The following is a 72,089-nucleotide window of genomic DNA, read 5'->3' on the forward strand; positions in this document are numbered from 1 at the left end:
TGTCCTTACCGTTATACTATTGGGTCAATTGTGCCCTTACCGTTATACTATGGGCCAAATATGCCCTTAAGTTACACGGTCTGCCACGTATCACAATCACAATCGCCCAACCCATTTCCCCCTATAATTACACCCGAATTAAATTATCACCGGATCCGATCCGTCACTTAATTTCACCCAATCCATTTTCGTTATAATCTCTGCTTTGTACAGTTTCCAAAAAGAGGTGTAATTGCAGATTATCTCTAAAAATTTGTGCAGTTTCCGAAACTATATTTCCCTATCCCTGGAGTAATTCTTCAATGGCATACCAACAAGCCACCATTTTTTCATAGATCCAAGAAAATACAAGGCGACTTTTTGGTGCTTCAAATATTCAAAGTTAATAAATCCATTGTGATTGTGACACGTGGCAGACCGTGTAACTTAAGGGCATATTTGGCCCATAGTATAACGGTAAGGGCACAATTGACCCAATAGTATAACGGTAAGGGCACAATTAGCCCAATAGTATAACGAAGGGTATAAATAAACTATTTCCCAAAGTACAGGGGTAATTTTGGCCCTTTTCCATTTTATTTATTACTTATATATGTATATCTAGTAAAAAAAAAAAAAAAATCAATGAATCAGTGTCACGTGACACCCCTGGGGACAAGGTAAATCCGCCCCTTCTTGGAATGTTACTTATGAAACTCGTTTTCCCTAATTTCATTAAGGAAGTTATTTTTCTTATTGTTAAGGAACTTGCTTTCCCAGAGAAAATGCTCAAAAATTTTGACCAACCAAATATGAGAAAATTAAACAATATTTTTCACCATACCAAACACACCCTTAGATCAGCGCAGAATCTATGATTTCTAGAATATGGGTGCATTACTAAAGAAAAGAGAAAAAAAATGCATTAAAATGGAAATTGATCATTGTTCCTCTTGGTATATAACTAAGCTTTTAACCAAGTGCACCATCAAGTCTTTTTGTAACATTAGTGCCATCAAGTAATATTAGATCAATTATAAAAAATATATACATAAAATATCTAGTTTTACGGAAAGACCATGAATTCACGTGCCCCAAAATTCATACATAAAATCACACTTGCCTTAGATTAGTCATTCATGATGTTCGATATTATAATACTAGCTAGGGAGATTACTAAATAGTGTGTATTTGGTCTAGTGAACTCGATTTTGGATTTGTGAATAAGATAATGAATAAATAGGTTATTGATAATTTAGTTATATTCCTGGCCAACCAAACCTGAGAAAATTTAAAAATACTTTTCTCCATATACTAAACACACCCTTAGATTAGCCATTCATGATGTTCCATATTATAATACTAGGAAGATTACTAAATAGTGTGTATTTGGTCTACTGGACTCGATTTTGGATTTGTAAAAAAGGTAATGCATAAATAGGTTATAAATAAATCAGTTATATTCTTCTTTCATTTTGGTATTGTAATTTTTGTCTTAATGGGATTTAATGTATTTTTGTTGGTAGGAATTTAATGGTAAATATAATAGCTCTATATGCATGTGAGTTGGTTTGAGCCTTATAAAACTTTATCATTTGAATTATGTTCCTTCTCCTCTTCTATTTACATTAATTAAAGTGGTAACAAAAGCCTTATAATTTAAATGCAAACATATATTCCTAAGTGATAGCAAAAATGTGATTATCATAATAAAAGGGAAAAAAATGTGGTATTCAATTCTTTTGATTCTTTCTCAGTTGAAGTTTTTGCCAAAGATGACCTCTTTTTGGGCACCTCAGCTGAGACAAAGCAACAACAAAAAAGTGTTGATGGTTCTTCTTCTGCTTCCTAAATCGTCGATCTCCACCACACCAATGGACTATATGAGTTTTAATATTTGAGATAGATCGTTATATTCTCTTTATCCTCTTATTCTTCAAAGATCTGATCATTAGTGTGATTTTATTTAATTTCTCAGTGATCTTTGAAAATCGTCGATCTCCACCACACCAATGGACTATATGAGTGTTTTTGTTTTTCCATCTGGTGTCCGATACCCGCATTGGGGCGCTTCCTAACAAAGACGACTCTGTACTCAGGAGAACTCGAACCCGAAACCTCTGATTAAGGATGAAGAAATACTTGTCACTCCAATTCATTTTTTACTATATTGTATGTACACATATTTATTACTAAAGATCTAACATTTTCAAAGACTTTGCTTTGTAATAGTCTTACCTACTATGCAATATAGACAAGTACTTCTTCCGTTTCAATTTATGTGATATAGTTTGATCGCACATGGAGTTTAAGAAAGAAAGAAGGAATTTTGAAAATTATAGTCTAAAACAAGCCATAGATATTTGTATGGCCGTAAATCATTTCATTAAGGGTAAAAAGAGAAGTTTCAAATTAAATTATTTCTAAATATAAAAATATGTCATTCTTTTTTAGACAGACTACAAAGGAAAGAGTATCACATAAATTGGGACATCGGGAGTAATACGTTAGTTGTTGTTATTATTATTATTATTATTATTGACCAAAGTGACGGTCGACTTGATCTTTTTCTTTTTAAGATTATCATAGATAGAGGAATAGAATGGATATATAGAAATTCTTTAGATGAAATAGCCTAAATAAGTCAATGCAGAAAATCAATTTTTTTTTATCTTAAAGTGAAAATAATATTTATTCTTAGCCGAATGTGGCGTGGAATTAGCAATTTGCCTTTTCTATCGATCCATATAGATTGAGTTGAAAATTAAAACAAGTTTGAGTGAGGCTAAGGATGAATAGAAACATAAGGATTTTACTTTGGTAAGAACATTAATAACTTCAACATCTTATTTATTGATCGAGGCAGATTAAGTAAACTGAATTTTCATTTCAAATAATTAAGAAAATTTAATGAGAACTACCAATCTTATGTTAGTTTAATTTGGATATACAGTCAGACCTCTCTATAACAGCATCCGCATATAACAACACTTTTCTATAACAACCAAGTTTTTTCGGAACTGATTTTCTATGTTATATGTTACTTCTCTATAATAACATTTTACCTATATTAACAACAAACAACTTTATAACAAAGACACTCTTTGTAAAATTACTCCCATATAACAGCTATCTTCCTTTTTTTTGGTAATATAATAATTAACCATCTTATAAAAATAGAATATATATGATTACCAATAATAAGTTTAAAGAATTTGACCAAATATATGATCCTTTAATACAGTATTTATGACAATATATATATATATATATATAGTTCATCGTTAAAAGATTTTTCTTTCGTTATATAAAGTGTGATTAAGCTTAGAATTTGGCAATTGAAAATGAAAAATTAAATTTTATGCATCTTTTCTGTCTATAATATCAAAAATATTATCTAAATATCAATACTGTGATAGGTGCATAACAGTCATTCTCTATAACAGTCAAAAAATTTCCCAACGATACTGTTATAGAGAGGTTTGACTGTATAATTAACTTAATTTCTTCTTAAGTAAAAACTAACATAAATCAAACTCAAAATCTTTTTATCGTGTATATCAAGGGACAAACCGTAAATATAAAAACTAAGGGCACATAAAAAGTTACTACTCCCTCCATCCCAATTTATATGTCATTCTTTCTTTTTTAGTCAATCAAAAAATAATGACACTTTCCTATATTTAATAGTAACAAGTTAACTTTAAAATACTCATTTTACCTTTAGTGAAATCATTTACGGTCACACAAATATCAATGGCTCATTTTAGACCACAGGTTTCAAAAGTATTACTCCATCCGAATCAAAAAGAGTGTTCACTTAGCCATTTGGCACACCCATTAAGAAAATACTAACTCCTAGAAAAAAATAGGTAATTTGATTAAACTGCCCCTAATTAAATAGGTATTGAGATTTGATCACATAACAATTAATGAGGATAAATTTGAAAAAATAAGTTTAATTCTTTCCTGATTTGATAAGTGGACACTCTTTTTGACTAAAAAAGAAAGGCTAAGTGAAGACTCTTTTTAATCCGGAGGTAGTACTTTACTTCATAACCTCTGTGTCTAGTCAAACAACTTCATATAAAATGGGACGAAGGGAGTAATAGAGTATAAGTAACAAAAATAAAGAAAAAACAAAGATTATATTTTCTCCATTTTCTTTTTCAGTTTCCACATATTTTTCTCCTTCCTATACGAACTCATTTTCTTTAAATCTTCTTGTTCCTCTCAACATTTCAACCGACCAGTCCCCTTCTTTGTTGATACATAGACACACACACACACACTACCTATATAAACAACAAAGTCTTAATACATATACGCATACTTCTCTTTTAGTTAGCGTCTTTCAATTTCTTCAACACCATGCACACAGGTATGTCAGTTTTCTCCTTTCGTCTTTAACATTCTTTATTCTAACTTCCCATCACCGATCATCTCACTGGTGTGTGTTTATAGTTGTTGCTTCTTATTTTCTATATCTTTTTTCTTTTTCTTTTTTGTGTTTTTTATTTGCATTGGAGTTGCATTGATTAAATTCTTGGTTCTTGGGTTGTTCTTGATATTAATATAGCACTTGCAGTGTATTTAATTTTACTACTCCCTCATCCCAAATGATTTGTTTTTTTTTATTCGCATTGCAGTTGCATCGATTAAATTCTCGGTTCTTGGGTTCTTCTTGATAATGTAGCAGTGGGGATGTTTTAACAGATAACTTAACTATGCATTAAATGCCATAAGTAGTCTTAGTACCAAAATAGTAGTACTACTTGTTTTTGTATCTAGTGGACCCGCCCTAAGTGAATATTTGGGAAAGAGGGACTTTCTTGGTACAGGCAATTCTTGGTTACTGTATTGTTGATGGTGCGTTACAGTTTTTCTTGATCTATCCATGCCAAATATGCTATCATTGATTTCTGTTTATGTATGTTTGTTAGGTTTAAAGTAGATTGGCTCACAATAGCATGGCTTTTTTATATAAATGTGATAAATGTTTTGGAGAATCAGTTCCTCATGTTTCTTGTATATGCAATTTGTTTTATTGCTTGGTAGTTTTTTTTGCATTTAGCTAAGAATTTGGTAGCAACTAGCTTTGGTTTTAAAAGAAATTATTACTTGATAAAAAAAAAAAAGTGGCAATGCGTTACTAACCTATGAATTGGGAATGATATCTTAGTTACTGCACCAAAAGGAAACATCTCTTCTTGTTGTACAATAAGTGCAGCTAAGTAACTATTCTGCGATGCCAACACTATAGAAAGTTTTTTGGTCTTATGTGCTGCGTTTCCAACCAATAATTTGTTTCCTCATTTTATTGATAATTGAATGAAGTTTTGTACTTTACCATTCTAGTGGAGATCAGTTGGATCTAATCTTGGAGCATGTGTTCAAATTTCTACCAACTTATGAGTTATCATTGAGATCTGATATCATAATTGATACAGAATGCTCATGATTCCAAATATACCATTATTTACCTGTGGTATCTTTGAGGAAATCTAAACTTGAGGAAAAAATATAAAATAAGCTGTTTCTTGGAACTAGAAAATTTGAGCTGGCGCATGCGGTATTTAGTGGGAATGTGACCTACAATCGTGTTTGCTAATGGATTCGCTATCTAACTTTTGATCCGTCTTTTGGGAGCATATAGGAACTTGATCGAAACGAGAAGGATAGGCTCACATTCTTTAATACACCTCTGAGTCGTCGATGGGATTTAGTTGAGATTAGACTCAAATGTTTCAATACCTTATTGACTTGTCAAATGGATTTATTTTGGGATATTTAATGATGTTATTAGGAAAAACTCTCTTCTAAGAAACACTACTTTGTAACAGTTGCTAATTCTGCAGAGCAGCCTCTTTCTTTCCTCTTCGCATTCTAGTCATCTTTGATACATACACAAGTCTAGGCTCTCTATTATCAAGTTGATTGGAGGATTGGTGTGAAGTTTACTATAGAATATGCTTCAGACAAACTATATGTATCCTATGTAGGATTGAATCTCTGTGGAGCTTTTCTTGCTTTGTATATTGACAAAAATCTTTGCTTTTGAGAGGTCTTTTCCTCGTGAATGAAGAAGAAAGACAAGTAATTGATACAATTTGACCAAATTACTTCCAGATTAAAATGCGAAATGAACAAGCCAGCTTTAAATCTTTGAACATCAATTGTGTAGCCTATTAAGGCAATCCAAAGAAGCTCCAAGAACTTATGCATCTTTGGGTCAGAGGTGGCTTGGGGAACTTTAGCTTTGCACTTTCTGGAAATGAAGACAGCATTGCTTAAGTGACCTTTACCTTCAGAGAAACAAATTGGTAAAGGATTTGTTCCCGTAGGGCGTAGGTTACCCCCTGACACCTACTTAAACCATTTTTTTTTTTATATAACAGAAATCTTCAAGTTTCACCTAGAAATCCACATATGAATTGTGGAAATATATCTAAGATGGGAGTCAACAACTATTTTTATTCCCCTTACTCCACTAGTAGCATGTCTTCAAATTTATAAGCGGTTTGATCTCAGGACGATTGGCTATTACAGATGTACCCAGTCATTTGAAACATTCTATTTGTTCTGCAGTAAATTCTGTTGTGTGGTCTAATTATCGACATCTATTGATACATGTGCTATGTCATTTACAATTCTGCCTGACAGTAGGACAAAGTTATGGGTTATATAAATCCTTCCTTTTTTTTTTTTTTTTTTTTTTTTTTTTTGAGAAAGGCAATAGTTTTTCTATGAGAAGGATCTTTCTATTTTTTGTCCTCCCTTTTTATTTTGCTTAGTGTTTTTCATATTTTGTGCACGTCGCTGCCAGGATGCACATTCCTTATACGAGCACAACATAAGCTTGCATGCAGACATGTCTCTAACTCATGCTGCTGAATTTTTTATTTTTATTTTTTATTTCTATATGCCTAGTTTCAAAAGAATTTGTATATTTCAAAATTATTTTCTGAAATCCCCTTCTATGATCTATTCTTTGTATGTACTCCAGATGCAATGAAAGCACCAGATGCAATGAAAGCTCCGGATGTAACGAAAATGGATGAGGTGAACGATTCGCTTGATACTTCCATTAGGCAAACTATGGGAAAGGAACCCCTGCTTTCATTACCAAGAACGGGGGAAAGTCCTGCTCAATGGATTCAGTGGCTTCGTTCTATAGATCAGCCAGGTATCAAATATAGAACTTGGTGTTCATAGCATCAAACATATTTTTTTATTCTTCTTATGGTTTAACCATCCAGTATCCAAAGCCCTTTGGCCCGAGTAATCTGGATTCACTCTGCGTATGTAATTGTTCTCTACCAAGAGTTTCTCCTCAAGTTGGGATAGAATGCGAGTTTAAGCCATCAAAATGCTTAAGCCGGATGCATTTGCTGAAAAGGCCAATAAGTAGCCTGAAAAGGTCTATCTGAAGATTCTCCAGTTTGTAATAGGTCGTATACAGGACTCTGGCTTAACCCATGAATATTGATGGGCTTCTCATACCTTTTTTTTTTTTTAGCAGATATTATTCAGATGCAGAAGTGCGAGAAATGTTCCAGGGAATTTTGTTCACCTATTAATCACAGAAGACATAGACGTCTGCACCGCAAATCCTTAAATTCTGATAAGGTATATCTTGGACGCCTTTTTCTTTTATTTTGCTGTGCTTTAATGCTGGATTAGATTTGGTAATTTACCATTTGTGTATGTGTAGTACTGTAGTTATTATAAAGGCTGCTTAAATGCTAAGCAAGGTGCAGCACATGGTGCTTGCTAAGGGTGCTTTAGTGAAGGCACTATAAGGTATAGCACCTGTGGCCATGGTTCTCTCTTGATGAAAGGACACTAGCCAATAAATGTAGTTAGAAAGAAAGAATGATATATTAAATGCTAAGGTGACATTGTGAACAAATATGATATTAGATATTTAGGAAGTAGTATATGAAGTTTAATCAGTTTTAGCAAGACACTTGCAATTCTTTCAATCTTTAGACTGTATAATTGTATCTGTGCTTATAGTTATTGTTTCTTGCAGTACCTATATATTTTATATTCTCTCTTTGTTTTCACTTTTCTTCATTAACGGCACGCTTAAATTGCACTTTGCGCTTAGAGCCCTAGCAGAAATCAGTGTTTTTTTCCTCTTTTTTCCTTCGAGAACACTGGGTATGTCAATTGCCATTTGCAGTATGATTTCCATTGTGGTGAACCTTCTTGTTTTCTGATTAGGTAACTAAATGCTGATATCAGATTTACTTGTCAATATTGGATGTGGTTGTGCTGAATCTTATGTTTTATTTACGTTCTGTAGGAGTCTCGCGAATACAGGGATTTATTGGGAGCATTTTGGGACAAGGTACTTCTCCCTTTCTCACTCCCTAATTCTTCTTTTTTTTGTGCACCTGTTCCTTCATATTTATTATGTTGTTTTATGGTTGCTACATACAGCTCTCATTGGATGAGGTTAAAAAAGTTGTATCATTGCAAGATATCTCACTAAAGGTAATTTGCTTTCCATGTTCCTGCAGTCTTATGTATGTTTTTCCTTGACTTGGAACTTAAAGTGAGTTCTTTTTGAAATGGAACGTAAAATGAGTTCTTGCGGTTGAAATGTTAACACAGAAATTTGATGATAGTCTGGAATTGACTGAAGGTAGAAGAAACGTCCCTATTCACAGTGCGCAGCAAGACATGTCCCTCCTAATCTGTCCTGATAGATAATGTGAATTTGAAACAAAGAAGATAGAAAACCTGCATGTGTTCCTCCCTTTCTCTACGAGAAATTACAACTTAGTCTCTGTTTCCCATTATTCAGAGATAATTTGCTATAGTCATTGAGCCTTTCCACATTCAAACTCATTATATGCCTTTGGTGAAGATGTCTTAGATTTCTTTTGATTTGAACAACTTATATAGAGTTTATACAAATGGAAATTCTGCTAGAAATCTTTTTGAAACTGTTTTGACTAGCAGAGTTCTTTTGGGCTACTGATAAAAACACTTCTGAAGTGAGTATTGGTCTGTCAAAGACGAGAAAAAGCATAATAGTACATTTCTACCATCCCACACTTTACAGATTGTTATATCGTGATTGACATATTTCTTTTAGGAAATTTCTGGATCTGTACTTGTTCATGCCTTGTCAACAGCTTTGGGCAAACAAGGGTTTTGGTCTCTTCCTCGTGTTTATGTAAAGGCTGGTTCAAAGTTGCTGGTTAGTCTTCTATTTCCATTTTCTACCAAGCATTATCAAACCAACTACAAAAGCAACATGACGTAACAGCTAATGATGCTAAATTGGATCAATTTACAGGAAGTCATCCAAGCTAAACCTGCCAGTCTTCCAGTGACCTCCAAGGAATTATTTAGTATCCTTGATGATGCTAGTGAGAGAACATTCTTATGTGCTGGCACAGCTGAGTCAGTGGAAAAATATGTTTTTGATGGAGAAGCTGCCAAAATTGGTTTAGACTCAAAGAATCTGGTTGCTTGCACTAGCTTCCTTTTTGAACAGAAACTGGTAGTTCTATATCTCCTTTGAATCTTTTAATAGTTACTGAGAACTTTCCGGCTTCATGTGTTGAAACTATATATTTTCACATCTGTATTTGCATGATACTGTTAGATTCAGTTCCGATTTTTAGTCTTGGAAGTCTGGTTAGATGAGGACACTCTTTTGGTTATGCTTTACCTGATTCTGTCCCTTGAACCAAAATCCACAGTAACTGGAACTCATTTATGATGCTCAGGCTAAAGCATGGGTTGCCGACAAAGATGCTGAAGCTTTGAAATTCGAAAAATTGCTTTTTGAGGAGGAAGAAGCTGCTCAAAAAAAGTGAGACTTTTTACCATATCAACTCATTTTCATATTCTCTCCTTTTCATGTATTTTACTGAGGTTATGGTCTATCGTCATTGGCTCGTTGCTCCTATGTTCTGAATGACTAGTTAGGACTTGATAAAGTTGTATTTCTTATTATTTGAATGGAATAAACTGTTGAATGCTTATGGCATGATTATTTTTGGAAAAAAAATATTTATGTGCTCTGAAGATATGCTCCTCTGCAGTTTATACCCTTATTTATGAAGCAGATTTCTCTACAAGTAGAAAACAATTTTTAATTTTCATTTGTTTGTCCATCTTTAAAATTACGAATAAGGTAAACACAGTGCTGCAGAGCTTGGGGATTTTGATATTTGCATCTTAATTGACAGGTCAAATAACTCAATTCATTTCAGCTAGAAGTGACTTATTTTATTATTTCTTGGGTAAGTAGATAAAGACAGGACAGTGATATTTCTTGTAAGCAATCACCTCTAAGGGGATGGGGCAAGTTTCGCATTGGGAGAAAAGTCAACAGGAAATTGTACGTTCATTACAGTTTCCAATCTACTTCAAATGAAAAGATTAGTTAGTCAAAGATGTAAAACTTACTGCCCCAGCCAGTGGCTGAGCCAAAAATTTCATCAAGGTGATTCAACTTTTATAAAAATAGGTTATATCAAGCTTGTGTTTCAAGTCAAGCTGATTCAACCCTTGTATTTATCATGCATTTTATTATTTTTGGCATGTAATATACATGTATGATAAGTAAATGATTTTGAGAAAGGGTTTCTTAAAACTCTTGGAACTTCTTATCTGAGTGAATCTTGGTTTTTCCGCTTCAATGTGGTGGAGCTATTATAGGAATTCCTTCAATTATTTCTCATGTGATATGCTAGGCAAGCTGAGCTATTAGAGAGGAAAAAAGTGAAAAAGCGTCGACAGAAGGAACAGAAAGCAAGGGAGCAATCAAATGAGGAAAAAGGACATCTGGAGGTACCAGCTGATTGTGTTGAAGTTCCATCAGCAGAAGCAGATAGCCTTCCAGGACCATCTGGTTCCTATTCCAATAATCCTGATGTACCTCTGGACGTCTCCACCAATCTTGAACTGGTTCAATTCTATAGTAATGAAGATATGAGCGTTGAATCCCAATATAATCTCCCTCACCAACATCTGGATTCAGTTAAAGTTCAGAATGTTGAACCCCAACGCACTTCTGCCAATAGTCGACGGAAAAAAGTGAAAAAGCGTCGACAGAAGGAACAGAAAGCAAGGGAGCAATCAAATGAGGAAAAAGGAAATCTGGAGGTACCAGCTGATTGTGTTGAAGTTCCATCGGCAGAAGCAGATAGCCTTCCAGGACCATCTGATTCGTATTATAATAATCCTGATGTGTCTCTGGACGTCTCCACTAATCTTGAACTGGTTCAATTCTCCAGTAATGAAGAAATAAGCGTTGAACCCCAATATGATCTCTCTCACCAACATCTGGATTCGGTTAAAGTTCAGAATGTTGAACCCCAACCCACTTCTGCCAATAGTCGATGGGAAAAAGTGAAAAAGTGTCGACAAAAGGAACAGAAAGCAAGGGAGCAATCAAATGAGGAAAAAGGAAATCTGGAGGTACTAGCTGATTGTATTGAAGTTCTATTGGCAGAAGCAGATAGCCTTCCAGGACCATCTGATTCGTATTCTAATAATCCTGATGTATCTCTGGACGTCTCCACAAATCTTGAACTGGTTCAATTCTCCAGTAATGAAGATGTGAGTGTTGAATCCCAATATGATCTCTCTCACCAACACCTGGATTCGGTTAAAGTTCAGAATGTTGAACCCCAACCAGTGTCTGTCAATATTCGACGGCATTCTGCCAATGCTGAGTGGCAAACTCCAAAATCGCAAAGGTCTGGGCAAAATAGTAACAATCAAAATCATCAAGCAAAAGTTGTACCTTTACAGAAGCACAAGGACAGTGGTACCCCTGTTAATAGCATTAAGATAACAAGAAAAGTTAGAGTGAAAAGTGATGATGCTTCAATACTGGAGGTGCAGAAAGAAGGAATAGGTCAGAAGCACAGAAACTCTGAGGTGATGATTGGTTCTATATCTATTCCAGTGAAAGATTGCAGTACTATCCAGCAAGGAAACTGCCCTGCTGAAGCAAGAGATGATTTTGGATGCACAGAGCCTGCCATGCCTAAAAAGTGCAATATTGTCCAGAAGCCAGCTAAGCATAATGCTCTTCGGATTGGGTCAAACAGAGCAGCTGCCAAGCTTTGGAGGCCTGTGAGGCGTGAAGTTGGAACACAATATCCTGAAGAGGGTGTCATGTCTTCCAAGTTTGATGATCGGACATCATTAAATGAAAATCCTTTGCATTGTCAGGTTCCTGATGGAAATGCAAATCAAGTTTTGGGATTTTCAGATATTGTGGCAAAAGCTAAAGTTTTTCTTGCTCAGAGTATGTTTTACTAGCTCTCACGTTTCTATATACACAGCCATTCTGCTTCAATTATTGTCTGCTTCTTTTTTATTCTGATTGACCTGAAATTCAATATAGGATGGAGGGAGGCCATCGCTGGGGATCATGTCGTGTATTCTCGTGACACTTTCTCAGGGCGGCCAGACGTGCCAACGAGCAGTTCAGAAGCAGCCCCAGCATCAGATTCTGAGGAACATTCCGTTGTTTCCACAGCTGATGATTAGCTGGCAAAAAATGAAGTTATTTAATTCATCTTCAAGTAGAAACACTAAGGTCAAGTTTAGGCCAAAGCCTGAAAAGGGTATTAAGACAAAGTACATTCCCAAGCATAAAAAGGATAAAAGATAACTTTCTAACTCATACCCAATTGTGCAGTTCCTAACCAGTGTAGCAGAGATTCCTTTTTACCGGTGGTCTTCTGTAAGAGAGTTAAACAAAGGGGGTTTCTAGAGAAGTAGCTTGGTCCCATCCCCTCTAGTTTGAGTCAATACCAATTTTGTTGTAATGATGTAGGGTTTTCCTTTTTGGCCTCATTCGTTAATTCTTTCTGCTGACCAGATACCATGTATGTTCGGACAATGTATGGATAATCAATTGATAAAAATGATCGCGAAGATCACTGAGCAACCATTTTTGTGTTTCTTTTTCTTATTCCTATTTTGATTGGGCAACCCTCAGCCCTCCCTTCTCTCCGTTGATGTCCATACGGATACGCTTAAGCTATCTTTCCCTAAATGCTGGTTTTGGTTTGTAAGGCTTTGACCTGAACTCGAGTTTGTACACTGGCGCTTGTAGTCGTGGGAGCAACATTACCTATCTGACTCTCTTGGTGTTGGTTTAACAAAACTAAAGGAGACAAACAAGATTGCAGCAAAGAATTTGTTAATCCTTCTTTATATTGCTGCTAGTCTTATCCTTATGAAATCAAGCTTTCCATGTCTGAAAAATCAAAGAAGGATTAACAAGCAATGTCAAATTTGATGTAATACAACTGATAGCTAGGAATTAGAAGCTCAAATGTAGAAATCAAGCAATGGCCAATTCAAGGGAACTGAACTTGCAAAACTAAAAGCAACCTCATGGATGATGGTAAAATGAATGAGACCATGAGGATTATCTACAGTCTGTTTACCGTTATTATACAATTTGAAATGCTATTATCTTACTTCTATATCACGTAAGTTGTATATTATTATGTAATAACCTCTAATAAGCTACTGTAAAGCTAACAGCCAATGGTGACATGACCTTAGATAGGAGGGTTTGGAGGGCTAAATTAAATTAGAAGGCTTAGGTAGATAGTCCGTTACCCGTTCTTATTAGTAATGTCAAGATGTCGCAATATAATTTCTTATGCTCCAATTTATGCTATTATCTACTATTTCGTGCTTTCATTACCCCGTACCCGTGCCGATTGCATTATTTTATTTTATATTATTGCTTTTACATGTCGCTTTGAATTTCTTAGCATTATCTGACTTGTTTATGCTTTTATGCTTTTCTTTGAGCCGAGGTCTTTCTGGAAATGTACCGTCCCCACTTGGTAGAAGTGTCCGCGTACACTCTACCCTCCCCCTGCATCTCTACGATGTGGGATTATACTGGGTTGTTGTTGTTGTTGTTGTAAGCTACTGTAAAGCTAAGGATAACCACACAGCTACTTAAGTAGAAACTAACCAGCTCAATGATACGATACGGCTCCTATATTTTTCTGCATATCAGGGTAATCTAGGAGTAGAAAAGTTGGATTGGAAACCAATGTCCAAATCCTACTAAAGTTCACTAATTCTTTACAGAGACCGCTTTTTAACTTTTTATAGGACAAAAAGCCATATATACAAAACAAGTTAGAGCAAACTCGCAGCCGCTTTTATTTTTTTTTCTCCCACATTTAACTAGCTAAAATCAACACCAAATTGTAGTCTTGCCATTAGTAAACTACTGGAAGAACCCGCGGCAAGGCACTGTAAGCTGCTTTGGACATATATAGTGTGGAACGTGCACAATTTGCTTTCTTCAATGGTTGCGTTGATCAGTTGTAGCAGAATGTGCTCAAGCTCATCACCACCAATCAGTCCATTCGTGGACCGCTGGTTTTACCAGCCTACTGTTTTCCTTTTATCAAATTCCAGACTCAGAAATCTTTTCTTGGCATGATGAAATCTCCTTCTCTGAGCTTCGAACTGGGGGGAAATCGCCAACTGTTTTCCTTTATCAAATTGCCGGTTGGGAAATCTTTTCTTGGCATGAAATCTCCTTCTCTGAGCTTCAAACTGGGGGAAAATCGCCTACTGTTTTCCTTTATCAAATTCCAGGCTGGGAAATCTTTTCTTGGCATGAAATCTCCTTCTCTGAGCTTCAAACTAGGGAAAAATCGCCTACTGTTTTTGATGAGTTATGATATGTTGTCGTTTTGATGATTTGACAAACACGCCAAGGACCAGGTCCTTGATCAGGTCTCCTGCTCACTGTACGAAACATGACAGGAAAAGCCGTGTGCACTTTGATCGACCGGCGAATCGCAGTAGCACAGTGCGAAGATGCTTTGGAGGTCAAACCTGTAGCCAATATGAAAAGATGAAAGGTCCCTATCTATGGTCACATGCTTCTCGCATGTTCCTCACTTGGCCCCTTGTATATACAACATGTTGGCATTGTTTAACGTAACACTTGCAAATCTGAAAATTATATTTCTCTCAAGTGCAGCCCCCACCCCTCTCAAGGTGCTCTCACACTACTAAAAAATTGTCAAAAACCGACGGCCCGTGTCGGTGTTTTCATTGAAACCGACGGGAAACCGACCCATCACGGTCCGTCGGTTTTCATAGCGTCGCTTTTTGAAAACCGACGTGCTGCGTCGGTTTTTTGCGACGGACTGCGTCGCTTACGCGGTCCGTTGGTTTTTTATCCAATAATAAAAAAAAAATAAAAAAAATTGACGGACTGCGTCGGTTTTTTTAATTTTTAATTTTTTTAATTTAAAAAGAAATAATATAAATTTTATAAAAAAAACCAACGCAGTCCGTCGGTTTTCTGAAAAATTTCCTGCATGCAATTGCTTTTTTTCTCGTGACCACACCCGCACAAAACCAATACAAAAACCAAAGACCAAAACTCCGCTCAAAACCAAAGAATAAAATGCTCCAAATTAATTCTAAAAGAGCTACAACACATAAAATCACCCTAAGTAACAATCAAACACTATCTAAACACATCAAATACGATCTAAATAGACCTTCAAAGTTCAAAAATATTTAAATGTCCAACCAAAAGTACCATTAACTAGTTCTACATAGTTTTAACATAAGTCCATAAAGCATAAAACATAAGTTCATTATGAAATCCAAACTAAAACATAAGTCTCACGACTATATAAATGAACCCTAACCGCTTCCGGTTTCAAACACTTCTTACACCAGCAACGAGAAAAAGCACACCTAATTACCCCTTCATTTTGAAAAGGGTGAAGTGACATTGCATGTGTGATAAACTTGTCAACAAATTCATCATGTACACCCACACAATCACTGTTATTTATATATACATCCACATACGATCCATCTACAAAAATATACCCACAAATTATTGAGTTATAGAAATATATTTTAACTTAAGAATTCTAACTTAAAATATAACTCAAGAAAACACAATCCCAACCAATTCTAACTTTAAATTCTCAATAACAATTCTAACTTTAATAACTTATGGATTCTAACTTTAATATAACTTTTAAAAGCACAATCCCAACCAATTCTAATTTTGAATTCTCAATAACAATTCTAACTTTAATAACTTATGGATTCTAACTTTAATTCTAAAAATTGAAAAGTAAATCTAGTCAAATAAAGTCTACATTTTTGTTTAGAGTTTATAGAAATATTATGACTTAACAATTCTAACTTTGAAAAGCACAACCACAACCAATTCTAACTTTGAATTCTCAATAACAATTCTAACTTTAATAACTTATGGATTCTAACTTTACTATAACTTGGAAAAGCACAATCCCAACCATTTCTAACTGAGCTAACACAAATACATTGACAATGAACATAAAAAATAACACATTCTCAAGCAAATATATCTATGAAAAGTAAACTAATCAAATAAAGTTTATATTTTTTCACAAATTCAACATCAATAATTTTTAAAAGCACAATCCCAACCAATTCTAACTTTGAATTTTCAATAACAATTCTAACTTTAATAACTTATGGATTCTAACTTTAATATAACTTTGATAAGCACAATCTCAACCAATTCTAACTTTGAAAAGAACAATCAATTCTAACTTTAATAACTTATGATTCTAACTTTATTTCTAAAAATTAAAAAGTAAATCTAGTCAAATAAAGTCTACGTTTTAGTTTAGAGGTTATAGAAATATTATGACTTAACAATTCTAACTTTGAAAAAAGCACAATCACAGCCAATTCTAACTTTGATTTCTCAATAACAATTCTAACTTTAATAACTTATGGATTCTAACTTTAATATAACTTGGAAAAGCACAATCTCAAGTATGTATATATATATATATATATATATATATATATGAAAAGTAAACTAGTCAAATAAAGTTTACATTTTTTAACAAACTCAACGTCAATAATTTTTAAAAGCACAATCCCAACCAATTCTAACTTTGAATTCTCAATAACAATTCTAACTTTAATAACTTATGGATTCTAACTTTAATATAACTTTTAAAAGCACAATCCCAATCAATTCTAACTTTGAAAAACACAATCAATTCTAACTTTAATAACTTATGGATTCTAACTTTATTTCTTAAAATTAAAAAGTAAATCTAGTCAAATAAAGTCTACATTTTAGTTTAGAGGTTATAGAAATATTATAACTTAACAATTCTAACTTTGAAAAACACAATCACAACCAATTCTAACTTTGAATTCTCAATAACAATTCTAACTTTAATAATTTATGGATTCTAACTTTAATATAACTTGGAAAAGCACAATCCCAACCAATTCTAACTAAGCTAACACAAATATATTGACAATGAACATAAAAAATAGCACAATCTCAAGCAAATATTATATATATATATATATATATATATGAAAAGTAAACTAGTCAAATAAAGTTTACATTTTTTCGCAAATTCAACATCAATAATTTAAGAAAGCACAATACCAACCAATTCTAACTTTCAATTCTCAATAACAATTCTAACTTTAATAACTTATGGATTCTAACTTCAATATAACTTTGAAAAACACAATCCCAACCAATTCTAAAAATTGAAAAGTAAATCTAGCCAAATAAAGTCTATATTTTAGTTTTGAGGTTATAGAAATATTATAACTTAACATTCTAACCTTGAAAAGCACAATCCCAACCAATTCTAACTTTGAATTTTCAATAACAATTCTAACTTTAATAACTTATGGATTCTAACTTTAATATAACTTTGAAAAGCACAATCCCAACCGATTCTAAAAATTGAAAAGTAAATCTAGTCAAATAAAGTCTACCCTTTAGTTTTGAGGTTATAGAAATACTATAACTTAATAATTCTAACTTTGAAAAGCACAATCTCAACCAATTCTAATTTTGAATGCTCAATAAAAATTCTACTAACTTATGGATTCTAACAAATAGCACAATCCCAACAACAACAACAAGAAAAACAAAAAAAAACAAAAAAAAAAAAACTAGTCAAATAAATTATACATTTTTGCATGAATTCAACATCAATAATATTACAAACAATGATAACTAACTAACACAAACACATTGACAATGAACATAAAATATAGCACAATCTCAAGCAAAAAAAAAAAAAAAAAAAAAAAAAATGAAAAGCAAACTAGTCAAATAAAGTTTACATTTTTTCACAAATTCAACATTAATAACACTACAAATGATGTTTAACAAAGCTAAATAGACTAACATTAGGCCTAAAATCTACAAATAAAACTAAGATTGAAAGAATTTTAAAAGCCCTAATTTAAAAGAAACTACCTCAAATTACAAGTTAAAAAACGGGGCTGGGGTAGGTGGGGTGGGCTGCGCAGGTGGCGGAGGGTGGGCGGCGGCTAGCAGCAAGGGGCGGGCGTGGGCGGCGGGTTAGGGTTTTTTATTTTAGAGAGAAGTGGGTATTTTTTTTGGGGAAGATGGCAAATGATATGCCAAACCCGTTTCTATCATATTGTTAAAAAAAAAAAAAAAAAAAAAAAAATGACGGAAAAACCGACGCGGTCCGTTGTTTTTTTTTTAAATGTTGACCAGCCTTTGACCAAAAAAAAAATTAAAAACAGACGTAGTCCGTCAGTTTCTTTAAAAAAAATTCGTTTATTAATATTTTAAAAAACAAAATGAATTATAAATTATTTAATATATTTTTAAAAATAAATAAATTATTTTTTTTAATAAAACCGACGTCTTTTGTAAAAAAATTCTGGCCGAAATATAATTTCAAAATTCTGCGGAAAAAACCGACGTTGTCCTCGGTTTCTTAATTAGAAAAATAAAAAAAAATAGAAATACACAAAACCGACGCACTGCATCGGTTTTCCGTCAGTTTTTTATCCGTCAAATTTTGGCAGTTTTTTAGTAGTGTCAAGAACAAAGCCTTAACAAGCCAAAGGACTAGATCCCTGAACTAAAGATGCTTCAAGTCCTTAGGTTGTTGAGTCTTTGTTTCTTTGTTCTATAAATTGTAAACCTACTCCTCTTTTAAGAAGCTGTTTGTAGGCGGTTGAATTCTCAAGGGCTGCTTGCAAGAAGTTTATCTTCACAAGCTTTTGAGTGGTACACTAGGCTAGAGTTAGTCCAGGTGTATTGTTTTGAATTCTCAGAAGTTGTTTGTGGTTGTTTACCTGCTTAACCTTTGAGTGGTACACTTGTCTAGGGATAGGCAAAGTGTATTAGTTTGCTCTACCTGCTTAACCTTTGAGTGGTACACTTGTCTAGGGATAGGCAAAGTGTATTAGTTTGCTCGGCTAGCGATAGTCAAGAGTTGCTTACAATAGGGTTATTGTAAGGGAGAGGAATTAAGAGTTTAATTCATAGGTTGCAATACGTTGTAATCTGAACATTGCTCAGTTTAGTGAAGTTGGAAATCCTACTGGGGTAGGTCGTGGTTTTTAATCCCTTGAGCAAGGAGTTTTCCACGTAAATATCTTGCCTTATTACTTTCCCTCATTATCTGTGAAAACAGTTTAGGGACTAGGTCCCTTAGACTGTTTTAGCAAACTCTCAGGGTGTGAACCAACAAAGTGTGAACCCATAGGTTCTATCAGTTTTCCTTTATCAAATTCTGGGCTGGGAAATCTTTTCTTGGCATGGCGAAATCTTGGATCCATCACCAAGATAGATCATTCGTTTATTGCCTATGGAGGCATGTATTCTTTCTTATTATATCAAACCCTTGGACATGTTGGGAGGGCACGGATTATTATTGCAGCCATGAAAATCAACGTAAGGGAAGATTTGAAGCCTATCTTCCTCATCGACCACGTAGCCTGGTGTGTTGATTTCTGAGAAGCAATCCCTTATTCCTAGATGTTTCAAGATTGTTTCAATGAAGGATACATTTGTGCATCACTTATTTACTGATTTAATGCATGGGACGATCATGGAGTGTATGGGAACCTGTATCAGTACCTCTTAAATGTCTCCAATCGTTTTGCCTTGTCCATGAAGCTCCTTCATCATCCTATCCATGAGAGAGTTCCAGGCTATGTTGCTCGGACTCTCCAAAAATATTGCTGCATCCGTATCGAATATTCCTCCAAAAATGCAGTATTCTTGAAGGATCCGTCAGCATTGTTGAAGATTCCGAGCAACATAGGTTCTAGGGCATAGTGGGGACAAGTTGATTAAACAAGTATTGCAAATTGAGTCGAATTAGGAGATCGACAGATTTTTGTTCTATCTTTATTTGTTTTTCAGGTTACTCGTTATGCTTTAATTTATTTGATTTAATAGCATTTTTGGTACCTTAATTATTTGTAAATTTTAATTTTACTACTTATGATATTTGATTAAGAAAATTTAACTTTCAATTACTTGAAATGTACACTTTGATCACTTTGCTTGTCAATATTCATAATTTTCATAATCATTAATTGTTTCACCATTTAATTTGCCGTGTATTCTATTTACTTTCTGATGGCACAAAAATTTGTGCATGGGAAGCTTGCCGTATTCTTGATAAATCTATGTTCAATCTTCATTAATTTGTTAATACTCTATGAGAATTAGAATGACAAATCGCATCTCTCATTTTCAAAGTATTCGAGCACTGATACAGATTTTTAGCAGTATTTTAAAAGGCAGTTTCAGGACTCGCTCGGGGCTAGTCTAAGGACGGGGCACTGGCAAAACGCCCCAGGGCTCATGTGTGGGGCTTAGTTCCTGTGATGCTTACGCCCTAAGCGCCCGACTCCATGCCCTAAACACCCCTATTGCCCAGCACTCGGGGCTCGCCTAACAGTTCTTACACAAATTATATGTTAAATTCCTTAATTAAAACTATTGACCCTCATAATTCTTTAACAAATGAATGATACTTAGAGCCCGTTTGGATTGGCTTATAAGTTGGCTTATAAGCTGTTTTTAGCTTTTTTGAGTGTTTGGTCACTTAAAGTCATTTTGCGTTTAAAATAAGCTCAAAAAAATAATTGGACCCATTTAACTTAGTTTATCTAAATCGGCTATAGCGAAAACGCCTTATAAGCCAAAAAAAAATAAGTTGGACTACCCTAACTTATTTTTTTCAAATTTTTATGTGTCGCAAAACAGCCTTTTAAGCTATAAGCCAATCCAAACGGGCTCTTAATAGTTTTTGTTCTATAGAAATAAGAAGATTGGGTGTAACTCAAATAACAAGTTGTAGTATTGTATATTTACTATTTGAGAACATCGTGAGGATGAATATCACTTAATATTTATTTTAAAGATACATAGCTGAATTGTACATTTTCACTTGTCATTGGTCTTTTGTATGTATCAAAATTATCATATTTTATTATGTCGCTATTTGAAAGTAATTTTATTTTTATTCATAAAGGAGTTACGTTTTAATTATAATACTGATAAAGTTTATTGATTATTTGCTTATAGGGAGATAAAATGAATAGTATGATAGTAATATTGTTTTAAGAAATTATAATTTTTTTATTGTTTGAAAGTTAAGATGTTAGAGTTGATTTGTATTTCATAATAGCGTTTATTTCATTGCATTGTTTATACTTGTAAAATTATGTTATATATAATTACAAGTTGTAAGTGGCTTATAATGGATTGCTTTGATTATATATATATATCATTTATTTCCAGTTTTCTTTTTTTTTTTTTTATGTAATTTTACCTATTTAAAAATGTTTATTGTAATTATATTATTTTATGAAATACTAAAAATCAAATACTCATGGGGCTTACGCCCCGTGCCTCATGGCTTACGCCTCACCGGGACATATGTAAAATGCCCCACCTTACGCCCCGCATTTTAAAACACTGATTTTTAGTGCTTTGCCCTATTCAGTTGACTTACCTAAATCACTTTGCTAAAGCCAGTGCAACATGTGCCATCCACCTGATCAGGTAGAGGATTTTCCTAAACTAAAGAAAGACATGTTAGAAAACAGTGTAAAGTTACCCCATTTTCTCTATCCCGGCAATATATAGTGCGTGAGAAATTAGACATATTAAAAACAGATGTAAGTACGTAGATCAATGATCAGTTCAGGATGAATATGCTGTTATAATTTGATCTTATGGAAAATTTGTAGTTGAAGTTGAGGTTCCCCCACCGCCTTTTCCTTTTCCTTTTCCTTGAAGGACATAGAATATATACATATTACTCGTTTTGTATTTTTGACAGGAGGAGTTTGATTCTTGAACTTCTCAATAGAGCAATGGATGAAACCACATAAAGGAACTGTACTTTTTAACTTTTGAAATTGTGACAAAATTTAAATTAAGATTGGTCATCGACTTTTGTCTATCATTAACCTAACCCTAGTTAATTATGCTTAAGAATTAAATATTACTTTAAAAAAAAAAAATAGCATAGCTTCTCTATTCTTGCTAAGCCACTTATATAATACAAGTCACATCAATGAAAGGATGCACTTGAACGAAATTAGACAGATGAAATACTTAACCAATATATCATAATAAAGCATCTACTGTATTATATATGATGTAAAAAGAGTTAACACACATGATATACCATAAGAACAAAACCATATACTATAAAATCGAGGTCGTCTTTCATAATACGAAATTACATTAGTCGTCTTCTAGACTTGTCCGAGAACAGGCCTCGTATTGACACGTTCACATTCATCGATCCATTCGTGATATATGTCGATTGGCTCGGTCAAAGGAGTGATCCTGGTACTAAACTTTGCTTTGCAATTATAGCAAATGGCCTCTCCAATCAAATTCTTCATATCAATGGGGCATTCTACACCTTTTTCATGACAACAAAATGGACAAGTGAAGACTGTATCAAGTTTGGGCATTTTCTTCTTTGCTGCTGGCTTTGCTCTTGACTTTCTCTTGGCCATCTTTTTTTGTTTTTTGTTTTTTTGTTGTCAACAAAATACTTTGAGATACCAATGATTTCCATAGAAAGAGCACCTCTTTTTTATAGTACTGTTTTGATTTCCTAAATTGAGTGGGATTCGACTATATACAAATTCCCTTTTCTCTTTTTTAATGGGTTTGGTTTCCTAATTAGTTTAGGTTTAGGAAAGAGCTATTTATGGAAATAAATAGTTTGAACTTTGAAGAACTAAACTTGTTTTCCGAAATTGAGTCAAATTAGGAGACAGGTTCTTGTTCGTTCTTTGTTGTTGGGAAATTTGTACTTTTAGCCCCTAAGATTTGAAAATTTCTTATTTTGGTTCTTGTGACACAAAATTAAGTACATTTAACCTTTAATTAATTAAAATGTGCACTTACTTTTGATCAAATCTACTTTTGAATCTAATTTACCACCATTACATTTTTTTAAATACTCATGTGTTATGCTAAATTTATATTGTTACTCTATTTATGCGAGTAATATAATTCTAAAGTAGTCTCAATGTAACATGTTTCCTATATAAAGGGAGCAGGAACACATTAAAATTACTTGACGATAAAATATGCTTAGTTATATATAACAATGACTAAAAATTAAAATTAAAAAAATTAAAGCACTGTTACTCCATTTATGAGAGTAATGTTATTATTCTGTACGGGAATAAGCTCGTCATATTTTTGCTAAATCTATATTCAAGTTTCATGAATTTGTCAATATTCCTGAATGCAACCACTTTTCCACCTCCATGAAGATTACATACAATTTTCAATTGTGTCTCTCATTTTCAAAGGAATACAAGATTAACAAATTGTCAAGTCACTGCCGAATGAACCTAGCTAACTTCAAATTAGCTCCAAAATACAATAAAAACAAGGGGAAAAATAACAGAATGTACCATTTACTGCTTCTAGCCTGCTTTACCTTCTTTCCTTCTAACTATTTCATCAGCATACTTCACACCATTACCTTTGTATGGCTCTATTTTAGGAGAAATAAGAAAGGGAATTAAAAATTCTATGTTTTTGAGTTCACCAAATATATAGGCACATTCTTCACTAATATAAATTTAAATTGATAAACGAGCTAAAAGTTTGATAACTAGATTTAGAATAGATTTATGTGGGTAACTTTTGACAAGTTAGAGACACTTCCATAGAGATGTACAGACATCGGCCAGGTTGCAAAATCAATTCTGCTATTCCTAAAACCAATTAATACAAATTTGTTTTAAAGCTATCAATTCCTTATGGACTGGCTCACGTTGACTGGGAAACAAAAACAGATCCAACATATTGCTTTAGCAAAATAATGTGAATAGGCTAATTTCTAATATATTTATCAGGATAGATTACGAAGAAAAAAGACAAACTAATTAAGTTGTGTGGAAAAAATAATAGGCCGAGCAAAAATAGCTCATAGTCACCACTCATTTGCCAAAATACATGCCTCCTTAGTAGAAGTAGACTTTTGACTAAAGACAGATCCAAAGAGATGATTAGGGAAATTTAGATCAGTAAAATGTGAAGTACTATTTAATCCATAATCAATTCTTTTTATAGCAATGTGTATAGACTTTGAGAACTCTCTCTCAACTGCAAATGAAATCAAATCAGTTACTTGGCCAAAGCTTCTTCAACGTTATTTTCTAATGTTTCACAGAGAAGGTAACAAGGCAACTAACACAACACCCTCATATTTTCTTGCTAGTAAGCCAGCTTTTCATGTACAACCTGTATGGCCCTATGGATAAGTATATCGTACATAAGTGGTGCCAAGGATACTGATTTATTTCAGTCTTATCCATCTGAATCATGTGGTGTTTCAATCTCGACAAAAGAAGGATGTGCATTTTTATCATATGTATTTCACAGAGGTACGTATCATACTAATGTACGAACGTACATATATACATAAACGAACATCTCTCATTTGTTGGTTTGTCACCTTATGTTTGCTTCCCCTCTGAAATATGAATATCCTCAAAAACAGCTAGCTGACTGCTTTTTATGTTCTCGAAAACACCTTTTTCACTTGCCTTCCACTCATAGAAGAAGCAGGATGTTTAGTACGACAAGTATATAATTAAGCCCGTAGTGTCACAATAAGATTCCTAACTCGATTTGATTTACTACAAGTTATTTAGATGAGATATTGTGAAGAGTAACGTTGTGTATAAACCAGTTGTGGTGAACCTCAAAGGCCTAACATATCTACGAGATGAGAGGTCCATGTAGCATTTATATAATGACATTTTAGATGATGTAGTTTAGTCAATAAACCAACACACGCACCGGTCAGCAGGTACGACGCCATAATTATTGAAGTCATAAGATCACGTGGGGGAAAAATTAATTATCTACAATTTCATGTAACTCATATCAGCTTGACGAAGAATACAAAACAAACCAAGTCGTCCAAAGTATTCATATAAAACCACTAACTAGTTGGAATAAAATTATCATTACTGAACTAGCTTACATTAGGTATTGTATATGATTAAGTTAATTTCATTAGGCTAGAAATTAAGATGACAACATATAATTAAGTATGAGACTTTGAATATCCACAATTAAAAGAGACTCCTAATTCGTTCTAACCAATGTGTTAAATGTTGAAACAAAAGAAGCCCAAACCCGGCAAAATAGATATTGAAGATTCGCGTGATTGATTTCAACTAGCTAGTTTCAGATTGATGCATAGCGTTTGTATTTAGGTGTGATAAATTATGCTCAACTTGTTTCCAATTAATACAGAACTGTAAAATATTCAACGCTGTTCAAATTGGCTTGCTAGATGCTCAAAAGTCACACCTTTCTAAGTATATGAAAGAGCAAAGTAAGTGAATTAGAAGTGCAGCTTGCTTTAGTACAAATATTACAGTTGCAAAAGAAAGGTCCAAAAGAAGACAACACCATCTCGAGAAGAGGAATCTTAGTCCACTAGATATAATGTCAAGAAATAAATTTTACAACAGGATACACACAAATATACTTCTTAAGGGAGACTATATAATGATGCAGAATTGAAGCATAGAACCCGTGAGCATTTAAGCCATTTCATGGCAATAATGCTCATATTATACCCCTCGTATTGGGAAAAAGACCCAAGAAACATTAAATTGAAAAGACCAACCAGGAAAAGAAAAGAATTAGTGAAAAGTTGACGGCTTAATTTGAACTAAATTATTAAAGAATAGGAAAACAAATCTAAGATTTTGGAAAATTTTGCAAATCTGGAACTTGTATGAGGAAATGAAATGGCGGTTTACCATGAAACCACATACAACGGAGACTTCCCTTCTATCTCGAAGTTCCCCACTTCAGCCAGTCAGGTCATTTCCCCAGGTTCAGAAATCACTTTTGGCAGCTCGACAAGCGGAAAGAACTCTTCTAGAAAGATAAGCGGAAAGAACTTTACAAGCAACGAACACTGAATCTTTACCGTCTTTAGTGGAAATAGCAGACACGGAGAAGCTGCCATGTAGTTAAGCTCAACTGAATCCAAAAGATTCACGATCCGCCATTTGAACCATTATCTCCCATCCAAACCTGCTAAAAAGATGCAGACACCCCATGAGACAAATAGAACTCCAGAACTAGTCAAGCTCTTTCAGCACCAAGAGAACTCACCAACAAGATATTGGAGGCAGGATTTACTTAAATAGCTGCTCCAACCACCGCAAACGTTTCTTGTCCTTTCTTTCCGGGAGGACCTTACTTTTACCAAGTCGCATCATGTTATCTATTTCGTTCTTTTGTTGTTTGCTTTTCTATTACATTCTGAAGATTTACGGTTGGTGTGTGACCATCTAATCTAAAAACTTAAAGTTGTAAAGATCACCCTTTTATTTACTTAATTATCTTCTCGACATGCCCCCGCCTTACGTGTGGGCTTGATTCTTTTCCATGGGTCAAAAATTTGGAAATTCTTTTTGATAATGGGTGGCAGTGAAACTCGTTGTCAGGACCTCTACCTGCTCTAATATATCATGTTAAAGTGTGTGACCACTCATCTAAAAGCTTAAACTGTTAAGAAGCACACTTTTATTTACTCAATTATATTCTTAACAATAACCATTAATTTTAGTCGTCACAGAGGTAGCGGTAAGGTCTGCATACACTCTACCCTCCCCAGACCCACTTGTGGTATTACACTGGGTATGTTGTTGACAACAAGAACATAAAACTATACACCCTTGGTGACTTTCCTCTGCCCTTGAAGCAGCTTAACGAGTAATAGAACTAAGCTCCCTGGTGTGACATGACAAGGCGACAAATAGAAATACCTCCTTTATGTCAAGGGAGGAAAACTTTAAGGAACCATAACAAATCAACAGTTAGATGTAGTCAGCTGCAACAAGAAGTCTATGCTAAAAAATCAACAGTTAGATGTAGTCAGCAGCAACAAGAAGTCTATGCTTTAGCATCTGAACTAGAACATGTTCTCTACTCTATTATGATTTGTTGCCTAGATTTCACTTCAGTTCAGCAAGATTATTCCGTGTGATATTCATTCACCTTTGCACTTTCTAGTTCAGAATTACAACATAAAATAGTAGTCACATCCTGTTCAAGATATCTAAAAGAAAATCCTACCTGTATATCTCTTCAGGGAACCATTCCCATTCGCAGATAGTGGTACAGACCTCCTCTCTTGACCCAAAGACAAAATCTCCTGCATTCTTTCTGGCCAAACAGAGTTTAGTCTCCTAGCAAAATCCTCAACCTCCCTGCAATATAGAAATTTAAAATCAAGTTATCTGTAGAACATGACATAATTAATCGCACGACAAGTTTAGGTGCTTGCCCCAAAAAAACCACAGCAGCCCATGCTGGCATGAAGGGTTTTCTGCCCACCCGGGGAGGGGGTAATGACCGGATGGTCCCTGTTTGAATGCATCAATATATAAAACTATGTTCAGATTTTTTCCACCTTCATGATAACGTGAAAAAGATTCTCTTCATATATTCTCTATGTAGATTTATTTTCTTTTGTTATCCCTTATTTCAATCAACGAAAATTGGCATGAAATGATTTTAGTTGCAATTTATTTAAACAAAGCAGTACAATTTAATGTTTTATTTTCTAAATTATGAACATGAACATTTTTATCACTTGAAAAAAAAAATCATTACATTTTTAAGAAATAAAATAAAACAAAAGTTTATCACTTAATAGAACAAGAGATCTCTCATGCAAATCAGAAGGCAAAAGGTAGCGGATACTAATTGCTAAGATAAGCCACACCCAGAAGTAGAAGCAATCCCCTCTCCGGTTACAGAATTCATATGCAATTTCTACATCTTCTTAAGCACAAATTAAAAGTAGCAAGCCTTGTACATGTTTAGAGATTATATCAACACCACATCCAGTGAGGATAAACTGAATATTTTATATTGATGCAAGCTAATCCATTTAATCCAATGTGAAAATAGATTCCAGCTAGAAACATGCTAGCACTATAATGTCTTCCCCATTGCTATGTGCTAATTATAGATGTAGGGTTAATGTGTTTAAATTTGATATGAGAGCTAAATAAAACAATAAATGTTAAATCATCCTCTGCACAAAGTTTAGAAAAGAAGAAATGGGCTATGAGACTTAGGTAAGAAATGGATGTCAGATGGGGAAAAGACTTACAAAAAAGGGACAAAAGCTTTTTCTGTCTATTTCACTCAATTTTGTTCCCACGCTGGGGAGATAGTAGTCTCAAAGTTAAGATCCAGAGTTTTGACAAGTGAAGCTATATCACAGGCAAAAAGTCTCCAATATGCACGGAAATGCACTAATTTACACAATTCATAAATTATTAAAGTATGATTCGTAACACTTGCATGCAGCCTCAGCAGAAGCCACTGCAACGAGGTTCACTTTGAAATAGTATGATCCAGAAGAAGAGGAGGAAAAGAAAAGAACTGCTTTTCAGGAGTAAAAGATTTGTACCATCACACAGGGTAATTAATTACCCAAAGGAAACAAAAGTAGCTTAATACAACCTCTCACAAAGGCCATAATTCATTTAATAACTTGTAACTACAATCATATAGTCTTTACACATATCCATTTTCCAGACACAATATAAGTAGATAAACAAACCTGTCAATTTCTTCCTTCATTGCAGGATCTAACTCATCGTCAATATCGCCGTCATCAAAGTCAAGTTTGGATGAAAACTTCACAGATGCAGAGTCTTGCAGCTCAGAAGGTCTACTTGGAGAAGGCACATCACCAGTGTCACCATTCAGGCAGCTAGATGTTGGACAGTTAGATTCCTGAGTACCAATAGCAGCAGTCAAGCCAACAAATGTCGGAGCGAAATAGCGAAGATGCTGAGAAGCAACTTTGCGTGTCGACCCCTACCCCAAACACGCCACACACATCAACTAAAACAAAGAGAAAAGGAGACAATTCCATAGATCAACAGATGCCAACCTGATTACAGTTTCCAGTTTCATTATTTGTAGAGGAATTTCTAGCTTGTTCTTTTCGCCTTCTATTTTTCTTTTTACTCTTTGTTGCTCTTACACTCTTAGAATCTGCAAAATAGACCACCATGCTCAAAATCAAAAGTGTGATAGTCAAACTCAAAGAATCACTCAGAAGAGGGTGAAAAAAAGGTAAACGTTTTTTTCAGATGTCAAGTAGGGGCTTAGACAAAACAAAAGTAATATAATTCTCCATTTATCATAAACCTCACAAGAATATGCACATATGTTGATAAAAGTAAATGTTTTATAAGAGTTACTATGCCACCGGAAGGTTCAATCACCATACAAACCACGGATCTGGTTAGAGGGCAGAAAATAATACACCAAAAGTAAAACTTATAAGACTGATTGATAGTCATGGTCTAAGTCAATAGCAACTACAGCTACATACTAGGACACACAACTCCATCAATGAAGTTGTAGACTCCACACTCTTTTCATAACCTTCCCGTATATATAATGTGGCCAAGCCAGGAAGCCAAAATGCAACCTCATCAAAATATAAGTAGTAATATACAGATTATAGGCAAGCATGTAAAATAGTTCAATTACTTTAATAATGCAACATGCAGAAAGTAGAGCGACTCTACACCAAAAATATAGGGTGTTAAGTCCCAATCTTACCTTCATCTGCCCCATTTATGAAAGATAGAAGATCATCAACTGATCGTTCATCCACATGCTGCTCTTCTTCTCCCTCGGCATTCTGGAATTACGTAATGGGGTATTTTTCCATTAAGGGAATAACGCAAATCAGAGTGCATACACAACAATGCATCAATTAGCATCAAGTAACCAATGGCATAAGATACAAGCGCAAGAGCCAGATCTCAAAGCACCTTTAATTTCTCTCTTTCTTTTAATTCTTTCCTTTTCCTTGCATAGAGTCGGTTGAGAAGACGGATACGTGGATCATCGGTCATATTTCTCAAAGGTTCCAACTTCTCCTCCTAATGAGAAACCATTTCCAAGTGAGAAACACCAACAATATGGAGAGAGAGAGAGAGAGAAAGGGCTTCAAATAATTTCTGTTAGAATAGGACCTCTGTTAGATCATCAGGTAAATGGAACGTTTCACGTATTTCCTCGGGAGTTTTGCCTTCAATCATCCGAGCAAGTGCGCGACTTGTCAGGTCAACCAGAGGCCTCAATTGAAGGCTGTCAGCAGCAGATGTCAACTCACATAACTTCTTGGTATCTAACCGGATGAACTTCTCATCAAAAGTCTTGCGCTCCTGTGTGCATAAAAGACGTTCTTTAAACTCAAAAAGAAAAATAAATGCTATTGCATAAACCATGCACAAACACAGGCAAACTGAAAATCCTTCCTTTCTGGGAGGGCATTGCATTATTATAACAAGGAAACCAAGAACTGACCTTATTAGAACGGCCAGGAGTTTGATGAAACCGACAATAATCCAGTATTAAGCCCAGAATAGCAGGATTGACTCGTTGAGGAAGTGATATGGCATAATTTTTTGAGGATCCCATGCCAGTTTGATGTACTTCTCTGCATATCATTGGGCAAAACATGGCAACCTCTTCTTCTACTTGTTGGATTGAACCATCAGTAGTTTGGAGCCAAATGTAGGACTTCATCTTAACCAACGAACCACAAAGCAATTAAGAAGAAGCGGATAACGCAAAATGGCAAGAGCTTTGAATAGAGTAATATGGAAAGGAAAAAAATGTACAAAGATCTCTTTTTCTTTTTGATAGGTAGTAATGCACTAAAGATCTAATGCCCACACCTTAGACTGTAAACACATATTAAAATTCCCATTCAAAAAGAATTTTGCCCATTCTGAAGTCATTCAATGTACATTCGATATACAAGGGATTAATAATGTCATTCAATGAGAAAATGGCAGATCCACCTACACATTTCATGCAAGCAAACAAGAATGTTCAGACCCCAAGCAAAAGAAAGAAACTTCAAGGTAATTATAATCATTCAGAAAGTTAAATGGAATTGTATTATATCTTTACTATTTTGGTGTAAACAACTTTGTATAGAGGAAACAGATCAGAGTGTAGATTTACTAGGTTTTCGGTAAGTCTTTTTTCCTTTCTTTTGGTTACTCACTTTTTGGAGGTGGCCAGCATACCCTTAATGCTGAGGAATACAACTTTACCAGTTTCAAAAAAAAAATATATAATCATTCATGCCAATAATGACAGCGTGTCAAGCTATATATTATCCGCTTTCAAGTTGGAAATGTGAAGAACAACATTCAAGGGCATTGTTCTAGATTAGTTTTTGAAGCTCACAAAAATAATAGATAATAGATCATCTTAACTAGGGGTGTCAAATGGGCGGGTTGGGCTGAAATTGGCCCAATCAAAATGGGCTGAGGTAATAAATGGGTTGGGCTAACATTGGCCCAAAAGTTACTTGGGCTGAAATGGGCTAAAAATGGGTTGGGTCATGACCCGCCCAACTTGACCCAGTTTTTTTGAAGGGTCACTTTTCTAGGTGAAAAATATTTTCTAGAAATATGCTTTTCACGAAAAGATATTTTTCCTGAAAAATATTTTTGCGGATTTTTTGTGGAAAATATTTTTGAGGAAAACATTTTTTGTGGAAAATATTTTTGAAAAAAACTTTTTTCATGAAAAATATTTTCCTTCATATCAAACACACCACAAATTTATAAAATACATGATAAAAGAAAAGAAAATACATAGAAAGAAATAAATTAAATCTCAAGCAATAAACCCAAATTTAAGTAAATCTTAATAATGGGCTAGAACTGGGCTGGTATTGGGCTAAGTTGGAGATCACTTCAAAATGAGCTATGTTGGGTTGGGCTAAAATCAGCCCAATGCAAAATTATCTTGAGCCCAACCCATAAAATTTTGGGCGGGTTGGGCGGGCCATCATCTTTTGAGCTATATTTGACACCCCTAATCTTAACACAACATGACATCACTAAACTAAGAACTGTGATTCCTCTTCAAGAGATATTAGTTTTTGAAGCTCACAAAATAATAGATCATCTTAACATCAAGCAACATTATTCCCTGAATCAAGGTAACTCATGAATCATGACTCGAGTAAATGCAACCCTAAAACCCAGATAGAGACAGCACCAGATGAAAAGAGCCAGAAGAGGTAAGAGCTAGTAGAGGGGAAAACAATAAACACCGTTTCTCCTATATAAATATAGTAACAGAATCATGTAGTCTTTGAATATAAAACTTCTGGTCTTCCTTACCTCTGGTTTGATGACAGCCATAGGGCCTTCTGACATTAGGAGATCAAACTGGCAAGATTTCTTATGGGCCTTTGCAAACTAAAGACAACTAAGCTTCAACGTTAAAAGTGCTAATGAAATGGAAATAGGCTAAGCGTTCGTCTCTTCAAAAGACACTTGTCAGACAAAGACTGCAAACCCTTCACATAGTAACTCTCTCCAAATTCCAACAAGACAAAATGCATCTTCGACAGGATGGTTTCATCAGTTTGAAAGCTCTGTACCAAAAAGAACACGGCAGACCAAGATTACCTTTAGCAATTAATGTAAAATAGTTCCAACAGGAACACACACACCCGACAGATTATTAAGAACTCAAAAAAAGCAAGCAACAGTTGACCAAGGGTGCTTTAAACGATGATATAAAGAACCTGCAAAATCACTTCGTTCACGCTTTTGTGTATCTTCAAAACAATAAAACATTGAAGAGAACTTGATAAAAAAAAAAAAAACATAGAAAAGAATTAGGGAAAACAGAATTTAGAACACAGATGAATTCTTGCCATATGGAAACTTACTCATCTTTGTTAAAAGCTAATTACAACAGGAATTTCTTCAAACATTCCACTTGCTGTATATAGTATATTATCCCAATTCATTTTCTTCACATTCCCTCCCTTCAGAGTTAAAAAATGCGGTCCAATATCAATTGCTTCTCGTTCTATCTTCCTAATACAACCACAAGGAAATTTCATATATTTCTGCCTGTCCCCCAATTGCCCAACCCACCTACGTGCCATTGGAGGCATAGATAACTGAAAGGAATTTTGGGAGACTTGAATAGGCAAGAGATCGCACACCTTCTCCACCCTATGCAATCTCTAACTATCTTTATCCCATGAATATACAACTACTACTACACCTCAGTTCCACACATGCGAATGATCATTGGAATGCAAGTTCCTTAGGGTGATTGGGGTTCAGTGGGAAACATGCAAATACTTTTTATTTTTTACTTTTATTGATAATAGTAGTGTCCATCTTGCAGGCACCTCGAGTAATCCACCAGGACGCATGCAAACATATATATACACACATGTATATGTGTATATTTTCAGATCATAGTTGGCTATAAGTTGTCTCAGGTAACAATTTACAATGAGTGAAACTGCCAGACAAAATGTAGAAGCCTCTGAAAGACTTTAAAAGGGATAAACTTCTTAGTTATCAACGAGAGAGGGGAGAGGAAGATACTTTAAAAGCGATTTGTAACTGCGGAGGGGGCAAGTGGTGTTTGGAAGTTGGAAGAGACCAAGCTACTTTCAGAGCTCATTTATAGGACCATAGACAGGCAAAGCGGGAGCTTAGTGCACCGGGCTGCCCTTTTTTAGACAGGCCAAGATACAGTGAAAATCATCCATAAAAACATCCTGTCATTGTCAGCTAGCTGTCTGTCTTCATAACTGCATCACTTAGACATAGTGCAATTCGCTTGTTCATTCCCTCTCTTGCAATTTATTACTCTGATTATTTTGATTGTTTCAAAGCCTCCCAAAGAACATTGGAGAATCCATCCAAAGTATAGTAGATTTTGATAGAAATGCCAGGAGTTCAAGTGTTCTTTCCTTGAAACCCTTAATTCGAGATCCATATGATTTATATTACTAAATCAAAGGGTACACATGTTCATACCAATGTGAAGAGTAATTAAACAGAAGAAACAAAATTTAAGTTTCAAGGAAGTAAACAACTAAACCAACTAAGAATCTCCTTTTTCGCTAATCCAAAAACAAAAAGGAAAAACTAAACTAACTAGGTCTATCATTTCCGCCTCTCTACCCCACAAAAGTAGGGGTAAGGTCTGCGTACATCCTATCCTCCCCAGACCCCCACTTGTGGGATTATACTGGGTATGTTGTTCTTGTTGTTGTTATTATCTAAAGTGGATAAACTTTCTTGTCATCATATCCTTGTACAGCTCATAAATCCTAAAGAGTAATACCAATCAGCGAACAAATTACCACCCCTTAAAGCTGCCCCGATACAAAACAATAACAACAACTACTAACCATGAATCCCAAATTAGTTGAGGCCAGCTATATGAATCCTCAATATCCATTTTCGACTAAATATTAACACGAGAATAAAGAATTCCTAGAAAAATAAAGCATGAAATGAAAATGGGTAACAACCTTCAAATTAGTCCCAATGAATGACCCATTTTTTATCACAATAGTTACCAATTAAGTCATTAAATTCAAGAAATATAAAGAGATGAAAAAAAGAATATTGCTTAAAACAAATTACAATTGAGAAAACCAATAGAAATCCAAAATTTAGCTTATAACAAGTGTTTAACAGCTAATAACTTGGGAAATTAAGGCATAAAAATGAAATTAGAAATGAACAGATTGGCATACCTGACGTAATAATAATAATAATTGCGTCACAGAACGAAGCTGGTAAATACAGAGCAAATTAAAATAAAGAAAAATGGAGGGAAAATTAGGGTTTTGTAGGTCGGAAAATTTTGGTGCGCTTCTTATTGCCCTTTTTGTTTGTCAGAAATGGAAACTAAAATCCTTCTATATTTGTATATTGCTGGTAATTGTGTGTTCTTGGCACGTGATTGACAATCCTAATTCGCACGTGGTAGTGGTTAGAGCTCTTTGGCTATGGTGCCTGTGAAAAATATGATTTACTTGGTGATGTCTTTCTTTTTCTTTAATACTAGCAAACTATGCCCAAAAGGCGTCGTGCGATGCACGGCCCCAACATGATTAATTTGATTACTCACTTTAGCTAGTCTTTATAATTTGTATATTTTGCAAAACTGTGATTCTCCTTAAAATTTGTCTTATTTTGGTTATATCCGCCTCTTTTTATATTTAATAAGTTGACAATTCAAATATCGTACATATCAAGTTTATAATCACAAGATTCAAAGGATATTTTATTATATTATACATATTTTTAATTTAGAACCACAAGATTCAAAAGTCTATCCTTATTTCTTAAACTTCATGTCTAGCCAAATGTAGATACTTAAATTGAGATAGCTTAAAAAGTAAACACACAAGAGGTAGAATTAATATTCAACTTCTGAAATGTACACATGTTAGTCCCTGCTTAGAGTACAATTTCAGTTGCTTTTTGTACAACTAATTGTTGATGTGTTCGTCCACCTTGGGCGTTTGTTATTAAATAAAATAAAATCATCTTATTTTGGTTATGTTTGCCTCTTTTTATATTTAGTAAGTTGACAATTTAAATATCGTACATGTCAAGTTTATAATCACAAGATTCAAATGATATTTTATTATATTATACACATTTTTAATTTAGAACTATAAGATTTGAAAGTCTATCTTTATTTCTTAAATTCCGTGTCTAGTCAAACGTAAACACTTAAATTGAGACAGAGGGAGTATATACAAAATGAAGGAAATGAAAAGACAATTAAGACATTGCGAACCCGTGGGGACTTAAAAAGTAAACACACAAGAGGTAAAATTAATGTTCAACTTCTGAAATGTACACATGTTAGTTCACCTTAGAGTACAATTTCAGTTGCTCTTGTACATTTTATTGTTGTTGTGTTCGTCCACCTTGGGCGTTTATACATAATAAAAAGAAAAATATAGAATAGAAAAATAGACATACATTTTTATTAATGTGGCCAAGTAATATGGGAAGAGAAGGGTACTTCATTTGTTAATTCTTAAACAACGTGAAAAGTCAAGTATAGTAATGTGGTATGGGACGAAGGGAGTACTTCATTTATTAATTCTTAAAAAACGTGAAAAATCAAGTAATGTAGTCAAGTAATATGGGATGGAAGATGTAACATCCCGTAAATCCGAGTTAGGTGTCATTGTGAAATAATTGGGGTTTTGGATGTCATTTTAACGTTTAGGATCCCTTTGGGATGGATAATGGTGTTAAATAATCTTTTTGGGGTCAAATGAGATAAGGAAGTTCCTTAGAAATCTTTAAATTTGTCAAGTTTGAGACAGTTTTCAGTTATGTCCAGTTTTCGGGTATTTGCGTTTGACATTTGGAAAAACTCAAAAAATATAAGTTATAGGGAATTAAAATACCTTTTCAAAAATATATTATACAGCCCAAACAGACGTGTGAGTAAAAAGTTATTACCAATTTACTGAAGCTGTGTAAAATGAAAATCCCGATTCTTGTAGGATTAGGTTTTAAAGCCCAAGCCTTTATAATAACCTATAAATACAACCCAAAAACGTCCAAGGTGAGTTTTTACTCAAATCCCTAAGGTAAATTACCTTAGCTAATCACTAGGTTAACACCGAATCATTATATGAAATCGATAGATTGTGGAAACTTCATTCAAGGTCAAATATGGGATGAAGCTTTGGGATTTCTTCAAAAAGGTAATACCCTCACACTTTTATGGATATATGAAATTATTATTATGTTTTAGACATGGAATAGTTGGTAGAATCATGAAATAGGATTGGTTTAGATGCACTTTATCAAAAACAAAACCCTAGTATTTTTGCTGTAGAATTTCCTCCGACCAGCTATATTAAATTGACGTTTCCCGCTTATCTAACCGTTGGATCGAGCCCAAATTTTAACTGAGTGGTCCCAACATATAGGTATTAAATGTGAACGGTGAAGATCGGATTTTAAGGTCTGTAGCTGTGCGTTTCCAGCTATGAACAGTAGCTGCGAATTTGGTGAATATCTATAGTTTATTGGTCATACAAACCTCAATTAGATGTAGAATGATTCTTTGAAGCATGGAGCTTACGTTTGGAATATTTTAACGGGATTTAAGGTATGTCTCTTTTAAAAATCATTTTTGACTATAAAGGTGAGTTGTATGTCTCTCTTTTGAAAACTTATTTTGAATGAAAATCACTTTTTGAAACTGTTGTTGGAAGTATAAATTTTATTCAAGATTCTTTAATGAATGAAAGGAAAAGTAATCTTTTCATATTTGTTGAACTCTAATTCATGTCTAAATGGTGGTTAATGTGTGTGAGGGGACAAACTCACATTAAACCTAGATTGTAACAGACCCTATATATGTATAAGATATTATGAATGTTTTCCTCTATGAGAGATGCTTAATAATGATGGTTAAGAGTTGGTAATGACATCCTCATTGATTAATTGGGACATGGAAATCTTTTGTAAAGAAGTTATACGTTTTCAAAACATTGATTGGAATGACTTATTCTTTCGATATGGCATAATGAACTTTAATGTTATTGATGGTGTGACTACTTTGAGACAAATTGTGAATCGGCTTCTATGCCATGGACTTTGTTGTTGTGTTTGCCTTGCTATTCGGGAGGAAGAGTAGCCACTATGGATCCTAGTGTATTAATTGCCTTGCCATTCGGGGGGAAGAGTGGCCACTTCCGGGTTCGCTACCTGGGGTGTATTAATTGTCTTGCTATTCGGGAGGAAGAGTAGCCACCGTGAATCCATATTCCGGTGTATTGCGCAGTGTGCCTTGCTATTCGGGAGGAAGAGTAGCCACCATGAATCCATATTTAGTGTATTGCGCAGTGTTGTTGATATTGAGTTGGGCCTATATGGGCGCTTGTGATATCCATCTTTATTATGGAACTGGTATTTATGCCTGATCGATTTAAAGCATAATTGAAACTGGGATTTTGAAATGGCTTTATAAATTGTTTAACAAATGATATTAAGAATCATAAAGTGGAATGACAGTTTTTATACTATCTTTTCAGAACTGATTTCTTTATGTATTATTATATTTTATTTTTATATTACTTGTTGTCCCCGAGGCACTCACTGAGTACGAAAGTACTCAGGCATACCATTGTTGTCTTTGATGGTATGTTAGGTAATGGAGAAGAGCAGGTTCGTGATACCCTCGACGCTTAGGAGAACTTGCTGCTGCTGTTGATTTGGTGAGCCCACATCCTTATTCGTGGGACACTTCCTGTTTCATTTATTATTCTAGATTTTCGGGTTGCGTCCAGAAGTTAGGTGATTGTTGTGTCTCTTAGAAGCTCCATAGATAGTTGTCAGAATTGTGGGTAGATTGTCAAAGTCTCGTATGACTCAATGGGTGTTTGCCACGTTTATGACTATTTACTTATATTAGACTTCCGCCGATTTTATTCCTTAATTGTGATCCTCATATATGCAGTTACTTATAACTTAGTTTAATTTAATAAGGAAAGATTATTAAAAAGGAACTTGATGTTACATTTATTTTATAAACCTGACATTGGAGGCGAGTATTGAACCTGGCGGGTTCAAGTGTTATTATTGTGCCGTTTAGGTGTCACACCCTAATTTTCGATAGGGCATGATGGGCACCCGACCCTTACTTAGGGCCGAGCGAACCCGCTGACTCTCGTCATATTCATAACCATACTGGGCCCGCAAACATGACACAAGTACATAATGAAAATTTTCCTTTTTCGAAAACAAACATGCCTTTCATCTTTGTCAAACCAAATAAACTAGCATCGTATGAAATCTGTAAACATATGAAGTTCGTAACATAATGCATAATCATACATCGGCTTACATAGCCGCTTACATAACCGATATCACACGCACGACACCTGTCCGCAAAGTCTCTAACATAACTTCTGATACCATACAAAAGCACTCGACTCGGCAGCATCCCAGAGGAAACGGAGCTCGCCAATCCACTCGGAACATCTTCTCGCTAACGTCATCTATTCATCCGTGGGTTCGCGCGCATGAAACGCAACCCCGAAGAAAAGGGGTCAGTACGGAATATGTACTGAGTATGCAAAGCAGGAGGTACAGAAAACGAAGTCATAACCGAAGTACGAAGTATAGAAAGTAAGTGCAAATCCAAAGTACCAAAGTGTTTATTTTCAAAATACAAATCGTGCATAGGGCTCTTAGAATATGGTCGCCCGCCCGTCGATGGCGCCATAACCCATCAGACTCCAGAAGATTTCATATCTCTGAAACCCGACATACCGCGGTCAAATACCCAGCGGTCAATATCACTCGACATACCGCGGACAAATACCCGCCGGTCAATATCACTCAACATACCGCGGACAAATACCCAGCGGTCAATATCACTCAACACATACCGCGGCCAAAATATCCAGTGACAATATCACACATATCCGCGGTCAAAATATCCAAATGCGGCAATATCACACATACCGCGGTCAAAATATCCAACGGTAATATCACACATACCGCGGTCAAAATATCCACAAGTAATATCACACATACCGCGGTCAAAATATCCACAATGGCAATATCACACATCTTGGCCGGGACTCGGCGAAAGACATACAACAAATGCGCATGCGTAATCGTGGGAACCATATGCAATGCAAAACATTTACACAGACTCCAATAGGATAATCAAAACAAAGCTTATTTCAAAACCGAATCAATAGTCAAATCGGTTTTCTTCCGAATATCACTCGGGAACATATCAAACCGAACTTCAGAAACCAAGGTTACGTATCAGAATCATATGCATAGAAATCCTCAATTTAGACTTAACAGTAAGTAAGTAATCATACTCGGGGGTCGGAAAGATAGTCGTATTAAGTTCGTTCAAACAAAAGCCATCAGGGCTATACAGAAGAAAGTCGCGGGACCCACGGACGAGCGTCAACCCAATCCGGGTCCGCCTACGAAAGTCATAGTCATTATACGTTATAGAATCATTTGCGAACATATCAAAGCCATCCGGTTAACTCGTCTGTGAAAGTTACGGACGTTCGTAGTTACGAAACTCTTTTTGAAAACAAACTTTTTATACAACATTTGTAAACCAATCATTCAAAGACATACAAACCATAACTTAACCATATAAGGATGCCAACATCGAGAACCAAATAAGCATCGTAAACATGCTCGGACCTCAAGAATAGAACTACCCCCGAAGCTCATAACATATCATAACTTAGCCATATCTAAGACATGCCAAGAGAAGGAAAGGTAAGCTTTACATACCTTGATTGCTTCCTAAGCTAATCCAAACTCAAGTCTCGGCTTCTCAAAATCTACAACACGTCATTAGACACCAAACATTAGTCATAGGCACCTCTAATCCCATTTTAAGTTCGCACTTTATTTACGAAATTTGGGCGATTTCCGTAAATTCAACACCCCGAGAATTCAACTCGCCAAATATCCAACAACAATACCAACAACCACATCAACAATATCCATAAGCAATTCCAAACGCATTCTAACATTAATAACTCCTTTCTACATAATTCGACAACATTCATGCATATTCAATTCAACTTCATACGTTCAAACTAATATCAACGATCGCATATTCAATTACCAATCCGAAACCATTCATATATGATTCAAGAACATTTCCAACAATCCGCACAATATTTCAAACAATCCAATTAATGCTCTACTCCACCCGAAACCTCAAATTTCCATAAGAACAACAACAATACATTTTCTTCCTTCCAAATTCATAAACTACACCAATAATCCACATTGGCAACATTATCTTCCATAAGTCCATGAAACTATATTTGATTCACATTAGCTTCTAAAACAGCCCGTCAATTACAATCAACACAACACAAGTTTTAATGACACTTAGTCCACCAATTACACGAGATCAACAACCTAACACATTATCTCAATCCTTAATCCCTCAATTCAACCAATGCGACCCACTAAACAAATGTAACTTCATCTCTAATAATCAAATTCCCTTTACTTTCACCATTTGATTCATGACAACAACAACAACAACACTAATTAAAATTTGCTCACCACTTCTAGCCTTAAAATGACCCCCCCCCCCTCACGGCCCAAACAAGCTTCAACATTAACCCACACAATTTTTGCATTCAATTCCACATCCACCAATTACATACCAAGATTAATCGTTTCCAAAACATGGAAAAGGGAATGGAATCTTACCTTAGAAGCAAAGCTCTTAAAGCCAACATGTAACCTTCTTCAAAAACAGCCATGGCCGTGAGTTGCCATGGCTGTTGTGATCTCCATCTTTTTCCTTCAATTAGCCATAAAATCCCTCAATTTAATTATGTAGAAAGGAGAGGGAGAGGGGCCGAATTTTCTGGAAATTTTGGAACTTTTTTTTTGTCTTTGAAAAAGAGGTTTCTGCCCCTTTTAAAAAAAATGCCAAAGTCGGTTTCCATTTGTAGCTACGCATCAGAAAGGGTACTTGTAATGCGATCTGCAGAATGCTGTTTTACCAGTCGACAGGGCCTCAGTTTATAACGTCTGTAATTCTCTACTCCGATGTCCTATCAACGAACGGTTTGTTGCATTACAAACTAGACTCGACGAACTTCATCTTAGGCTTTTAAAACACCTTAAAACTCCACATATACTATGAGATATGCGCCTCCAAAGTTGACTAAAAATTCGCCCGGCGATTTTCCCAAATTTTCGTCGAGCTTATTTCCTTCACTCTACTCGATCTCGAAATATTCCGAAACTCTCCATACATGATATTCGTCATTCATTATACGATAATGGCCATATCCTCGTGTTTCAAAATACTCTTTCCCGATTACGACTTACGAGGTCGTAATTCACCCTTTTTCTTCGTTGTTACGTACTTTCCATGGTTTGTGCCCTTCAAAACACCTTGGGACGTCTCCGACACTTCATTAATACGATGAGGCAAATGTCATACTTATGCTCTGAAAACTTGGGGTATAACATTAGGTTCTTCCGATGTTATTCATGACATCGGATGCCGGTTACATCCAGGTGGGTTTTGGGGAGTGACAAGTTTGATATCAGAGCCTAGGTTTAGAAGTGTCCTAGGATTTGTCTTTGGAGCTGTGTCTAGTGGAGTCCTCTTCATACGTATTGGCCACATATGTGTGTGACTACCGGGACATTTTAGTGTTTCTCATTCTTCTTGATTCTAGATTGTGCGATTGAGCTTGAACTTCTTTTAGGATCTTTCTGACGCATTTGTTACTCGTGCTTATGAAGATGACCTTAATCCGTGTTGCATATATTAATCCAAAATGACAATGATATTATGGAGTGCACATGTTGTGATGTGTAATTTTGAGATGGTACATAGTCACGTAAAATTGCATTGTAGGTGTTTGGTAGATATATATGGTCGTTGTAGGGTTTGGTTGTTAATAAATTAGAGACATATTTAGAAACAAGTATGGTCCTTGTTACAAAATCTTGTTAAGCTTAAGGGAATAATTAAGTTAGTGATATATTTCAAGTACAGGAGGTTAGGATGAAGGGAACAATTGAAGGTATCTCATAGTGAATTAAGAATTATTGCACATTGAGTCTATATTCATATTGGGTTAAAAGATCTATATTGCCTAGATGTTTAGTGGAAGGACTATACTATAGGCTTGAACAAGTAAAAGTGCACGGAGGAAATAAATATGTATCGGAGAATTAAAATTGAAGTGCATACATGTATACATGAGAAGAGACAAATATTCAGCAAGAACGTAAAAAGTCAAAAGTGAAAAAGTAAAAGTGCAGGGAGGAAATAAATATATGTCAGAGAATTAAAATTGAAGTGCATGCGTGTATACATGAGAAGAGAATAAATATTCAGTACTATGACATATGTCCACGTGGGATTTATTAATTTTTAAAGAACGTGAAAAGTTAAAAGTGAACAAGTAAAAGTACACGGAGGAAATAAATTTATGTAGGAGAATTAAAATTGAACTGCATACGTCTATACATGAGAAGAGAATAAATATTCAGCAAGAACGTGAAAAGTCAAAAGTGAACAAGTAAAGCGTACTTTAGGGAAATAAATGTGTCGGAGAATTAAAATTGAAGTGCATACGTCTATAGATGAGAAGGGAATAAATATTAAGTACTATGACATATGTCCACGTGAGATAAAAAAAAATGATTGGTTGAAGTGTACAAGTTATATAGTTTTTGGTACAAATATTCATTGCGTGTACAATTTATAAAGTTTTGGGTACAAGCAACCAATGTTGTGTTGGTCCCTCTTCTACAGTTATATGATAAAAATTTAAAAGTGATTTTGTGTGATGATATTAAAAATAAATAATTTAATAATAAAAATAGAAAAATAATTTTGGATGATAAATTCAAAAATTGGATGACCATGGTGAAATGAAATACTAAGTGGGAATAGTAGATTGAAAGAAAGGCGGAAAGAAAACAAATAGTTGGGGAACCTAAAAATATGTCTATGTCAATTGTCCCACAAATACGTGTCATCAAGAAGAGGGTCTTATTAATGGAGCACATAGTACAACTTTTAATAGCTGTGTTAGTCCATCTTCACCACTTATATACAATAGAAAATCGTGTCAGCTAGCTTGTGCGTGACTCAATTATTTCATTAGCTATCTGTCAACATAGAAATGATTTGGCATTTTTCATCAAGTAACTTTACTCGTCAAATTTTAATTAAATAGAAAGAAATTGAATCTTGATCTCCAAAAAAGCACCCATTTTATTGACTTTTATGCCATACTCTTCGGTGTAGTTTATATGACACATGAATTTATTAGCGTAACGCCTCTCGTGATTGCAGTTTCTTTCAACCGTTATGAAGTTGAGAGAAGGGGAGAACATTTGAGTTATTTCGTTCACGGATTTGAACAGCTCACAAGGTGCATTATAAGAATCAAGATTTTTCTTACATGCTGATTTTATAGCTTTCAAATCGATGATAACGATTTTAATGAATAAAACGTGCGCTTAAATTATAGAAAGTACTTTACAAAATTCAGATCCACCGCACACAAGTTATTATCCCCTAGAATACTCGTTAATATGTATATTTCTTAATTAGGATAAATTAATATGATTTGATGCATAAATTGTATTAGGACAACTTTTGAATGGGCAAGTCTCCTTGGACAATTAGGGATGATGGGGTGGATGGTACCGGAAACAACCTTTCTACTTCACAAAGGCTGCGTACATCCTACCCTTTCCGGACCTCACTTGTGGAACGAGTCCAGAACCAAAATGACTCAATACAAAACCAAGTGAACCAAAATATCCCAACAAAAAAAAAAAGTTACAAAACTACCTTTAGCGCAGTAAAATACTGCACTAAAGCAGTTCACAGAGACGGAGCCGTTAACTGCTTTAGCGCAGTATTTTACTGCTCTAAAGATTTTTTTTTTTTTTTGTATAGTGCAGTAAAATACTGGGCTATAGCGAGCACTAAAAAAAAATTTGGTAAACTTTTTTTTTGCAACACTTAGTGTGTTTTTTCATACTTTGACCAACGATTAGTCATGTGTCAAGACCAAACGCCAATATTTTATATGGAACTCGATATTTTTTTCTCGTGTACAATAATGTAGGCTCAATACATCAAGGATACGTAGACGTTCGGATCGTCATTTTAGGGGTTGAAAAGGTGCCCGAAGTAAGTTTTGTTTGAAAAAAACTTAGTGTTTGACTGTAAGGTTATTTTAGTCAACTTTATATGTCGTGAAAATTAGTCAGCTTTATTTTCAAAAATTGAAACCACAGAAGTGAAATTGACATTCACAGCTACATTATCCCGAAATTTTTACGTTGAAATCTATTGCGTATCATCATATTATAAGTAAATAAAACTGAAAATTTCACGCCAATTTGGGGGAAAATTGAAATTGATTGAGATAAAAGGTGTTTTTTTAAAATCGGCTCGGCCAAACAGCCTGTCCGCATAGATCTTTTAAAAATACCCAAAATAAAAAAAAATCGCGTAAATCGGACTTCCGAGCGCAAAGTTATGACCATCTGAAGTTTGACCACTTTACAACTAGCTTTTCTCCCTATATTTTTTAAGTACTTTTTTATCAAATTGAATTAGATTTATATTCAAAATAAAATTATGTCTTGATTAAAAAATAACACGCTTGAATCAAAATCTTAAAAAATAAAATATTTAAACCTAAAGTTTCCAAACAAAACTTACTTTGGGTACCTTTTCAACCCCTAAAACGACGATCCGAACGCTTATGTATCCTTGATGTATTGAACCTACATTATAGTACGCAGAAAAAAAAATCAGGTTCTAAGTCTTGATACACGACTAATCGTTGGTCAAAGTATGAAAAAGAGAACTCTAAGTGTTGCAAAAATTTTTTTTATTAACATAAGATGTTGCGATCTTTTTATGGAAAAAACACTAAGTGTTTCTTAAGTGTGTTATTTTTTAATGCGTAACTTTATTTCGAATATGTTGCAAAAAAAATAGCGTAAATCGGACGTCCGAGCGCAAAAAATTGTGTATATTCGAAATAAAGTTACGCATTAAAAAATAATGCACTTAAATCTAAACCCTAAAAATAAAAAAATTTAAGCTAATGACAACAAGGCTTCAAATAAAAATGGACGTCTATGTATATAGAACATTCAAACCTAAAGTTTTTAAACAAAACTTATTTCGGGCACCTTTTCAACCCCTAAAATGACGATCCGAATGTTTACGTATCCTTGATGTATTGAGCCTATATTATTGTACGCAGAAAAAAATATCAGGTTCTATATAAAATATTGACGTTTCGGAGTCTTGACACATGACTAATCATTGGTCAAAGTATGGAAAAAACACTAAGTGTTACAAAAAAAAAAAAAAAAAGTTGACCAAAAGACACTTTAAGTTTTTTCAAACAAAACTTACTTCGGGCACCTTTTCAACCCCTAAAATGACTATCCGAGCGTCTATGTATCCTTGATGTATTGGGCCTACATTATTGTACACAGAAAAAAATATCAGGTTCTATATAAAATATTGACGTTTCGGAGTCTTGATACATGACTAATCGTTGGTCAAAGTATGAAAAAACACACTAAATGTTGCAAAAAAAAAAAAAAAAAAAGTTGGCCAAAAAATAAAGTTTTTTCAAACAAAACTTACTTCGGGCACCTTTTCAACCCCTAAAATGACGATTCGAACATCTACGTATTCTTGATATATTGAGCCTACATTATTGTACGCAGAAAAAAATATCAGGTTTTATATAAAATATTGACGTTTCGGAGTCTTGATACATGACTAATCGTTGGTCAAAGTATGAAAAAACACACTAAATGTTGCCAAAAAAAAAAAAGTTTACAAATTTTTTTTTTAGTGCTCGCTATAGCGCAGTATTTTACTGTGCTATACAAAAAAAAAACTTTAGCGCAATATTTTACTGCGCTTAAGATACTTTTGTAACTTTTTTTTTTGTTGGGGTATTTTGGTTCACTTGATTTTTTATTGAGTCATTTTGGTTCCAGACTCCTTGTGGAACCACACTGGATTTGTTGTTGTTGTCGGGGTGGGTCGTAGGGGGTGGGGGAATACTATTTGCGTCATAACGGGTTACACTGTTCTTGTGTTGGCGGGCCTCTTTCGTCGTCGTTATTCAATGGGTGACGTACATTACACCTTTTTTATCCTTTGGATAACGTAAGGTATATAATGCCGGTTGCTCAATTTTGAAAAACACTAATCAAAATTTGTACTGATATAGAACAAATATTGGCAAAATACATCAAAACACCCCTAAACTATACCCAAAATGTCGATATCACACTTAAACTATCATGTCGTCCCATTACACACCTTATGTATCTAAAACTGATATTTTTACTTCCTCGGAGCTGATGTGGCACAATATTTAAAAATTAAAAAAACAGAGGCGCGTTTTAATTATATATTATTTATTTTTCTTTTTTTTAATTGTAAAATTCAATTTCTTTTAACCCCCACCCCACGCCTCATTTTCCCCACCCACCAAATTCATCTTCATTTTTTCTTCCATCTTTATCTTCCTTCCTTCCTCCATAGCAAAGACATAAACCAAAATTTTAGAACACTTTTTAATTCTCTGAGCACCTCCACCATTATTACTCCATGAAAACCTTTTGGTGGAATTTTGCATAAATTTGTCAAGTCCGGATTGTCTAGAAGAAGAAGATGAAGCAAATGGGTATTTGTGGGTTTCCTTAAATTGGTGATTTGAATGAGAACTAGAAGTAAAATTGGAAGGAGATGGTTTGTTGGAAATTATTGTTGAAGAAGAAGAATGGTGTGGGGCATCGGGGCGGGGGTGACGTGGTCGAAAGCTTTGATGGCTAAAATCTGTTTTTGCTATTGAAGAATTTATTTTAACTCATAGATCCAAAAATCTAATGGAGTTTCTTTGAGATTTAGTACTAATCTAGTTTTCAATTGCTTCGGTCCAAAGAATTTTTTTGTTGTGGGCACCATTGAAGCAACGTAGCATCACTACTCGCTCCTTTCTCATCTTCTCCCAAGAACCGGGTCACTTTATTTCATGTTGCTATTATGCATATTGTTTCATATAAATGAGCTTGTATTTTAAATGTCCATTTGTGAGTTTCCGTCAAACTATTTCGATGATAGTGATTTTTTTATTTGTGAAATTGCAGTGATGGTGGTGGTATTAGGTGGTGGCTGACGGTGGTTAGACAAGAAAAAAAAGAAAAAAAACCTGTATATAAATAAAAAAAAAGAAAGATTGTGAAAGAATAAATAAAATAAAAATTTATTGTATTTCTAAGATTAGCAATGACGTGTCGCGCGCGTGTGGAACACTCCCACACCTGAGACTGGTTCTCAGTTCTGAGGGGTAAATTATATCACTTTTTTATATATTAGGTGTGTAATAGGTCACTAGTAAAGTTTAAGTGTGATATCGACATTTTGGGTATAGTTTAGAGGTGTTTTGATGTATTTTGCCAACAAATATTTGTACTTGTATAGAATAAATATGCAAATTACTTGTCACTATTTGCATGGTAGTTTCAAGAAATGGTCATTTATTCTCCAAGTGTTATCCGGGATCTTTGTCGTTCTTTTCACTGCCAAGTGTCCTCTTAGATTGTCATTGTTCATTTCATCTGACTATATTCAATGGTGGTTGACTAAAGGACTGCAGTGTTCATATACCCTCATAAGAAAGGATATTTTTTGGTTTAAAGATTTTCATTAAAATCCTAAGATTTGTTTTTAATTGTAATTAATTAAATGAAAGAACATTTTTAAGAAAAGAAAGGGCAGTTTTGAACATAGAATGGCTTGGACACCCGATAAACTTACTTTACATGTCACTGACAAAATTAATTGTTTTCCCCAGAATTTTGGTACAATGGAATAAGGAAATATTCTCTTTAATTTACTGTAAATAAACTCTATGTGTGACTCTGCTCTAACAAGAGACCAGTAAGGAACTAGTTTCCCAAAGTCAGAGAAAAAAAAAATTTATTATGGATTAATGGTCGTTGTAAACTTTTTAGTTGATTGTAAGGATTATTTTACATTCAAGACAAATAAGGTGGAATATGATCTTATGGTGTATGTTATTAATTTGTTGATGATATTGTGCTAACTTACAAGATTAGTGAGTATCAAATTAAATACTCAAATTAAAGCTTGAACTACATGTCGAGAAGCACACTGAGAGCAAGAGCTTTAGGATAAGTAGAAGTAAGATTTAATATATGCACTGTAAGTTTAATCAACATAAGAAGAGTGAAGTTAAGATGAGATTAGAAGGAATTATGGTGCCTAATATACAAGTAATTCAGATATTTAAGTTTGTTATTCCAGGATGATGGAATTATCGGTACAGATGTTTACACATAGAACCAATATCAATGATTCAAAAGGAAAAGTGCTACCGGGACATTATGTAATAGAAGGATGCCTATCAAAGTCAAGATTTATATAATAGTGGCAAGGCTAACAATGTTATAGGAAAGTGAATGTTAGGCTACTAAAGTCTAACGCACCTAAAATATGAGTGTCGCGAGATGCAGATAATAAGATGGATGTATAGTTATATAAAGTTAGACAAGATTAATAATAATGATCACATTTTCTAGTTTTTCGATAATTTCCGCCTTTTGTACTCATAAGAATAGTCACATTAATTCTTTCCCCTACCATAGAAGCATTTGGGAGAATCCCTGACTCTTTCAATTATCATTGAATATGCCCTATTGACATTGGAGTTGAACTTTGTATACGGGTAAAACCGAGGACACAGGCACGCTCGGTTTCCCGTTGTCGTGGCCATGCTCGGTTGCATCACGACCACCTCACCGGGATCAAGGAGCTCGAGCTCGGGCCAGAACGAGACGATAAAGGAAGGATGATTGGCCATTACCGTAAGACCGAAATATTGCCCTCGCCGGATATTTCGGCGCCAATCCCGGCGACACAGCTGTCACCAGATTTACTTGCTTTATTTAGAGTTGTACTAGGTTTGAAACTCCTCTACTATATAAAGAGGAGGCCTCCATTCATGATGGGGGTTGGCAACAAGAAAGAGAGAAAGAATTCATATCAACAATCATAAAAATATATTGCATCAGTTTCCATCTGTTCTTGAGTTTTATTTTACTTGTGTCTCTTGGTAGCTCGTAACGAAAGGATATCGACCTCGGTTTCCTAGCCCGAGGCCATACGTATCTAACACTTGGTTAGATTTGATTCTTTGTCCATTTCATCACATATCACACTATTTAAATCCTTAATTGAATTTAGCCGCATATCTTTGGCACCTCATATAAATCTAACTGTTCTATATTTTTAAGGTTAAACAGTTTGGCGCCCACCGTGGGGCCTTAGATAGTAGTGGCGGTTCAATATAACATTGTGGTCAAACTCGATATTTTACACTTGTTCTCTAGGGTTTGATTTCAGGTATACAGGAAATGTCGGATTCACATTCTGTCAACTTCCAAGTGGAACCGAGCCATCACGAGCATGATGGCGGGGATGTACCGAACAACAACGCGCCCCCCGTTAATCCAACTCAAGTCGGGTCATCGGTGGGCAACATACAGGTCGGTGAAAACAACGGGGCCATGCTGCAGCAGCTCCAGAACCAGTTAGATATGGCCATGGCTCGGTTGCGCAGCCCGGCGAAGAGATCATAGTATTGATTGCAAATTCGGGATCGAGCTCCCGATGTTATCCCATCTAACCGACCCAGATACGGAGGAAAGACATGTCTCTAGGGGGTAACGAGGGACTCCCGGGCAAAATACCGAATTGAAAAGAATGCTCGAGGAATTGACCAAACGAGTCGAATCCGGTGAAAAGAAGATAGAGGCGAATGATAAGAAGGTGGAGAACTATAACTCGAGGGTCGATCAAATCCCGGGGGCTCCGCCAGTGTTAAAAGGTCCGAATTCGAAAAAGTTTGTTCAAATGCCGTTCCCGCCAAGTGCGGCGCCAATGAAAATCCCCAAGAGATTTTGCATGCCCGATATCCCGAAGTACAACGGGACAACAGACCCGAATGAGCATGTGACTGCATATACGTGCGCTATCAAGGGCAACGACCTCACCGATGATGAACGGGAATCAATGCTACTTAAGAAATTCGGGGAAACCCTGTCGAAGGGAGCTATGATTTGGTATCATAACTTGCCCGAGCACTCGATTGATTCATTTGCCATGCTCGCTGATGCTTTCGTTAAGGCCCATGCCGGGGCTATCAAGGTCAAAACCCGAAAGTCAGATCTATTTAACGTCAAGCAACTAGATGACGAGACCCTCCGCGAGTTCGTGGCTCGATTTCAAATGAAACGCATGGACTTACCTCCGATTCTACACGGACGATTGAGCCGTTCAGGCTTTCACCCAAGGGCTCAATTCGAGGAGCTCGATCACATCAATGGAATTGAAACAAAACTTGATAGAATACCCAACAATCGCCTGGGCTGATGTGCATAACAGATATCAGTCGAAAATTAGGGTCGAAGACGATAAGATTTTGAGGGTCGCTTCAGTGTCGTGGCATTCCGGTAAAGGAAGTAATCGCACAAGGAGAGTGGTAGATCGAGATCCCAGATCGTCATACGACAGATACCAGCCGTACCCGCTCGATCGAAGAGGAAATAGGCGTAACACTGAATCGGGCAAGATTAATAGGAAAAGCGATCGAAGGAGTGATCGAGGTCCAAACAACCGTGGGTTGGTAAACAGAAATGCTGTCGATAGAATTCTGGAGAACAGAGAGATTCCAAGGTTATCCGAGTACAACTTTTGCGACGATGTGGCAACTTTAGCGGCGGCCGTTAGCCAAAACAAAGAAACAAGGCATCCAAGGCCCATCCAATCTGACCCGGAGAAGCGGGACAAAAGCCTTATTTGTAAGTATCATCATACTCACGGCCACCGGACCGAAGATTGTCGACAGCTGAGGGAGGAGGTGGCCCGTCTATTCAATTTGGGGCATCTTTGAGAATTCTTGAGCGAACGAGCAAAAACCCATTTTAAAAACCTAGATTCCAACAAGCAGGATAGACCGGAAGAGCCTCATCAGGTGATACACATGATCATGGGAGGAACCGACGTTCCTATGGGACCGGTTATGAAGCGCACGAAGATCTCCATAACGAGGGAAAAGCGTATCCGAAACGATGATCCCGATGGCCCCATCACGTTCGATTACTAGGACATAGAAGGCATTGCCCAACCACATAATGACGCACTGGTAATCTCTATCCTTGTCAATAATTTAGAATTAAACGTGTGTTGATTGATCCAGGTAGCTCGGCTAATATCATCCGATGGAGAGTCATCGAACAGCTGGGACTACTAGATCAGATCGTGCCGGCCATACGAGTCCTCAATGGATTCAACATGGCATGCGAAACGACTAAAGGCGAGATCACTCTACCGATCAGCATGGCAGGGATTACGCAGCAGACGAAATTTTATGTGACAGAAGGTGATATGGGATATAATGCACTACTGGGCAGACCGTGGATTCATCTCGTAAGAGCGGTTCCCTCGACTATGCATCAGATGTTGAAATTCCAGACCTCAGAAGGTATCAAAACCGTCAGTGGTGAACAGCAGGCTGCAAAAGAAATGTTCGCGGTTGAAGAATTTGCTAAGACCATAAAAGCTCCAGATCGGGGTGAAGGGAAGAATGTCAAATAGCAATCACAGACCCCGATCCCGAAATCTTCGGAAGATCGAAACAGGGACGCACTAGATGAGGAGTTAAAGTTCGGAGTACCGAGAACTTTTGTGGTGCCCGATGATTCTGACGCCACCAAGTCCACCGTTGAAGAGCTCGAACAAGTGACATTGTTTGCCCATCTGCCAGAAAAGAAGGTATACCTGGGCACGGGGTTAACACCCGAGCTCAGGAAAAAATTTACTGAGTTTCTTAAAATTAACTCCGACTGCTTTGCTTGGTCCCATTTAGACATGACAGGTATCCCACCGGACGTGACAACACACAAGCTGAGCTTGGATTCAAGCTTTTCCCCGATCAAACAAAAGCGAAGGCCGCAACCTGAGGTAAAGCATGCATTCGTCAAAGACGAGGTAACCAAGCTCCTTAATGTAGGGTCCATTCGAGAGGTAAAATATCCGGATTAGTTAGCTAACGTTGTGGTAGTGCCTAAAAAGGGGAATAAGTTTAGAATGTGCATAGATTATAAAGATCTAAACAAAGCCTGTCCGAAGGATTCTTTTCCTTTGCCCAGCATCGATCGCATGATCGACGCTACCGCGGGTCACGACACGTTGAGTTTCGTCGAAGCATATTCCGGGTACAACCAAATTCAAATGGACCCGGAGGATCGAGAAAAAACCTCTTTTGTAACTAGGTTCGGCACATATTGTTATAATGTAATGCCTTTCGGCCTAAAAATGCCGGTGCAACCTATCGGTCTAGTCAATCGAATGTTTGAACACCAAATAGGAAATCCATGGAAGTTTATATTGATGACATGGTCGTTAAGTCCCTGCGAGCAGAGGACCATTTTAAATTTTTGTAGGAGACTTTCAGCATATTAAGGAAATACAACATGAAGCTGAACCCAAAAAAATATGCCTTCGGAGTCGGATCGGGTAAGTTCCTCGGGTTCATGGTGTCAAATCGGGGAATCAAAATTAATCTGGATAAAATAAAAGCAATCGAAGATATCACGATAAAAGACATCAAAGGGGTACGAGAGGGTTAACGGGACGCATAGCCGCCCTAAGCCGATTCATCTCCAGGATCCCGGATAAGAGTCACCGTTTCTTCTCGTTGCTCAAGAAAAGACCGATTTTGCATGGACCGCCGAATGTCAGGCGGCTTTGACAGAACTCAAAAGATACTTATCAAGTCCACCTCTACTCCACACACCAAAGACGAACGAGCAGTTATATTTATACCTGGCGGTATCCGAGATTGCGGTGAGCGGTGTCCTGGTTCAGGAGGAGAACAGAACACAGTATCCGGTGTACTATGTAAGTAGGACTCTTAGTGACCCCGAAACCAGGTACCCGCATTTGGAAAAACTCGCTTTAGCTCTATTAAGTGCATCTGGAAAATTGAAACCTTACTTTCAGTGTCATCCCATATGCGTTGTAACATCGTACCCCCTAAGGAACGTAATGCATAAACCCGAACTCTCAGGCCGACTAGCAAAGTGGGCTATGGAGATTAAACGGGTATGATATTGAGTACAAACCCCGAACGCAATCAAATCCCAAATCTTGGCGAATTTTGTGGCCGATTTTCCGCCATCATCCCCAGGTCGACAAGGAAATGCTTCTTGCCTCGGGGACTAGCACGGGGAGTTTGGACCCTTCGCTATGGATGGTGCGTCTAATGTGAAAAAGTCCGGGTTAGGGATTGTTCTCAAACCCCCTCGAGGTGACGTAATAAGACAATCGGTATCGGTCTGGCATTTAACGAACAACGAAGCCGAGTATGAGGCTATGATTGCAGGTTTAGAACTGGCCAAAAGCTTGGGAGCCGAGATCGTAGAGGCCAAGTGAGATTCTCTCCTGGTGGTAAACCAAACGAACGGAACCTTCGAAATCAAAGATGACAGAATGCGGAGGTACCAAGAAAGGTTGCAGGTTGTCCTTCGCCGGTTCAAGGAGTGGACTTTGGAGCACGTACCCCGTGATCAAAATAATGAAACGGACGCCACACCGGGCAAATCCGGGGTCTTCGGTCGAATCGGAAGGGTTCGCCTCGGAGCTGTGGTACAGTTAACAAAATCAGTCATAGAGACCGGCCATGCCGAGGTAAACTCGACTAGCCTCACTTGGGATTGGAGGAACAAATACATAGACTATCTCCAAACGAAATTTACCATCGGATCTAAGGAATCAAGAGCCTCCGAACCAAAGAGAGCGGCTAGATTTTGTTTAGTCGATGGCCGGTTAATGCGAAGATCATTCCACGGCCTCTTGGCTAGATGCCTAGGACCGGGGGAAACCGACTACGTTCGAGGGAAGTTCACGAGGGCACTTGTGGAAACCACGCGGGAGCCGATTCATTGGTCCGCAAATTGATCAGAGCAGGATACTACTGGAACGAGATGGATGGAGACGCCAAAACCTTCGTTCAGAAATGTAACGAATGCCAAAGGCACGCCCCGTCCATACATCAACCCGGAGAGGAGCTTCACCCGGTCCTCTCCCCGTGGCTCTTCATGAAATGGGGCATGAATATAGTGGGACCTTTGCCATAGGCTCCAGGTAAGACGCAATTTATCTTACTTATGACTGATTATTTCTCTAAGTGGGTCGAAGCACAGGCACTCGAGAAAGTCGGAAAAAGAGGTCATCGATTTCATTTACGATCATATAATCGGTCGATTTGGGGTACCGTGGAGATCGCGTGTGATAACGGGAAGCGATTCGTAGGTAGCAAGGTCGGCAAGTTTTTTGAAGAGTACAAAATTAAGAAGATCTTATCAACCCCGTACCATCCGAGCGCGAATGGCCGGTAGGCCGAGTCTACCAATAAAATCATATTACGAATTTAAAAAAAAGAGATCCGGTTCCAAACACCGATGGAAGGAGGTTCTGCCCGAGGTTTTATGGGCCTACCGCACAACGGTAAGATCAAGCACCGGGGAGACTCCGTTCTCCCTTGTATATGGAGCCGAGGCCCTGATACCCGTTGAAGTTGGTGAGCCGAGCCTGAGATTTCGTTATACCACTGAGAACTCGAACCATGAAGCAATGGCCGTCAATTTGGATCTCGTGGATGAAATAAGGGAAGCTGCACATATCCGGATAGCCGCACAAAAGCAAAGGATGCAAAGGTACTATAACCGGAGGACAAACCTTAAACATTTTCAAATTGGGGACTTGGTACTGAGGAAGGTCACACTTCATACGAAGAACCCTCACGAAGGGAAATTAGCCCCAAATTGGGAAGGTCCTTACCGAATAACTAGAATAACCGGGAAAGGTTCTTATTAGCTCGAAAATGAAGACGGACACTGGCTGAAAAATAACTGGAATGTGGCACACACAGCGATATTATTGTTAAAGGTATGAATAACTTTTCTTTTTTTCTTTTATTCGACCTAACCATACAGGGATGCAGCCCGAGGGAAGCGAAAAAGGCACATCGGCTGCTCGGAAGTCATAGACTTAGGACTGAAAGCACGTGCTGCACTCTTTTTCCCTTCGACCATTTTGTCCCGAAGTGGGTTTTTGGCAAGGTTTTTAATGAGGCAGCGCCGAACAGCGTGCTACGAATGTAGAACATAAATCAGAGACCGAAAACCGAGGACTGCATCTTACGATTGAGTAGTACCCGAGCCCTCATACTTCAAGCTCGAATACTAGGGGACTACTATATCATGAGTTAAGTCGAAACTATGTAAAAGCCAAGGCTTGAACAATAGGATCAGATGTAAGGACCAAACGATCGATTGAATCGTGTCCACTTAGTTTGTTCTTGCCACGGCAACAATTACGAATGTATCCCGGGCTTGAACAATAGGATCAGATGTAAGGACCAGACGATCGATTGAATCGTGTCCACTTAGTTTGTTCTTGCCACGGCAATAATTACGAATGTATCCCGGGCCGGTTTTTTCAATAAAAAGCTTATTTCGGTCAAAAGGATCCCATGTTACCAAATACCAAAAACAGTTAAAGACTACGGTCTAACCTATGGCGTAAACAGTTAAGGACCACGGTCCAAAAAATCGATGCAGACTCCAGAGCTGCGACCCGAACTAATCTTCATCCGATTCCTCGGCCTCTTCATCGGCCGACTCGGCTTCAATATCGGAATCCTCAGGGTCGAATGCGGCCTTTGATTCCCTTCAGTTTTTTGCTTCCTCGATCAAACCCGATAAGTCCACACCGGTGGCTTGAACTTCCTCGAGGTCCTCATCCGGACAAACATTGCTCGTACTTAGCTTAAGATCATCGGCTTTTCGGCGAAGGTGACATCGGCCTTGTACTTGCTCGAGCATGTCATCGTAACCCGACACACCGATCGAGAGCCTTTCCATACTCGGCTTGCAAATCGGTGATGGCTTTGGCTCAATTGATCCTTTCCGCTTCGGCCGAGGCAAGTGATGCGCTAAGGCTGTTCATTTGCTCCTCCGACGATCGAAGTTGCTCACGGAGAATATCACACTCGGCCACGGCACCGACGGTTGCTTCGTGAAGGGAATCAAGCTCGGGTTTGATCCCGTCGAGGTCTTCCCGGAGTTGATCGATCTGGGCCGACATAAGCTCGGGCCCGAGAAGCGAGGGAATTAAGCATCGGCCATTAAAGATTGATTGTAAATTTCGAAAGCCTTTACCTTCTCTCAGGCTTGGGTCACGTTCCGTTTGGCTTGGCGGCTCGCTCGAACCGGCGCTAGGGTCCGATTTAAAGAGGGAGAGATCAGGGAGAGATGAGATATATTCCAACTTTTTTTCATACAAGGCCATGAGCTCGTCCACCTCCTGACTCTTAACTTCGAGTTCCTCCTTGAGTTGATCCACTTCGTGCATAAGCCAGTGGAAGCTCGCATGGTGAAGCACGGAAGCCTATAAGGGTAAAGGGAACGGGCATCAAAATGAGGCATGAAATTAAAAGCTGAGTAAAGAGAATTCAAGGACGAGATTTACCCGATTCAATGCGTGTTGAGCCTCGTTGAATAGGCACGATTTGCTAACCTCGGCCATTTTCTGACGGTCCTCTTAGGACACCAAAGGATACAGATAGCTGGATACCCTAACAGGACCCGACAACATGTTCATGTCGGCCGGCACCTTAAAGGTAATTAGCCTCTTCCGACTCGAGTCGACACTAGGGGCAGGAAACGATTTCTCCAATCTGGGGCCAGAGTTAACCCCGAAACGCTCTGCTACCGGGATGGGCAAATGCTCGAAACCCGACATTCCCGGAGCGGGTATTTCATAATCTCTATGACCAGCTCGCCCTTCGCTCGATCGTCCCGCCTTTGGCTTTTTCAGCATCTGCAGAAATGTCCACCAATGGCGGCGGAGAATCCTGTATGCAAATTATCATTTCAGATGAGGCCACAGCTTGTATCGGGAGGACGGAGCCAATACCGTACAAAGGCGGGATAGTAGGTACCTTAGAACCTGATATCGAGGAAGTTGCCCTCGATCCAGCAGCCGCGGCTGGTAGTCTTTCAGCACTTCGAGTAGAAGTATAGTCAGAGACCCCAACTTTCGACCCGAAGATCCCGACATCGATCGACTTCGGGATGTCCCTCGGGATTCGGCTTGAACTTTCGACCAACGGTGGAGTAACTGCAGCAGAACCAGGTAAATCATGCTCAAGGAGCTCGTCAATAAGATGATGCCCACCCCAAACTTGATCATCGTCATCTGAATGGTCCAATGATTGACCGATGACCTCAGCATCCAGAGCACGGGCAAGGGTCCTCCTGATGAGGCCTCTAGAGTGACACCCCTCGATCTTTTCTTGACCTGGGACGGGACTTGGGATGATTCGGAGGATTTTTCCTCCTTACAATCAGATCTCCCTGACCAGGGGCTTCGATATCTTGCTCGTCGGCTGAGGCCTCGGCAGTTTCCTGACCTCGAATTCTGGTGGCCTTTGACAAGCCTGAGAAACAAAAGGAAGAATAGTCGTTATTTAACCAATGAGGCGTGCGACATAGGGCAAAAAGGACGACACTCTGAGGAGAAGGCTTACCATGGGTCCCGGTCTCCCAACGGGACCGGGATAAACGCCTCCAGTTGCGTTCGGCGTAAGTCAGTTGGGAGCATATTTTCCCAATCCATTAGTCGAGGTTGGGAGCCGCACTAAGGATTCGGACCAGCGCTGCATACACACGAACAAACGAAAATTTTAGAATAGGTACGGGCACGCGGCCGAACCATATCGATGTAAATTTGCTTACGTTTTGGGTTCCATTTCTCGAAAAACGGTAATTTATCAGTAGGGATGAGGTCCGTCCCTGATTCGGACAAACCTGCCTTACCATCCTCGATCCCTATCTTCGTCTAAAAACCGGAGGGGCGCGCGCGGCTCGTTTGGATAGTTTTATCATTCCCCCTCTCAGACACGGGGGGCTGTACGGGCGGAGAAGGTGTGGCACCGTGAACGGGATATTCGCGTTTGTAGAGAAATACCGGAGGAGCACAACGATCCTCCAAAATGACGGATGAGTTGGCCGAGAGTGATCTCGTACCAATTGCAGAAATCGACCACCACAGGGTCGAGTGTGGTGAAGGTGAAAGGGTAGGTATAAACATTCAAGTACCCATCTACGTGGGTCGTAATGGATTCATCTCGGTCGGGTATAACGACCTCCTTCCCTTTCCACCCACAGTCTTCCTTGACTTGTTCGAGTTTACTCGGGGGTATCGTGCGGTGATAGGCGGATATTTCGACACCTCGATCCCCCGTGAGAAAGTTTCTCAACTTTGAAGTCTCGAACTGTCGAGTAGTCTTGAGGAACGAATTCAGACAGCAGCGGCTCAGGTTTAGGAGCCGAGGATGCCTCACCGGCCTTAGCTTTTGAAGGTCTGCTCGTCATTTTGAAGGTATGAAGATAAAAATATGAAGGTTTGAAGATTGGAACGACGATTAAGAAGAAGGGATGAAGATATGAAGATATGAAGGTTTGAAGGTTTGAAGATTAGAGAGTTCAGAGCACAACGAAGGTAAAAATTTGCTTTGGTAAAAGTCGAAAAGTAAAAAAGGAAGGGGAAAACTCGCTTTTATAGAGTGGGACCGAGACGGTTAATCTTCTGCAACCGTTTTCAAAGCCAACGGGGTTCCGACACGTGGCGGTGTCAGACGGATGTGATGGATGGGACCTTGATCCTATCTGATCATGAAAAGCGTATGAGAGAAGCAACCTGGGGCATCCGCTCAACCGATAAGTCATGATCAAACAGATCGACATTCCAAAGAGACCTAGGTCGGAACCTCAAACAAATCCCTCCATGATCATGCGAAAGCTTGTAAATATCTCGCAAAGGGTGTTGGTTCGAATCGGTCATGGCCGAGTTTGCTAACCGGATGCTTGGTTACGGTGTGAATATTTATGAATTATGAAATTCAAACCAGAAGCAAGACACGCCTGGTTCCTTCGAAGTATGGAATAAACAATTATTGATGGAATACAACAAAGGCATATGCTAAAAGTTTAGGTACAAAACATCCCACGGGGAATGCTCGATAAAGTCCAATAACAACCAGTTGCAAGTTTGCAAAAGTTCTTTTCCCATTTCATAAAACCCCGACTATGCCGGGTACATCGGTATATAAAAAAAACAAGAAGAAACCCTACTCTATGACCGGTAATTGAAAAACAAAAGTAAAGACCACGCCCGGCTCGAACTAACGAGTCGAAGGATGAGATCTCCGAGTATAGTCACGGAATGCGACGATGGCCGGTACCGATTGGTACCGTCCCCACGACTTGCACGGAGCGCGGACGACCGGGGATATCCTTCCGAGGATCTTCCTCATCAAGTACAATCACTGGTGGCATTCACCCAAAGGCATCTCCCCGCGAGTCCCCATAATATGGCGAGTTCGAACTCGAGATCTAATCCCCGAATGCACAGTGGAAAAACTGCCGGCCTCCCTGCGCCCGGACGGCCTCGGTGGAGCATGTGTTCTCCTTCCCCGAGCTACATCCTCGGTTACCGATCTCTCCTTGGGAGCCTTCCTCGACCGAAGTCCTGGAAACCCAAATACATTAAGTCAAGATATGATGCAGAGGAATAAAGGTCGAAATATTCAGGATTAAGAAATTACCGTGGTCCTTGCCTTTCCACCCTTCGGGTGCCATTCTTCTCAAAGAACGCCCTAAGCTACGAGAAGCCCCAAGAAGGGCAATCACCCACTCAAAGATAGCAGCTTCGAGCATGGGCTCGATTGGGTTCGGTGAAGGGTTCCACACTTCGGGAAAATCAACGGGAGAGGGGCGGTGTAGTTGAACCGTACGTACCATCACAAATCGATTTAGCCACCCTCGATCATAATCGTTTTCAGGGTCAATGAGGCTTCGGTTTCCCCTGGGAATCACTGAACGATTCCCCCTCGGATCACCCGAGGTACATATAAATGAAGCAAGTAGTCGAGGGTAAAAGCCACCCCGGCCGCGTTGGCTAACTTCTGATCTGAGAACACGAGCCTCCAAATTTGCGGGGCTATCTGCCCGACGCATACCCGATATCGATGGCAGAAGTCCTCGATTATCCTATGAACGGGGAGGACGAACCCTATGACAAAGGGATACGTATACAACAACGAATAGCCAGGAACATGATGAGTTATTTTCACACCCTCCCCAACGGGGAGAAGGTCAACGTCCGTGCCTAGACGACAATCTTCCCTAACCGTGGTAATGGCGCCATCATCGATAAGAGATTCGAAATCCTCCACCGGGTCAAGATGGTGAAGAACTTTATAGTCATTCGTGTAACTAAAACCCGATGGGACAATGCCCGCAACAATAGATTCTAACTCCCTATCAGGACCTTCGGTTCCAGCCGATGGTATGAATGAAGATTGGTCGTCACCCTGTGTCAGTAATGGAACGTACGCCATGATCGTGAAAGGTTTCCTTAACAGTACGTATCTTCACCACCGGAATACAAAGATTGAAAATTCGAGGAGTATTGTGGGATTCAATGCAGGGATATCAGTAGGTTTAGAGGAGGAACAAAGTGAGATTTGGAGAAGTAAGGATGCATGGGAAAGAAAGAAGGCATGGGCTTTATATAGAAGGAGATTTAGGGGATCCTGTAGTGTTACATCCCGCATATTTGTACAATTGGATAATTCAAGACAATCGCGGGAGAACGACAAACAAGGCCATATCTTCATTTTTGTCAAGCATATGAATGGCTTATGAAGAATTTAGAAGCGGAATCATCAAGAAAGGTCAAGGGTACAAAAGGAAGACGAAGGGCAAATTTGGAAATTGGAGAATAATTGTCATGGATTATGAGAACTAACTATGAATTGATTGGGCTTGGAAATTTCAACAAAAATAAAGAGGCCCAACCGGCCATGGCTATAGCCAAGCCCATGTGAGATTAAAATTCCATGTGATTAAATAAGGTGTCTATCTTTATTATTCTTCATAATTCAAGAAAGTTCAAGAAAGAAAAGCTTGAAGGAGAAAGACTAGCAAGTTTCGGCCAAGAAGGAGAGAAAAAGAAGACCAAAAAGCTTGCCTCAAAATTTGTTTCTCATAGTATTCCTACTAATTCAAGGGTCCCCGTTAACGTGGTATAGTTGTTAGAGAGAGAACCTACTAGTTGGCACAAAGTTACAACTCAAGCCAAGGGAAGGGTTGAAGGAAAGGTAAGAATTCACTTCTTTTTTTAGGTTATGGATGCTTGTGCATGTTATAGTGTATGAAAATGAATGGAATTCATGAAGAACATGAATATAGAGGTGGTGGCCGTGTATGTGATATATGTATGTGTGTGGGAATTATGTGTTAATCATTTTGTTTAGTATTTGGTGGTTATTGTTGTGGAGGCTATGTTGATAATGGAAGTTGAATAATTTTGGAGAAGTGGTAGCCATATTCATATGATGTGGCCGTGAGTTGCATGATCCATACATGGCCGTGTGGAAATTGTTAAGGTGTGGAGGAAAATAAGCCAATCTTATTTAGTGTTTTGATTATGGTTGTTGTGTATTTTATGTTGATAATAAAGCTTAGTGATTTTCATGAAATTGTAGTAGTTGGAAGTTGGTGGTGGAACTTTATGTAAAGGAAATATAGTGATCTTATATGCGTGATAGATAATGAAACTAGTATGATATTGTCGATATATGAATTATAATGTTTTTATTGGAGTTGGAAGGCTTTGAAGGAAGTAGTATATTAATTGGGTTGTTATAATGTAACTTGGATTGAATATGGAAATTGTTAGTATGGTTATTGATATTGTGTTGTTAGTTTGGCCGGGTTGAATTCCCGGATTGTTGTTGATTGAAATTGGCCAAGTTGAACTTGGTGGAATGGAGTATTTACGGGGGAAGTCTTTGCCGAAATTCCGGCAGACAAATGGTTACTTTGAAATTCAACTTCTAAACGCTTAAGTTGACATTTGGTAAATGTGACCAAATTGTAGGTTTTGACGAAATTGGGACGGAGATTTGGAGACGTGAACGAAGCGAGAAAAGGTATGTAAGGTTTCCCCTTCCTTTATTGGCATGTCTTAGACGTATAGGCACGATTTCGCGCCTCGGGGACTTTCCTAACTCTAGCAATCCGCGATTGAAAATAGTTACTATTCATTGACAAGATTGAACCTAAAGCGCATGAATTGCGAAAGAAAGGTCCAAATATCCTAGAACTTGCATAAATAAGACCCGATTACCCTAAAGTTCTCATGAGTAATGCCATGAAGTGTATCATATGAAAATTGTGTGCGCCGCCCCATTGGACCCGAGGTGGGCCCATTGGACTCAGATTTTCTTCATTGGACTCAGATATCATAAGAATGATTCCACGACTAAGAGTTCAAGCTAGCAATTCAATATGAGTATGAAGGTGTCCAGCAAGTTTTGATTTCAATCTTAGTTTATCACGATTTTTTTAAAAAGACTCTAAGGAGTAACGACGAATGTTTTACAAGGCTTATGATCTTGTTCCATGTTTTCTCTTAATGTCATTTTTCCTTGATAGTCTCGCCTTATGAGATTAGTTCCTTCAGGTGAGCGAGTGATCTGGTTACTCCATAATATAGTCGGAGGTTATCGACCTTACGTCACTCAGATAAAGTTGTAACTTTCACTTGGGCTCTCATGCATGCTTTATAAAGTATGTTTTTTATTTATATAGCACCGTGCCTACATGGCCGGGCAGCCACATCAGCTTTGCGGTGAGCGATTACACCCGGACGCGGGAGGCACGGACGCGGGCTCATTACACCGTACCTATATGGACGGGCGGTTATTTACATATATTTACGCAGTTTATTTTTAGTTAGCATGCATGGCATCCGCCCGGCGGGCACTCGGATAACGATTACTTCTTCATCCTATAGTACGCAAGAGTAATCCACCGCGCCTATACGGTCGGGCGTGTGATACACCGCACCTTCATGGGCGGGCGATCTACTTGCGGCGTCGATGCGGCACCCGGACGATAAGGTTAATTTGCATAATATTCCCACGAGTAGATAAATAGAGACACGAGGCTATGCTACTTTCCTATGGTGTATTTTCCTTTATGTCCTTTATATGATCTTGTGATATTACTCACGCCTTACATACTCGGTACATTACTCGTGCGCGTCCACTTCTTGCGGACCAGCTGCGTTTCATGCGCGCGCGAAAGCGGGTGGACGGACTTGATTCCTAGGAGGCATTCGGCGGTATATTGAAGTGCTCCGGTTGTTCGGAGCTCCGAGTCTAGTGGTACTACTTTTGTGTACATATGCGGGCACGGCGGCAACGCAACTTCCTCGGTACTTTATGTATTTTGTTTAGAGGCTCGTAGACAGATATGTCTAGTCAGGTGCTCTAGTATAATGTTTATTCCCCGTCGATGTATATTAAGTTAGTAAAGTTTATTAATACAAGTTCTTAATAGTGTTGATAATGATAATGCTAAGTAGATAAGTAGCAGTATAATTTATGTGCGCAGGAAGAATCCGTGGGTTCGCTCGGCTCCGGTTGTGGGGTCGGGTGCCCATCACACCCTAGTAAGGTCGGGGTGTGACATGTAGCGTATCAAGAGTTCTGATTCAGGGAGGATTCCCCAAAAAGATTTGGCGGCTGGGTAATAATGACCCAGCATCGGGCAGAGTGAGATTTGACTTAAAGGTTTCATTCCCCGTCGTCAGTAACTGCACCACGGGAAATGGGGGGACTATCTGTATACGGGTAAAACCGAGGACACAGGCACGCTCGGTTTCCCGTTGTCGTGGCCATGCTCGGTTGCATCACGACCACCTCACCGGGATCAAGGAGCTCGAGCTCGGGCCAGAACGAGACGATAAAGGAAGGATGATTGACTGCCATTAACAGAAGACCGAAATATCGCCCTCACCCGGATATTTCGGCGCCAATCCGGCGACCACGGGTCACCGGTTTACTTGCTTTATTTAGAGTTGTACTAGGTTTTGAAACTCCTCTACTATATAAAGAGGAGGCCTCATTCATGATGGGGGTTGGCAACAAGAAAGAGAGAAAGAATTCATATCAACAATCATAAGAATATATTGCATCAGTTTCCATCTGTTCTTGAGTTTTATTTTACTTGTGTCTCTTGGTAGCTCGTAACGAAAGGTTATCGACCTCGGTTTCCTCGCCCGAGGTCATACAAAATCCAACACTTGGTTAGATTTGATTCTTTGTCCATTTCATAATATATCACACTATTTAAATCCTTAATTGAATTTAGCCGCATATCTTTGGCACCTCATATAAATCTAACTGTTCTACATTTTTAAGGTTAAACAAACTTATCATCAAAGGTTAGAAGGTAGCTAAATGTTGTTTGACTTTTGAGTGGGCAGGAAGGGGGCGGGTCTCCTCCTCTCCTCTTTTCCTTCTAGTAGTAGTATATCAATATCACGCAGTTTCATGTGTATTACTATCTGACGCCACATTTTTCCTGTATCTTGTTATTTTGCTATCTCTTTTCTGACATTATTGTGCCAGGTACTTTTTCTGAGCCGAGGATCTACTGGAAACAACCTCTCTACCCCCACAAAGGTAGAAGTAAGGTCTGCGTAAATCTTACCCTTCCCAGGCCCCACTTGTAGGATCACACTAGATTTGTTGTTGTTATTTGTTAAAAACTGTTGATTTAAATTTTTCCACTTGAAGAAATGTTACTCTGTAGTTATTAATGTAAATAACTTCAAATGAGAAGAAAAAAAAAAACAATTAGTTTTCCTTTTCTTCTGCTAAAAAAATGTTAAAATTAGAAAAGTAACTTGCAAATGAAAGAAAAAGCCAAAATTCTGAAAAAACGTTAATTTAGAATCTCTCATTTAATTGAACAAAGTAGATATTTAAGTTACAGATATATAAAATAAAATAAAATAAAAAGGAAAGTAAATTACTTGATTCCCAAGCATAACAAAAATATATATATATATATATATATATATATATATATATATAAACTTCCCGCCAAAAGAAATACCTGTTTTTCTGAATTCTAATACCAACTCTAACCAACAAGAATCGCAAGGGAACCGTTGTGGGCTTTAGAAGAAATTTAAAATATCAAACTAGCAGTAAAGAAGAAAAGCAAAATAGTATTAATAGTATTAACTGGCTGGTGAGAGAGTATTTCGTGGGGGATGATTAACGATATTTCTAAGCAAGATTTTGTGGTGTGCTGAATCAAGAAGAATATAAAAGAGAAAAAGGTAAAGAATGTTACAGTAACAGAACAAGATGTTGCGGGAATTATCAAAGCTGCATTGCACGGACCTGATGACTACTACTGCACAAAACAACCAGCAACGATTTGTCAGGCACAAGTAATTATGGACAGGGGCGCTTTTAGGTGCTAAAATTAGAGCACGTGAACACATGGTCGTTCCGTAAAACTAGGAATTTTATGTATATATCTCTTAAAATTAATATAATTTTATCTGTTGGAATCCATGCTGGGGAAAGGTTAAATGGTGCATTTAGTTGAAGGTTGAGTTATTTACCTAATGGACTAGGGATCAAGTCTCACGTACTATAGATGAACGAAGTTAATAACAATATCAATGATTGCTTCGGGGAAATCAATTGGGCTGATGATCTGCTCATAGATATCGACGATTTTGTTATAGAATTTGCTGACCTTCACAGTATGTTTTGGTGATATAATTTTTTTGTTCTTCACAATATTGACTTGTAGGCTTGTAGACAAAGGTAGTCGTAATTAAAAATTTGGATGTGAAATGCTCTTTTCTAGACAAAGGTAGTCGTAATTCCACATGGACACAGATTCTTATAAAGACGCAATCGTCAATTGCAACCAATTAAGAAACAATATATACCACAAGGAAATATACGTTGAGAGAACGTCTAACTCCCTCATCTTCGACACATGGACTAATAATAGATTAACTCCTAACAAAAGAAAAGAGGGAATACAAAACTTATAAGAATTGTAATGGGTGGGTTATTGCAATGCTAAGACATACGATAAAGAGGTGAATGACTAATCATATATTTTCATCCTAAATTTCATATTAGCAAACCTGAAATCTTACCAAACTTTAAAATCGCCAAGTACTTTATGATAACTTTTTCGAAAGTACATTTTAAGTAATTTGGACACCTAGAAAGAACTAGACATATACTTGGAGTGGGGGATTTTTTAGATGTAGTCCAATAATAAGATACAATTTTCCTTCTAACCACCAATATAATCCTAATTCCTTTGCTAGGTGTGTCGTTAATGACTCTACAGTCGGTCTCGTTCAACACTGCACAATCAAATCATGGACCTTGGCCTCAATAAACATGACATTGTGTAATGTTTTTTTAAAGTTCCAATTGCACTACCCCAGGCTGTTCATATGTAATTATAGTTTCTAAAGGTGCTCTCTATGTGCCTAGTTAATGACTAGAGACTCTCATTACGCTTGAATGAAACACAAAATTCCAACAATACTGTACAGGAAACTAGGAAGGTAGGCGGTAATAATACCTTATGATAGTGCATGCATGACGCTAGATATAAATCTCCAAGTAGATTTTTTTTTTTTTTTTTGATGACATGGGAACCGCAGCCACTACCCCAGGTGCGCACAGGGTAAACCCAGCTCCTGTGCATTAGCTCGCAAACCACATAGCAGAGGTAACCCGCACTAGGCAAGCCCGGTGCGACGAGCTCGACTCAGAAGGCAAATCCCCTGCTGTCGTAGGCAGGGGGTTTCGAACCTGAAACTTCCATTATGAACGCCCCATGCTCAACCAACTGAGCCACCCTTGCGGGTTAAATCTCCAAGTAGATTATGTACCAAATATCATCACAATACCATTTAACTTGAAATTCAATGCCTATAATCCACTGGGGATGCAACTGCAAATCAGACAACAGTAGATAGGCCACATATGTGTGCATCCAAGACAAGATCTAAACTCAGAGAGATATCATATAGAGCATTAAAGCAGCAGAATACAGAAAGAAAAATCTTCCTCTGATTGTTCAATCAACAGTACCTGGAATATTCCAGTTAATTGTTTGCTGTACAGGAATCCCGCTCGGAAAGGGGAAAGGAAAAAAAACGAAAAAGGTTTCATCCCGCTTCAGTTCCAGGCTTACTCTTTTCTATCTTCTATGGGACAGCATAAATATACAAGTTTGGTGCCATTAATGTCTTCATGAAGGATCAGCTATACACTGAATAACTGGAAGCCAACCTCCAAAAGCAAATGAATCATTAGTCTGTGGCTCATGTTAGTTATCAAGTCCAATCAGGAACACGTATTTGGACAAGCTGCTATAATTTCAAGAGATGCTATTAGTGACAGAGGGTCAACATATTCTCACTGGAAGTGTCTCATCCTGGAACCACTAGATCCAAAGAGCAAGTGAAAGAAATCATGTTGATCAATCTGACAACAGATAATGAAGTTCTGCCAAGATGCCACTCCATTTCCTAGTTTCTCCTCTTAGGAAATCCTTATTGCACAAAATTACTTCCTCCAAACGTGCAAAGACAAAGCAGATTTACACAGAAAACCAGTAAACAATGAAACTTTGGAGCTTTCCATGACTATTATGTCCGATATACATATCATGCTCCACCTGTGCGACCTGCCAAGGGAGGGCATGGATTGAGATCTACTGAAGAAATCGATTTCACGTGATCCCTCAAAAGTTGCTGTGACACCCTATTGGCCAAGGCTGATTGCGCATTGGAAAGTTCTCCTGCGGCAGGCCTCCCAAACTGCTTTCCCAGAGCATCATATTCAATGGATGCCAATTCTTGGAAAGCATGAGATCCTGATGGCGTCCCTCGTAAAACATCAGGATCCCAGTAAGAAGGGCCATTTGTATAGGGACTATTTGGAGCTGTTCTAGCCTCTTGCAAGTAAACTGACTGATTAATGTAACGAAATGGGATAGCACCATTCCCTCCAGATAATGGTGTTGATGAGCCAGACGTGTTGAGAGGGCTGGATATAGGCGAGGGAGACATCCTCCCATTTAGGTTTTGAGGCGACCTTGGATGTAAAAGAGGACTACCTATTGGGGAGACAGGGCAAGATATGTTCCTCGGAATGTGGATATCACTGGACAACAAAAAAAAAAAAAGGTCAGTTATCGTAAGCACGATACTATTGTCATGCAGTTTTCTTTTACTCCAAGTATGTTGAGATGAGAAAATTACAAATTTAATGGGAACTTCTTTCCTATTTAGAATTTTCTCAAGAATGAATCAGACGGCAATTTTGAAGTTTAAGTAATCAAGAGAAAAAGGACCTGCAGCGAAAATTAGATTTTGACGCTCTGGATGAGTGGATAGCAAGCCTTTCTGATTCTGGCGTAGGACAATTTCTTGCAGATCCAATGCCCTAAAACAAAGTTGTAAAGAACACAGCAGTGAATATCAACCCAAGAGCACAAAATTCCAAAACAAAGAAACTGAGCCAGGTCAACCTATTATTTTCATGTCATCAATATGTTACAGATTAATTCGGTAAATTGAGAAGTTCACTTGGAATTACAATTTGAATACCTTCACACCTCAAGGATTTGTTGTACGTCTTTAACAGGGTTTCAGTCTTTATTCCTAAAACCAATCTAATATGGGACCAATAACTATCACCTGTTTTAAGGAGGACATGCCCCCTTTGCAATGTGCTGGAACTAAGAGATCAAATCTAACGATAAGCAAATTGGCATGAAGATGCATCTTCATTTCGCACATTCAGCACCAGGATGCTCAGTCTCAATTGCTTGATATCTATAATCGCAGCTCAAACCATAATTTGTTTTTATTATTAAAAAAAGAGCTGAAAACATGTTAAATATAGCCATATTCTGCCATTTCTCCGATGGTCTCTTCTTTTCCGAGGTTGGGCGTGGTGTTCACATTTTGCTGATACTCCAGCACTACTTATTCTCTTTTGAGTGAAGAAGCTACGGACATCTCATCTCATTGATCTAACTTGAGGTTGAATTGTGCAAAAGCATTAGCAGCATGCAATTAAACTCAAGGGAAGGCAAGGACAAAAGAGATGCCATTTACCCTGAGACATCCTTATGTTATGCATATTCAGTGGCTTCATTATCCTTCTTCGTTTTTATTCTAGTAAAGTGGCCTTGGAAGCTAATTTGGAAGGTCAAAGTCCCTTATAAGGTATCCTGTTTAACATGGCTAGTGGTCAGAAGAGCTTGCTTAACTCATGAAGCTTTACAAAGAAGAGGTACACAGATTTGCTCAAGGTGTTTTATGTGTGATCAAGAAGCAGAGGTCAATGGTCATTTGTTTTTGCATTGCAAAACAGCTGTAAATCTGTGGAACATGTTCTTGTGTATACTTGGGGTGAGTTGGGTAATGCCCAAGACCACTTTTGGATTGTTGAGCAGCTGGAAAGGAATTGCAAGAAGAGGGGCTAAGGAAGATTGGTGGAAAGAGTATCCCAGCATGCATTTGGTGGACTTTATGGAAAGAAAGAAATGCAAGATGTTTTGATGGGACTAGCAACAACAATCAGAAGATCAAGATGAAGTGTCTCAGTCTACTTTACTTTTGGTGTAAACAAGATATGGTGGGGGAAGTAGAAACTTTAGTTCATTTCATAGGACAACTGTAAAGTTTTACTTTTTGGAAGATAACATCTGCCCACTGTGGGTTGTAAGATCCCACCTCATCACTTTTGAATGATGAGTTTTGTGTGAATATAAAGTTACCTTTACCTCAAAAAAAAAAAAAAAAGTAAGTGGGAAAAGAAGCAAAGCAAACAGAGCTGGAGAGGGATTAAGTTTTTCATTAGAGCGGGAGAGCGATTAAGTCTTTCATTTTTGAAGCTTCCTCCACCATCAAAATGAACTTTAGTTTGTTAGTCTCTGAAAAAGAAAAACCCATTCTAAGACAGTTCAGAGCACCAGCCCAAATGGTCAACAAGTTAAAACTTCCTCTCCTGATTCATTATCCTGCCTAAAAGATAATTAAACTACTTGGTGATGCCCAAGAAATGGAAACATCGTAGTGTCCCTAAACAACTTGTCTCTTTATTAACCTGACTTCTAAAAATAAGCCAAAACGAACTCTAGAACATATTAATTTGGCCCAGAGCAAGAAAAGCATGCAAGAGTGCAATCCTAAGCCTTTTTGATCGGTAAGATATAAATTAAATTCACAAAACATGGAGCACTACGAAAGTGCTGTGAACTGTACGAAAAAATAATCCTAAATCTTGACAATATCGACGTCCCAGTCAAATCATCTACCAGTCCAGAGTAAGCAACCTTATTTCAAGAATCTAGGTAGCTTCCATGCAACTGTCTGAATTAGTTAATTACTCTGTAATTTCATGCAACTGTCCAAAATTACTCTTACTGTAATATGCTAAGGTACCTTATTGGTAAGTCATTATTAATAAAATTACCTCACCATTATTATAAATAAAAATTTTAAAAAAATTTACTGTATAAATATAGGATAGACTACTAGATGAATGTCAACATTCATACGCATATGAATCTGACTCAACAGAAGACTTACGAGAATATGTCGGCAGAACTCAGTGACAAAAGCCTGACTACTGAAAATGCGTAACCAATCAGTTTATTTTGCTCAACCAATTGCTAATACTAATAATTGTTTATGGTTTTAGAACAAAAGAAGAGAAATCAATAAAAGCATTTACACAAGCATCATTAGGAGCAAGTATGTCATGTTTCATGACGGAAGTTTCCCAAATGTCTTAATAAAAGCAAAAAGATCAAGATAAACAGATAATGTACCAGAGGTTTTATCCCATTTGCAGCAGCACATGGAAGATCGAAAGATGCAGAAAATATATTTGGCTTTTCCACAGGGGCAGCATCTTTTACAAAAGGATGCTCCAATAGCTCAGCAGCAGTAGGACGATTTCGCGGCTCACGCTGCAAACACTTCCTCACAAAATCTTTTCCCTCCTCTGATAGGTCTTCCGGTATTGCTGGGAGTTCTTTACTATTCCCAATCTTAAACATGGCAGCAACCTTTGGGCCATATGACATCAAACACCACATAATACAGGTCAAGGGAATGAACTGGTATTGTAAAACTTGATAGTCCAAAATTTAACAAGGCAAAAAGTCCCACCTTCCAACAAAGTTCAGGAAAAAAAGAAAAGTAAAGAGATGCTCCTATTAAGCTT

At 37.3% G+C, this 72,089-nt stretch overlaps 3 protein-coding genes and 1 pseudogene across 6 annotated transcripts in view; 1 reads left to right on the top strand and 3 right to left on the bottom strand.

Moving 5' to 3' along the window:
- The first annotated feature begins 4,205 nt into the window (after positions 1–4,205).
- Positions 4,206–12,924, top strand: LOC132051676 (uncharacterized). Its single transcript, XM_059442845.1, has 10 exons — positions 4,206–4,360; positions 6,986–7,165; positions 7,502–7,608; positions 8,291–8,335; positions 8,428–8,481; positions 9,089–9,193; positions 9,293–9,499; positions 9,729–9,814; positions 10,701–12,265; positions 12,365–12,924. Exons 1-10 carry the CDS (start codon positions 4,351–4,353, stop codon positions 12,508–12,510), a joined length of 2,505 nt encoding a protein of 834 aa, XP_059298828.1. The 5' UTR covers positions 4,206–4,350; the 3' UTR covers positions 12,511–12,924.
- Positions 12,925–13,927: 1,003 nt separating this feature from the next.
- Positions 13,928–22,830, bottom strand: LOC132053795 (inorganic pyrophosphatase 2-like; annotated as a pseudogene).
- A 2,860-nt stretch (positions 22,831–25,690) lies between these two features.
- LOC132051677 (SKP1-like protein 21) lies at positions 25,691–35,194 on the bottom strand. 4 transcript variants are annotated; one of them, XM_059442846.1, is made up of 10 exons: positions 34,956–35,186; positions 32,557–32,813; positions 30,716–30,937; positions 30,382–30,573; positions 30,178–30,288; positions 29,963–30,044; positions 29,283–29,386; positions 28,947–29,122; positions 27,446–27,579; positions 25,691–26,401 (listed from the first exon to the last, which is right to left on the bottom strand). In XM_059442846.1, the coding sequence occupies exons 2-10, from the start codon at positions 32,590–32,592 to the stop codon at positions 26,382–26,384; spliced, it is 1,077 nt and encodes a 358-aa protein (XP_059298829.1). In that variant the 5' UTR covers positions 32,593–32,813; positions 34,956–35,186; the 3' UTR covers positions 25,691–26,381. The 4 variants fall into 4 exon arrangements, with proteins under 4 accessions (XP_059298829.1, XP_059298831.1, XP_059298830.1 ...); XM_059442848.1 differs by having other exon boundaries at positions 25,691–26,398; positions 34,956–35,183; XM_059442847.1 differs by lacking the exon at positions 34,956–35,186 and adding an exon at positions 34,728–34,874.
- A 32,697-nt stretch (positions 35,195–67,891) lies between these two features.
- LOC132051678 (mitogen-activated protein kinase kinase kinase YODA-like) overlaps positions 67,892–72,089 on the bottom strand; it is a 10,912-nt gene continuing 6,714 nt past the window's right edge. The window contains exons 10-12 of the mRNA XM_059442850.1: positions 71,692–71,931; positions 69,202–69,293; positions 67,892–69,011 (exon numbers count right to left, since the gene is read on the bottom strand). Of these exons, the coding sequence (XP_059298833.1) occupies positions 68,513–69,011; positions 69,202–69,293; positions 71,692–71,931 (831 nt within the window). The 3' untranslated portion in view covers positions 67,892–68,512. The remainder of the gene's footprint in view (positions 69,012–69,201; positions 69,294–71,691; positions 71,932–72,089) is intronic.

This window comes from Lycium ferocissimum, chromosome 4, assembly GCF_029784015.1.
Source record: "Lycium ferocissimum isolate CSIRO_LF1 chromosome 4, AGI_CSIRO_Lferr_CH_V1, whole genome shotgun sequence".
NCBI classification, from domain to species: Eukaryota; Viridiplantae; Streptophyta; class Magnoliopsida; order Solanales; family Solanaceae; genus Lycium; species Lycium ferocissimum.

Excerpts from the sequence above, each read along its gene's own strand:
- LOC132051676 (XM_059442845.1), top strand. Across the intron at positions 9,194-9,292 it reads AGGCTGGTTCAAAGTTGCTG|GAAGTCATCCAAGCTAAACC; the intron begins GTTAGTCTTCTA and ends ATCAATTTACAG. Across the intron at positions 12,266-12,364 it reads TAAAGTTTTTCTTGCTCAGA|GATGGAGGGAGGCCATCGCT; the intron begins GTATGTTTTACT and ends AATTCAATATAG.
- LOC132051677 (XM_059442846.1), bottom strand. The coding sequence starts at position 32,592 with ATGTCAGAAGGCCCTATGGCTGTCATCAAACCAGAG. Across the intron at positions 30,938-32,556 it reads TGGCTGTCATCAAACCAGAG|ATGAAGTCCTACATTTGGCT; the intron begins GTAAGGAAGACC and ends TCGTTGGTTAAG. Across the intron at positions 30,045-30,177 it reads AAGAAAGAGAGAAATTAAAG|AATGCCGAGGGAGAAGAAGA; the intron begins GTGCTTTGAGAT and ends ACGTAATTCCAG.